Below are 72,089 nucleotides of genomic sequence, written 5' to 3'. Positions count from 1 at the left end.
AGACAATGCCTCAAGCTGAAACATAAAAGTATATTTTACAAAGAGCTTAAAATAATTCAATGAATGGGCAGCAGTGTGACAAAGCTAAATTGTAATGGGCATATATAAAAAAAAAATTGTACTGTATATTGCATAAGAGAGTAGATAACAGCAACAGCAACAGTGGGATTAAGAAAGGTTTCGTGCAACAGAAAAAGTTGCCAAACGATTTCGCAACTAATTTGTTTTGTCATTCAAAATGTATTATTCCACAGTGGTAAATAAGGATTTATCCTGGTTAAATTTTTGAAATGAGATAAGACTAGTAATTAGGATTTTGTTTGGTAAGATAGCCCCTGTTGTCCACGCGGCTTAGTGCTTAGCTGAGGCCAGATTCAGCACTGACACACAGGACCAGGAAAAAGGTGGCATATCTGGCCCAAACAGATGGCATGTGTATGCCTGCATGAATGAACACACATAAGCAGACACGTTCCAACTATTCACACGCATACACACAAGAGCAGACTATATGAGGAGATAATGTTGTTCAAAGACTATTTGCGGCCAAGTGTGAACGGAAAGATGGAAGAAAAAGAAAATCGGTGTTAAGCAAAACACCTGGAATGAGTGTAACCTCCTACAATGCTTACACTGAATTATGCGTGATAACACCTCATATACCCCAACAGGATGTATTATGATTACACTATGATGAACGCACAGAAAGTAGCCATTAAAAAATACTGACAATCATGATAAGAATACGGTTGATATCTAAATGGAAATTCTTGTCAGGGCTAATTGTTGAATTATTTGTTGATGTTGCAGAATAATGTCCAGTCATGTGGGTGGTTGCTAAATTGAATGGTGCCTGAATTTTAAATCCTATTTCACGGATGAGTCCAAATTCAAAACATGCCATCTCATGGTTTTTCGTCTATTTAAATGTATCCTGTACATTGAGGAGAGAGTTCCACCTAAATTACAATGATCTCACATTTTATAAATTTCCTCAAAAAAATGTCACAGGAGTAATTAGAAGGTGCAAGAAAAGGACTGCATTGTGACTGAAGGTACGTGGAAAATTAAATAAGTTTTGCCAATCAAACTATTACCAAAGGTCTTGGTATAAAATCTCAAGGACTGAAAATCAATTAGCAACTATTTCCATTCACCAAGTAGTTGCACTGCTGTTCAAATTCTAAAAGAAAATGGAATGAATGAGATGCTCATAACCTTTGACTTTGTGTTAATAACTCATGTTCTCTGAGTTGCATTTGGGATGCTCCAAAGGTCCCTGCATGACAGAGTCATCCACAGTGTCTACTGTAACAGAGAGAGCCAGTGCAGTATTTTAGTAATGTCAGTATTTTTTATTAAAAGCCTGTGGCTTAGAAACAATTTATGGAACACTGAGGGAAATGTCTTTTCTTCTGAAAACTCTTGGGGTTCAGCCGAAAGAGAATCTACCAGAAATGTTAGAACTGCAGCTAATAAGCGCTACTAAGTTAAAGTCAAAGCAACAACTGTGACTGAAGGTTTCTAAAAATTTTGTCCCTGTGCTCAAACTGTGAAGTATTTTAGTTTGGGTGGGATGTTTTTCAGAGCTCTGCTAACAATGTTTACCCCTTTGTAGATAATGTAAGTAGTTCAGATGCGTAAAAAGCTAGGTTTACCATTAATGAGTGGAGTGCAATGACGTTTACAGAAGAGCAAGTGAACTACCCAACCTCCCCACTCACCAAGCATGTTGATGATCAATTCAGCTGTTTGCTACATTATTAAGATAAATGGACCAGACTCAAAGAGACAAATTCATGATTTTTATTTTAAGTATGTGTTAAGTAAATTCACATGATATAATGCAAACAAATATATTTTTAAATGATTTTCAGAATATTTACCATAAAGTGACAATAGGTAGAATTAACCTCACTATTAACAACGTGCATTACGGTCTGAGGCACATGTTTGCAATGTTCACTATCACTGCAGCGCATCCAGGGGCCTGCATGGACTGTGATTGGTCATGTGCCAGAATTTTTACCCTGGATGCCATCCAAAATATCATGAAGATCAGGAAATGCTCCGGATTTAAATTCCAGCCTAGGTCCAGTAGCAACAAAAAGAAGCACACATCTTGCATTCGTATTAGAAATGTGAAGGCAAGACACTGACAAGTCACAAATTACATAGATCAAATTTAAGAAATACAAATGAAGTACACACAAGAAACTGTGCCCCTCATGTGTTGCACAGACAGGCACAAATAAGCTGGAGAAATTATATATATATATATATATATATATATATATATATATATATATATATATATATATTTCTCCAATATTAGCTTGATGTGAGAACCACTTAATTCTTAGTGGTTTTGAAGAATTTTCTACCAAAATCTTTCAAGTTATCACAAATACGCAACACACTCAGTCTCAGCAATAAATGGTTTCACTGAATGGGTATGAAAGCGTCGTTAGACAAATGTATAGTAAAGAGGAAGAATTGAACTGAACAAAACTTTTCTCCTGACTCAAGAACAAATACATGAAATTTGTATAGTACTTAAAAACAGAACTCAAATAAATGCACATTACACCTCCAGTGGAAATTCATCTGAGATTTAGCACTGAGAAAAACTCTGCTAATATAATAATTGAATGTGACCTCATTGACTCCAAGTGGTGATAAATTGAAAGAATATGAAACATCATAGTGGTGGAATTAGCAAAACAATTGGTTCCACTCAGCATACTATCAACAAAGCGGATTTCTCATATGTGCTAATATCCAAATGCCTGGTGGTGCTTGCATATGTTGAAATTGGCTGTTTAATGGTTCAGTCTCAATGAGCTAAATCTTCTCTGTTGCTAAAACATGCTCACACTCACCCCTAGTTTGCATCTTTGCAATTAGCAGAAGAGAACTTATTTATTGAGACAAATTGAACTGCAATTTGCTTTTTTGATTTGCTAGTTCCAGCACTTACTGCGTAGGGAGATTAGAACAAAATCATTTTCCAAAATGCAAATACAGTTCCCACATTTATCTATGCATGTTTAGAATTATGCATACAATATTATTATAGGGCGATCGTGGCTCAAGAGTTGGGAGTTCGCCTTGTAATCGGAAGGTTGCTGGTTCGAGCCCCAGCTTGGACAGCCTCGGTCGTTGTGTCCTTGGGCAAGACACTTCACCCGTTGCCTACTGGTGGTGGTCAGAGGGCCCGGTGGCGCCAGTGTCCGGCAGCCTCGCCTCTGTCAGTGCGCCCCAGGGTGGCTGTGGCTACAATGTAGCTTACCATCACCAGTGTGTGAATGTGTGCGTGAATGGGTGGATGACTGGATATGTAAAGCGCTTTGGGGTCCTTAGGGACTAGAAAAAGCGCTATATAAATACAGGCCATTTACCATTTACCAAAAATCAAATCAAAACCAGCTCAACAAGCACTTATTTGTTCCTAGTCCCTGCATCAAGGATCCCAAGATCATCCACCATGTCTGTGAAGGTTCGCAGTCTTCCAGGTCATCATAGTCTAAGGAGCTTGGAAAGAAAGGCATCTGGACTTCTTTAAGTTGCTTGAAGACATTTCACCTCTCATCCGAAAAGCTTCGGTCAAATGGTGGAAAGTCCCAGATTTAAGCCCTATGGGAGTGTCCCCTCAAGAGGGACAATGGAACCCCTAATGATCCTCTACCTAATCACACAAGCCAAGGTGTAGGTCACAATCAGCCAAGGTTTCGGGTGAGCTCATTGTAAAACCTAGCCCCACGCTATCGTGTGATTTCCTGAGGTCAAAAGGCCCAGGAGTCTGGGAATTATTCTGGGGATTATCCACAATGTGCACTCACAAACATATTATGCATAAAGGCTCTTAATCAAGCTAACTTCCAGATAAAACAGCCACTGCAGTTACAAAAGGATTGCAAAATTAGAAACTCTGTCCAAACAGATAATATAAGATCCTTAATAGGACAGGATCCTGTACTGAACTGTGAGGACATATGTTACTTTCACTTTCTTGTTTTTTGGAGGGGTTTTTTCACAGCTTGTTTTGATGGCCATGAACAAATCAAAACTATTTAAGGCTTTAAGGCAGATTATTATTATTATTATTATTACTATTATTATTATTATTATTATTATTATTTCAGTTTTTGGTGTACTATGTGGAGAAAGAGTGATAATTGGCCTTTACCTGTGATAATTTGTTTTGAATTGCCTTATTTGAAGCTAGTTATTTTCTGTAAGGATAACACAAATAGACCCACAATGCTTGTATGACCTTTCAGATCCGACATGGTGCTGTACTACGCTGTCACTAGCACTGCTAGGCTTTTCCTTTTATTTTGCCTCTTCTGCTCATGTGGGATCAGTCTGTCTTTGTGCATGCAGGCTGGCAGCTCTCAGCCATGTTCACCACCCCTGAAGGAGAAGAAAGCCTGTCCCAAAGTCGCTGAAGCGGATTAGTCGGTCCTCTCTCTCGCTGTCTCTCTCCCTCTACCCCCACCACCTCCATATTTAAACATTTTGGTTGGACTAGGACTGTGAAACAACAACAAGCTTATAGGGTTGTGAAAACTTTACGTATTCTTTGAGGTGACTGAGGCCCAGTTCTGAATTTTAAATATTCCTAAATTTTTCAGATATAACAATAACAATAATAATAATAATAATAATAGTAGTAGTAGTAGTAGTAGTAGTAGTAGTAGTAGTAGTAATAATAACAATAATAATAGCAATAAATACTATCTGAATATGAAAGCTGCACACCATGAGGTGGATCAGAGAAATACAAGTCTAACTTAATTAAAAACACAACTAAGCTTAAACTAAAAACACTGGCTAGTCAATTTTAGAAATCTGCACTGTAATTAACAAATGTATTTACCAAAAATTTGAACCAAATTTTCCTGATTTATTGGGTTAAGCCTCTGGGGTCCAGGGTATAATTAGCTGTTGTTGACTACTTTTGTTTTTTTCTTTATCTTTAACATTTAAGAACTATTTACATTGTTTAGGATCCTTTTTTCAGGACAACCTCATGTCTGAGTTTTCAGTTTTTGTGTTTTTCATCTTGATACACTGTTATAACACAATTGATCTAAAATAACACAAGAAACATAAACCCTGAGTAGGAAAAAGTTGTTTTTTTTTTATTGTAAACCAAAAAGATGTTTAGTGAATCATTTTCACACCTTGAAATGCAAATGTAAATTGTTAATTTAAACTACCACAGCTACCACAACTAAGGTAGTTGGAGTAGGCAACGTTAATTTTTTAAAAAGAACTTACTTCCAGATGTTTGTTTAGGTTGGAGGTGGAGTCTTTTGATGCTGAGAGCGGCTTTGTTGTAGGCAATTAGAGTTTGCATTGCACGGTCAGATTTCGTGCATCCCTTTCTTCTGTAAATGTGAAGTGGTGTTGGAATTTCCAAGTAAGAAATGCATTCCTACCTGTGCACTGCTGGCTCTGTTGTGCTGGCTCCAGGTCCATTGTGTAACTGACATCAACATTAACAGGACGCTTACATTAGAGCCTCTTATTTTGTTGTGGGTTTCCAGCAGTGCGTGGAATTACCATCATTAGAGAGGGGGATAGAGAGGGGATAGCCTAACATATGAAATAAGAAATGACCACTGTGTAATTATTTGTCTATTTATTTCGACAAAATAACTGTATTCTAATTATTACCTATTTAAATTGTAACTGTGACGAAATACAGTTACTCATATGTTGTATTTTAAATATGTAATGCCAGTACATGTATTCTGTTACTCATCAACACTGTACAAGACAGAGGAGCACATCACAAGTCTAACAACAGGAGGTGTTTCACTCCTTGTTTCCACCTGGAGACAGCATTTACATTTCAAACTGCCTTTGGTGGGTTTTTGGCTAGCAAATGTGACATTTACTACTGCCCTCATTGTTTTGACACACAAACCAAAACAAACACACAAACTACGCAAGACAACACAACACACTAACTGTACACTCCAAACATGCTGAATGTCACAAATCTCTCACATCTCAATACTCACTATGGATATTGCTCTTGCTAGCTCACTCTCTCTCGCTCCCGCCATTCCCAAAACTTCTGTGCAATACATTCAGTTTTAGAATTTATATACAATGTTAATTGTAGCTAGGCTCAAGGTTTTCATGCTAGCTTATTTTAATAAAATCTCTGTCTTAATACATAAAGTCAATATGTTTGAACTCAAAGACAACAACATAAGGAAAAGTTAGAAACCAACCCAAATAGGCTCCAAATTGAACAGTGCTGTGATTCTGCTGTAGGAATACGTACAGGTAGAAATGGAAGCTATAAGCCTGACTGCTCATCAATGCCTTTGTTATCTGTTAAATATTAGGCCCATTGCAGCTAGGCTGGGGTTTGGAGCCACACTTTAACATCCCTCTGTAATTTTGTATTGGCATGCTGTCCCTTCAGATGCTTGCAAAGAGCCAGTTAGTAGTAGTCGCTTCTGTTCTGGATGCGGCTTGCTCTTGTCATCTCATCAAAAAATAAATGCATAGCTATCTCTTCTCTTGATATGTTTTCATGTATAGTCCAAATGGAAAAACCTGAATATAGCATCTTGTACCTAGTATGGAAGCTTAGACATGCATTGTTTCTACTATAATGACTAGCAGAGGGTGATTCCTCTTATTGGAAAAAAGGTTTGATTGTAGACCATCTATAAGAAAATAGCCCAGAGTTCACTTGATTTATGACTTACATAAACTCTTGAAAGTTTCACAAGCCATAGAAGATCATGGTTTCAGTTTCAATAATTATTTAGTAAATACTTTTTAATATGTTTCATGTTATAGAGAAAACGCTCCACATAGTTTGGGTCCTATATAAAGAAAAAATGGTTAAGGTATACTTTATTGGATGCGCTATTATTAGCCAATCACTGGCATTTGAGCATGATGTCTGTTTTGAAAATAAAAAGAAAAGAAGAAGATGATGAATATGTAAGTTGAGGTTTCAAAACAGGAACTTCACAAATGAATGCTTGGCATTACATTCAGAGTGACGCCCCATTTTTTTCATACAAAATCTATTGTAAAGATTGTAGAATATTTTATTTTTTTAGTTCAACTCCAAGCTGTCATTACTTGATAATTTTATTGCAACACTAATGCTTTCAAAGCGAACAGGCTATATAAAAGGGTCATTCAGAGTTTTTCGGTTGATTTGTGCAGTAACATCTACACTGTGTTGCATCGCTGTTGCTTGAATGTAGCCTGGTATTTTGTTGTATTTCACTGTACCCACTAAGCCTTGAATAAACGGACAAAAGGAACTCTAAAAACTATTGACTGCTTCTGAGTTTTCACCTCTCCATAGGTCTAAGACTTTAGAGTTACAACTTGCAAGGGTTCATCCTTTCATTTACCAGCCAGCAATAGCTGACTGTATGTGTAAGCCTGATTTACTGATGGGCACAGTTTGTAGAGGCTTCATTCTGGAATCAGATGTTGGTGTTGAACAGCTGGCTAATCAAAAAGTAATCTTACCAATCCGATTATTATCTGATCCGATTATTTACCCAGAGAAAGACCAAAGAGAAATCTTCCGCTCCCTGCTGAAGTTGAGAAAATGTCAAGTAATTGAAGTTAGACGTTGCTGTTCTTAATCAATCTGTCACTTGACCCTTCCCTTTGTGGTGCAAAGTACAAATAATGAGATTCAGCAGAGTCCAAATTATCAGTATTATCACGCCCTCTTAGAGCTGAGGATCAATAAAAAGCACACATTTTTTGAGCTGGGATGCTACAAAGAGGAAGCAAATTACTAAAGGTTTCCAACTTTAACACACTGGTCTTGAAAGTAAGAGGAGTTGTACACCCCTTTACTTCACCATTTTCATGCTAGTGCAGCTTGGACATCAAGCAGAATAGAAACCGTTTTCAAAAATACAGCTCTTTTTGAGTCCGCCGCAGTCATAGGACACACGGTGAGAGGGTAGGAGGACAATGACACTGGCATTTTTCGTAACAGACTCCCAATGTTGACATTCTCCCACATGAGAAGGACAAAATCTCAGCCTTTGGAGGAACTTAGTCACTGGTCCCAAAGAAGCGGTGGAACCATCACTCCCCTGCCATCTGTTAAGACATGAGCAGACAGCCAGCAGCAAACTGAACAGTCATTACTACCCTTGGGTCATGGCTCACTGACAAAAATGGTGGAAGTGAGGAAGCTGAGTAGATGAAAAAGCCTTCTAATGACCACCAACAGTCTTTCATGTCAACAAACTTATATGGCACCAAACAGTAGATTCAGTATGGACATAGTTAGGTCAAAGGTATTGTTGAATTCATATAAAAGAGGTTAGATTAATTGGATCATTATGTATATACTATAAATGAACTGAAGACAAGTGCTCAAGGGCATGTGAAATAGAACTTTGTTCAAAGGACGGAGAAGATAAAAGCACTAAAACCATTTAATTGTCTTTGCAATAAAATTAATAATCTTAGCAGAGGCCTGTCTTGGTGTCAGTTCTTAAAACCAGTTAAAAACAACTCTGTTTCCTTCAATGAACAAAATGCTTCACTGCCATTTGCATGCATATAAGGTCAGGCTAATTGGGCTTTTTCCATTAACTGGCACAGCGAGAAAAAGCCAGACTCTGAGTCATTCTTAACTTTGTATTTAAGATCACAGCTGCAACTTACCTCCACTGCTTCTTGGTCAATCCAAATTAAAAAGCATCCAATATGCAAGTAGGACTTGAAATTGATTATGTTTTTAATCTCAGTAATGCCTATCAATTACCTGTTGACTATCATTTGACCCATGGATTTATTCATTTGGGGTTTTTTTTGGTGGGGGGGCTAACAGGTATGAATCTTAAGCAAAACAGTTGTTTTGTTTGTCAGGCTTATAAAACCTTCAGTCAAAGGCCATATGAAAGGCAGCACTGGATTGCAAAGGTTTGCATGTCTTCTGAAATTGCTGGAAGATTAGGTTGGACTGAGGTCTTCTGCATGCTCTCATTCATACATTTTCACCTGATAAGATTCTTTTCAGTTAGATTTTGATGTCATTTTTATTACTGCCAATTAACTCTTGCTTTTTGCCAATCCAAGAAATACGAGTTAAAAAGATGTCCTCAGTTGATATAGATATTAATCCTTATTAAAACAAAGACATGGAAAAAAAAGAAGTCTACAAGCACCGGTTGTGGAAGAAATATTTCACAGCTCTGTACATTTATTATCCTGACCTTATGCTTGCAAGCCTGGCCTAAAGTCAGTGACCAGAATACAAATGTGGACAGGTAGAGTTTTATATTTTGACCTCACTTGTCATTATCTCAGCTCTGGCCGGTCGGACATAGTGTGGTCTCACCAGCAAGTGTATTCATAATTAATAACAGGGCCACTATGCAAGAGCACACAGAGCCAATCAGCTATGTTTTTCAGACAGCCCATCTAATGAAGACACTAAGTCGAGTTGTCTGTGTACATGGCCTCCCAAAGTGGTAGTCAGTTATTCCTATGCATGTACTCAATTTGATTTAATTCACAAGTCTCGTTTGAAGAGATGAGTGGTGCCTTAAAACCCATCGCTCCTCTAACATGTCATTTGGCTTGCCACCAATCACAGAAATTGGTCAGCAGAAAGTTTCCTTTTGTCCTTGTGAAGTTAATCAACTCATTGGAGCACCCATAACCCAAGAAGCAGCCCATTTATTGTCTCTGAAAGGGAGATTTTTCTTTCCTTGGCCTCCATGGCAAATGGGCAGAATTTCACATTAGTTTTCTCCCTCAGTGGATGGCCCGTTTTGTTGTGGGCTGGAGCCTGGAGTGATTGAATAGCTCCCCGAGGAAGAGGCAATTTCACAATGCGAGCTTTTCACCACTGAGAAAACCACAGTGCAAGGTTGTGAGTAGAGGTGTCAATAGGTGACAAGCACTGTGTTTAGCACTGTTAGACAGTTTAACTGATAATGCAAATAATAATTCTAAATGTGTTAATATGTAAAAAGGTAATTATGTTACTTTACTAATCATTCATAGATAATCAATTATAGTACTTTGTTTTGACTAATCACTTCAGTTAGGTCAGGTAGTTTTAAGTAAAGAAAAATAGAAGAGCAGAAGACAATATAATCCATTTTAACAAACGGGCAGCTCTACAAGAAAGAGAAGGATTTAATGACCATCCAGCAGCAGCTTTAATGACACAGGTTTCCACATATCCCAAGCTCAGACATTTCACACCCTTCAGCTCTAACTAAAACTGTAGCTGTATCTCGATTACATGCAAGTTGTGTAATGTTATAAAGCATACAAGGTCTTTTTTTCCTCATTTGGTGAAAGCTAACATTCTTCCCTTCAACTTCCAGCATTTACCAAACAAATGAATAAGTAAAGCTGATATCAACCCAAAAAAGTACAAAGAAGTTGACAAAAACAAAGACATGATATGTTCCTAGAGTTAGTAATGGTCATCTGATCAATTTGAAATTCTAAACTTTTACACAACTTGCTCAGAAAAGTAATCACACGGCCAGCCACCCTTGTACCCAGCCTGTCCACCTTTAGCTTTTGCCAGATGGTTTTCTTAATAAGTGTAGCAAACATATAACAACATATGTTAATATGAAACACGTTCATCTTCCAAGTTTACCCTCTGCTCATAAAGCCATACATCCTTAGTTTGAATTGCAACAGAATTTGGGACACTTCAGATGATCAGCAATGAGAGCAGAAAAATTAGACTGTGCTTTAATTTCAAATTCTTCTACTTCATGACTTGATCACCTTTTTCATTCATCTGTGGGACTGCAAACCTCCATCACAGGAGCTATCTGTCATCATAAATATCCAAAGATTGATTCTGTTCATCTGGACGTAGCATTTTCAGTGGGAGAAACATTTCGTCACTCATCCAAGTGACTTCTTCAGTCTCAGCTGACTGCAGGTTTCCCCAATCTTATAAACAGTACATTTGCATAGTGACTGAAACCAGCCCACTGAAGGAACAATGGGCTGGGAGGGCAGTTCCTTCATGATGATTGTGAAATGTTTCTCCCACTGAATACGCTACGTCCAAATGAACAGAATGAACCTTTGGAAATTTACTTGCCTGGATGATTGAGAATGCATCAAGATGTCACCATAAATACAACAAGATTACACTGCACTTATTTCAATAAACAATATGTTACACATTTGTTAATTTAGTATGTGAATCTCAGAGTTTCTGAAATATTATTCATTATATATAATTTGACACATGGTAAAATTACTTAGTTACCTTTGGACAATGGTTTTTATATAGCTGTGATTCTTTTGAAAAACATTAAACTGACTAAGAATATTCCTCAAGTTAAATAGCTAATTCAATGCTGACTCTCTGGTTAATCAAACGTGATATTGAATGAACCATTTAGTTTTCTTGTGAAATGTAAATATTTGAATGTTTTGTGTTTTAATCACAAGAACGCGCAGTTAATTTCATGTTGTAGTTCATTTTTCCTTTCTATTTCTTCCGTAATGATGAAAAGAACTGAATTATACTCTATGTAGAAAAGAGTTCATTTCTTAAATAAAGAACATAAGATGTGGAGTCCAAAATTACATGAAAGCCTTAAACCACACCTCGAGCACTGAGCTGTGGTTTAGGCAGACCAATGTGATGAAAAGCACTGACCCCAACAATCCAATGTCTTTGCTTTCTTAGTTCTTGTCCAGTCCCTTCCCTCTTATAAAGTTGTTTTTACAGTCTATTGTTAATTGTTGTATCTCATGGCAATTCATGTTGAAGGTTAAGTACGCCACAAATTTCCCATTTGAAAGTAAAATAAATAATGTATGCTTTATGGTATGAGCTGTTATTAGCTAATCACAGACATTTGAGCAGGACTCTTGCTATGATATTTGGTTTAAAAAGAAGAAAAAAGGAGATAATGTGTAATTCAAAGTCTTGAAATGAGGACTTCACAAACCAGTGGCTGGCATGACAATCACAGTGGCTATTCATTTTTATAAATAAAGCCTATTGTGATGTAGCAACCCGAGTTTCAGATTCAATCAGCTAAAATTCGTAACTGGGTTAATATGAGTTTTCGTTGACTGTTGTTGTTGTTGTTTTAGTTTTTTAAATTAGAATACTTTCCTTTTAGTCTAAGTTGTTTTTGGTATCTGAAAACATTTAGCTTATTTTTATTTAGTTTATTATTTGTGAACATGTTAAATTTTCACATCTGATTTTAAAACCTAGCATAGTTAAACAAAGTAAGAATTGAGACTCTAAATAAACATCAACATTTCAAGGACCAAGACCTGCTTCCTGCCAATCTCTGCTTGCCTGACAGTCCATATCACCTGGATGTGCCCTGCCTGAACCTGCCATCCACTCTAGCAAAATTGCCACACAGACTTCTACAAATCAAGGCCTGCAGACTGCTGCATTACAGGAAAAGTGCCTGTCATTGCTGCTCATCTTTGGCCCTCAAAGAGGTGGTTCTTACTAAAGTAGCCTGTGACTCCAGAGGTAGACAAAAAAACTAAAAGTCTACTTGTTGATTTTGTTGGTACTGAGATGACATCCAAACCCATCACTGCCTTAAATTTCTTTGTTTAATGTCAGCGTAGTTTTAAAATTCCAGCCTGCATTGTAGATGGGTGATTATGCATGGAGACCTAAATAGAAAACTATCGTCGGGCATAAAAGTGGGATTTAGTTGGTGGGGGAAGCGTAATATCAGGTGGAGCAGTGCCGTGTGGAGAGAATTAGAGATATGTCACATTCATTTCTCTTATGTAATCCAGCAGCTTTTCTCGGTGTACAGGCTGTGGTTAGCTGAACTGTGCAGCTATTATTCTGAGATTCACTCCTGTTTGTGAATTAGCCCAGCTAAATTAAACAAGATTTCTAACACCTATACCGTTGAAGTTATTAAGAATTTAATTTTAAATCTATTATTGATATTACCTATTGATTCAATTCCTCATCAAGTCGCTTATTGATTCTCACAGGCTTAGCTTGAACAGTCACCACCATTGCTAGGCATCTTATCAAAGATGCCTAGCAATGGCAGCTACTAAGGCTAGTCCTTACATTACTTTCTCGTTTCTCTGTAAAAAGGACTTGAAACACATTGTTTCATAATTACCAGTTAATTATATAAACCTGAGGTTACAGTCCCACATACCAACACAATGATGACACACGTATGATCTTTCTCTTGAACACAAAACAGACAGCACAAAGCAAAGATAAACAGCAGCACAAAGAGACTTTGAAGCGATCGTTACTGTGGTTCTACTTTAGAAACATGAACAGGTAGAAATGGAAGATGCAGCCTGACTGCTCATTCAATTGTTACTTGTTGAAGCTCAGGGTCTGGCTGCTGGGCTGTGGTCAGCATTCGCTCAACTTTAAATTCACTCTGAGTTCTTGGCTAGCTTACCATTAGCATGCTGCCCGTGCAGATGCTTGAAAAGAGCAGTTTTGTTGGTATCATAATGCAGCTGTGTTTATTGCTTTTTTTTTGTCTTGGATGCAGCTTGCATTTTACCATTGCACTCTCGTCCTTTTGTGCAATAAAAATAAAAGTAATGTCATTATCCACACTGTAGACTGCACCACTATTTTTATCCTCCAGCACCTGAACTGAAATCAGCTGATTGTAGCGCATGTGCAATTGGATCCTGCAAGTAGAATGGATAGGCAAGGAGACTAATAATTTCAAGAAACTGAAGTATTAGAAACCGGATCTCGATTCCCATTCCTAATCATCGGTTTAGATTTTAATTTATGTCTATTACTGTCTAACACCAACCATCAGTCCAGGTTTGAGCATTACTGGAAACCTTACACAGCACTGCAACTAAAGTGCACTAAAATGTCTTATATCTTATTATATCCTCTATAACACAAAACTAGTATACAGTTTTTTTGTAGCAGCATGTATAGATCTGATATATATTAAAAACTGCAAATTGACTCAGGACATCACATGTAGGCCTTTTAAATGTCAATAAGTCCTTACCTTTCTACATAATCTTCTTTCCTACTCTTTTGGCCTCTTTCTTACATTTTTCTCAGAGTTAAATTACCTGACATTATTTCCTTCCAGAGGGGACTAAACCAGTTTTATACTTAGCTAACAATAAGTATATAATAATAACAGTCCAAACTCCACAGTTGCAGATGCCACTGGAATAATTTGTGTGTTTGCTGGTATTTGTTGAGCTATTATTAACATTGCATTTAAAATTACCTATAACTTTAAAAAGCGTAAGCGTTAGTCCTTTAATGCTCTCATCTCTTGTATAGCACTAGCTAGATACTGATGTACCATAACTTCAACTTATTGAGATCCAGGTCAAAACCGGCATTCCACATCATTCTGGGCTAGTTCAACTTCTGAGTATAGTAGATTAAATAATGCATAAATTAGCACTGATGGATACATGAATGAGATTATCTTTTAAGACTTATTGTTCACAAGTTTTGTTTAAATCATTTTGATGTCTGGAAGGCGCAGAACGGCTTGAAATAATATGTCTCGAATTCAATACTAACAAGGCTGTTTTGGAAATCCAAGAAGTAAAAAAGAGAAATACTAGCAGAAAGAGAAATAATCAAGTGAAGTTCAGATCCTGAAAATTCTACTTAAGCCCTGTGATGAAGTATTTTTACTTTGTCACTTCCCACTTCCAATCATGGATGTGCATTGTGGAAGTTCACCACTGCAAGATATGAATATATCTTCATACTTGCAAGAGCTTTTGTCCTCATGTTATGACAGACCTTTAATTTAGTCAAACTGAACTCCCCATGGCATACAATGCCAACACCATTTGGCTCTATTGTGAAAAAAATTCATTTTGACCTTTCTGTTTGGTAACCTCTGACGTTTGTTCTCTTTTCCACCTCTCCCTGTAGCTCAGTGACAGTTGTACAGATGCGGGCAGACAGCTCTTTTTGCATTGCAGTTTTCATTCCCTGAAGGTGCAGAAGAAAACTCAGCTCCCAACAATGCTCATGAGTACGATTTGGTGTTACTTTAAATGGTCTTGGTGACACAGTAAAGTGCGCTGTGCCGAGGTGTAGAGGAAGTCACATTGCTAAATGGAAACCATTGTAAGCTCTGGGACTGTATGTTATTCATAGACAAGGAAACCAAAATGACTTTCACAGCATAAAAACTTTGTGAGAAGAACACACATTTCTGGGCAGTTTTGCCTCTGTCAGGATTTTTACAGATAAGTTAAAAAAGGCATGATGTCGTTTACTAGCTTAATGAGCCTCTTTTGGTGAAACACAACGCAGCTTAAATAACTGATCACCCCCTGAGTTATAGTTTCCTATAATGACACAAACATTAAAGTCACATTTTCTCAACTGCTATGGCTAGGCAACTGCAACAAATACTGTAAGTAAGGTAATTAGAATGAATCCCAACAAAAATGCCTAATGAAGGGATAATATAATGTTCCTTAAAAATATCCCATAAAACAGTATTTTTTTCTGGGTTTCAGATTTAAACCTCATGTGACACACTCTCATTAAGTTCTTAGAAAATGCTGCCAGTCCCTTTTGAAGAGACTGGAGTTAATGAAAGTATTTGGGATAGGAAACTGGCAACATTTACTCATGGTCACTAATCATTAAGCCTATCAAAACCCCTGCAGATATAATATTGCCATTGTGTCATTGTCATTGCCACAGGCAGCAAAATCACAACAAAAAGTATATATATTTGGATGTCAAAAAAGGACTTTTAATTCCATTATAGTCTAGAAGAGATAAGCAAGAGGTCAACACAGGGCACTTTTTTGCCCTAGATGTATCTCAGTGGTGTGCAAATGTCACACTACATGCTTAGGGGATTGTTTACAAGGCTCATAGTTCAAAATGAAACTGAAAGCTGTTACTGTTCCCTTCACCTCTTTTTACCTCTGTCCCCCTGCTGAGAGCAGCAGTCGTTTCAGAGAATGGTTCAATGGCAAGTAAAAGCTCACAACTTCATGCTGCTGCCGTGTTTTAACACTAAGCCAGCCTCTGTGGAACCTGACAGGCTGAGACAGAAAATTCAAAGCTTCCCCTGAGCAGTTCTGAAAACAGACAATTATGCAGTTGATCCCAACTTTTTTTAGATCTGTGTAGAGATGTGCATTGGAAGAGAATCAAACTCGAAAAATATAATTTTGGCTGGGATGAATATTTATCAAGCCTGCACAATAACTGTTTGCTTTCCTGACAAAGAACACAAGATAGACAAAGACAAAAGAAATGTTTGAACTGTCTTTAATGACAAAGAAAGAGTTGATACGTGAGTAATGTGAAAATGAATTTTTCTCCTAGCAGTGGAAGAAGATATTTGCCATAGTTTTTTATTTTAATTTTACCTTATTAAACTAGAATTACAGAGATCAGAGTATTTTCCTGTTTAAATGAAAAGTCTGCAAAGCTCCTTCGATGTTGCTGACAATTTTGGAGTAATGAAGAGATTGCTTTTCACAGCAAAGCACAGCAAATCAAGTAATCAGGGGTCAGTTTCTATACTCAATCAGCAGTCACTTCTGAGTGCCTGAAATGGACAGCAGCTTCCACCAGCTGAATTCAAATGATTTGCAGCCAAATTAATCCTTATTTCTTAGGACAATAAAAAGCTAAAGAAATGGTCACAAGCATATAAGTGAAAATTTAGACTATTCAACATAAAGTGGTTCATGAAATCATATTTAAGCAAACTGCAACCCTGACCCTGAAACTGCAAAAATGTTCATTTTCTGAGCATTTGACAGTCAGTAGAACAATTACATAAATACACATTTATGTAAACCCTAACTTGAAATCTACTTTAAATCTGTCATTTGGTCCTCAATAAACTGCCTGCAGTGGTTTGGCAGAGCATTTTCCTTTATAATAGCATCTCTCTACTAATAAATTGGGAAAATGGAGATTGTCCAATCATACACCATTTGTTTGACTGCTTGTCTATTGGTTCGTCCCTGTGAGCACTCACTATTTATGACTTCAGCTTTACTTTACCTGGGTTAAAAGCAGACTACATATAAAAGATAGAAATAACTACTGTGACGTCACCCACCAGCATTGAACTCAACTTTTTGCTATTGCTATCTTAATGTTGCTATCTTCTTTGTCATGTCTGAGAAAATTAGGGACACTGCATATAGCAGCAATTTGTTATATCCGGCATTAAACTATACACTTCCTCAGCCTCCCTTTTCACTCTGTGATTATAATTTAATTTTATGTTTATCCTTTATTTAACCTTTAACAACCAGTCTAGGGTTGCAGGTGCAAAATGAAGGTAATAGGAGACTAGAGGGTGGTGTAAAGAATGTAACTAGCAAGCATCAGATGGTAGCCCTCAGGATAACTTTTGAAATAAAGACAAGTAAACAACTATCTTCCACAGTATGTTTTTTTGCCCCGTCTTCCTCCCCTCAGGAAGTACAGAGGATTGATCATGTGGAAGTTCAGTTCAGCTCAGTTGTATTAACTGTATATAAAATCAATTCACAACAATTGCCTCAAGGCTCTTAATATTGTAAGATGAAGACCCTTCAGTAATAAAAAGAAAACAGAGAAATCTGGGGAACTATGAAGAGCTGAAGGGTGGAAATATGGTTGGTCCTGATGGCATTCCTGTGGAGATATGGAGAAGTCTATTAGATAGGGCAGTGGATTTAAAGATGCCTGAGGAATGGAAAAGAAAGGCGCTGGCACCAGCTGTCAAGAACAGTTGTGCAAAACTGTAAGAACTACAAGGTGATAAAATGGAAGAGCCATGATATGAAAAAGAGTTACTGACGCTAGGTTAAGAAGAGACGTTATAATCAGCAAGCAGGAATATAGCTTTGTGCCAAGAAAAAACAATATGGAGGATATTGAGAGTGTGGATGAAGAAATATAAAGGTCAGAAAGAGTTGCTCTCTTTGTGTGGATCAAGAGAAAGCATACGACAGGGTGCTAAGAGAGGAATAGTGGTGCTGCATGTTGAAGTCAGGAGTGGCAGCGGTATTTGAGGGTGATGCAGGACATGTATTAGGGCAGCAAGACTAATGGATGGTTTTAAGGTGGGGGTTGGATTACGACAGGTTGACACATGACTTTAAGCAGGTGTTTCTGTGAACTTTGATGTTTGTAGATGGCACTGTGATGTGTAATGAGAGCAGGGAGTAGGTCAAAGAAAGCTTGGAGAAGTGGAGGTATGCTCTGGAGAGAAGAAAAATAAAAAGTCATTAGAAGGTAGACACAATACATGAGTGTGAAATGTGAGATGCAGACGCAACAGCGAGGATGCAGGGAGTAGAGGAGGTGAAGGTGTACAAGTTGGGCTCAACCATCCAAAGAAGTGGACGGTGAACAAGAGAAGTGAGCAAGAGAATACAGACAGGGTGGAATGGGCGGAGACGAGGACCAGAGTTAGTGGTGACAGAAGAGAAGCAGCAAGAATGAAAAGGAATGTTCATACAATGGCAGTTTAACAGCCCTGGCCATATTTTGGATCACGGTGTCTGGATTTTGTTCTGTGTGTGTCCTGAGAGCTGGCAGCTGCTGTTGGTTCCATCACCGAGTGGCTGTTTTAAAATCTTTAGCCCTGCTGCGATGAATGGTTTAGAGTCGTTGGGACTGACAAAAAGACAGGAGTACGGCGTACATTTTACGACATCTTCACGTCTCAAAAAAAACATAGTCAGACATGAGATCAAACAACCTCAGACGTCAGACCACAGACAAAAAAGCATCACATTTCATTGAAAAATCCATCAGACTTCTCATTAAATGGCCTCAGACTAAAAGGTCTCAGAAAAAAACAGCATTAGACGATGTGGTCTCAGAAAAAAGGATATCAGACTAAGTCTCAGAAGAAACGGCATCGGGTCAAATGCAGCCTTAGTAGCATGCAGGTCCTGCATTTGGACATAGCCATGTTCTGCCACTGTTTCACATTAATGACGTATTTGGAAAACAATTCAGCTGGCAGGAAGCTTCTCTCAGAGACTGTGTTGTCTGATGCCAATTTTCCTGAGACCGTGATGCATTTTTGTCTGTGGTTTGACATCTGAGCAAATTTGACCTGATGTCTGGCGGTTCCCTGAAACCCGAGGATGTCCTAAAATGCACACCATACAGGAGGCTGTACTGGAAGTGGCAGAGTTGAAGATGTTAAGATTTTCACTGGGTCTGTTTGAAGACAGATATAGAGCGGCAAGGCTGAGATGGTTTGCACATTTGCAGAGCAGGGAAGTGAATATATCGAATGAGAGATGACTGGAGCGACATGTAAAGGGTTGGTGACAGAGGAGTATACAAGTGATAGGGTGAGATGTAAGATGAATGAGGAGAAGAAGAAAAAGAACAGAAACTTCACAAATCTGTCAAAGCACCATTTGTGTTAAGCAAACTATAAATTGGGCATTTAGTCCGGACTGACTAATAGCTCGTAACATTTTTCAACAAATCAGATGTAGTGAAATAAAGTCTATTCTAAATTTCTGACCAATCAGTAACCCATTTTTACAGTGAAAATAGCAAATTTTGGTAACTTAACTCATATCAAGTGGGGATATGATGACAGCAGTCTCTGAGAGCCTCTTTTTGGCACAGAGCGTTTAGTTTTATAAATGTATAATAGCGGATTATTCTCAGTGAGAGAGTAAGCAACAAAAAAGGCGCAGGAGAATGCTTGCCATTTACTCGAGGTTAGCTAACAGAACAACATTCTGGTTAGTCAGCAGACTAGAAAAAGCCAAGCACCCCCCATACAGCTGAGTCTCTTTATCGCAAAACACCAGCAGCTTGTGAAAGAAATGTAGGACAGCATTAACATACTACAGAGAATGAGTTACTACATAGTATAAGGAATAAAAGAGGGGAATTAAGAGGTGCGAACTCTGTCGTTTACATTATGACATGCAAAAAAAATAATAATTTAAATAAATAAATAAAAGATGTCTCCTTTAAATCAGTGGAGTATCACTTTAACTGAAATAACTTATTTCTAGATTTTGTTATGCCAATAATATCAATGTTAAATAATAATAATTAAAGTTTTACTTTGTACAGGGCACAATACAGTGCAGTTAAACACACCATTTATTCAAACTTGATTCGTAGTTTCAGTTAGCTCCTATTCCCCAAGATTGTTTTTTGTTTGTTATTTTTGCTGATTTTGTCAAAACAAAGACAGCCTATTCGAAATTAACTGTATTGTGGTCAATTATATAACTTCATTTACATGTAAATTAAAACATATTGGTCCCAGATGAGGGCGGAGCACAATGAATTTAAAAGTGAAAATGTTTACTGAAGACGGAGACAATCAGATTAGAGTTTTGCTACCATACCACAAAACCATCACAGGTTTTCCCCAGTGGAAAGACAAAAAAGAATTACCCGCCAAAACAGAATTGCAATCCAATTATAGTTCTAAGAAACAAATGAAAATTTGTGACAAAGTTTTAGCCTGTGTTTTGTTGAAGTCTTTTAGTTTTGCCAGCTGCAACCTTACTGTTTTGGTTTACTGTCATTGCTCACAGCAGTGTCACTTTAGGCCTCAGCAGGCAGCTGTTTTCAGCAAAAAGCCTATGATACGCCCACTGTTCACTACCTGCCCAACAACAAATGGCATGACAGACAAAGTCAACAATTAGCTGGTGAGCATACTGCGGCATTTAACAGCTTTAGAAAAACATATTATTCTCTTGAATGAGTAAGAACTAAAAGAGAGCTGAGGGAATGAGAGACAGCTTGACTTACACTGAGCAAGTGGACAAAAACACAGCTTCAAATCACTGATTATGTGTTTCCTGGATGTGTAAATAAGCAGCTTTTTGTTAACATGTTTACCCTATCAATTCAAGGTGACAAGATGCCATGAGGTGCTCACAGCTTGTTTGTGTCAAACTCCTAATAATTTCATTCCTCTCCTGAAAACATTTGCAAATATTTGTCACCTTGAAGGCTGACACGGAGGTGAGAGGATGCTACCTCGTCTTCTGTAGGAAATCAAATTAGTTGAGTTCTAAGGCGCTTTGTACTGTAAAGGCTTCAGTGTCCTGAACTTCTCACTGAATGCTGAATATGTGGCGATACATGGTGGGAAAAGGAAAACTGAAACATTTTCATGAATAAATCCAATAAGTCCTTTTTGCCAAAATGTTTTTTTTGTACTTCAGTGAGTTGTTATATCTTGCCCGAGAGTCACTGAGAGAAACCCCTTTTAAATTCATTGCATTCTGTGAATTACTTGGCTCTGATTCAGCTTTGTAAATGGTGCTTGCTCATAGGGAATCGTTGGGTTCAAATTGATAGATCTTACAATAAAAGTGGCCAGAGATGACTGTTTCTTTGAGCTGGTTCTTTATAAATAATCTTGAATAGAACTGAATTTGGGTCAAGCTTAACTGAACATTTTTTCTGAAGTATTTCCTCTTTACCACTTCTTTTGAAATTGATTAAACTCACCTGCCAGGAAATAATTTTTCAATCACTCCCTTTTTACTATGAACATTTGTTATTAATGTCAGCAACTCAAATACTTCTTTCTTTTGGTACTAAATCCTGCACATGCTCAAACGAAAACTGGGTGTCTGTGGACGCAGAGTTTACATGAAGGGATCAGTTTAAGAGAGAAAAATCTCAGAGCCCCAATTTCGCCTTTATTTCCTATGCACAAAAGACTTCTTCGCTGGTTAATAAATTATAAGGTTCAGCTTTTAAGTAGACAAACACTGTGTGTGGCTTGCTGCTTTGCATGGCCTCTTATTTAAACCAGTCGTCTTATATGTGTATATTAAAAAAGTCTACATGTTTCCCGGGTTTTAAACATTTACTTGTATTTATTACTCTCCAAAAAACTTAGTCGGTGATAAAAAATAAAATAAAAACAGTCATTAATAATGCAGTATCAAATGGTAACACAACTAATACTGTATTTTGTCCTGTGTCTCTCTCTGCTTTCTTCTCTTTCCCTTCACACCCATTCAGTCGCAGCAGACGGTGGAGTTGGTTCTGCCAGAGGTTTCGTTCTGTTGAAAGGGAATTTTTCCTTGCCACTGTCGCCAAGTTGCTCACAGGGGGTAGTGTGATCGCTGGGGTTTCTTCTAATATCATTCTAATATTCTAGGGTCCTTATCTTAGAATATAAAGCACATTGAGGCAATTGTTGTTGTGAATTGGTACAATATTATTAAAACTGAACAGTGCTCGCCGGTCCTTCGCCAGTCAGCCTGCCTTTTCATTTCTGTTTTCATCTCATTGTTCGCTCCCTGTCCCTTTTTCCCTCTATGTACATTTGTGTGTGTGTGTGTGTGTGTGTGTGTGTGTGTGTCAGTGTTCCGGTTTATGTGCAACTTGGAGCATTTTCCCGCCCTGAAAGCAGCCACACCTGACAACAATCAAACTCACCTGCTGTTGATGAACCTTGTTAGGAACTCACTATTTAACAGAGAAGCTGAGCTTCAGTCAATGTCAGATTGTTGAGTGACACAGTCAGTAAAACTCTGGCTCACTAAGGTAAACCTGTCTTTGGTTTTCGTCTGTGAGAAGTTAACTAATCATCACGTCTTTTTTAGCCAGGAAACCTGTGAGGAGAGTGTAGAGAGAGTTGAGCACTATTTGTAAATACAGCATCAGGAATTGTTTATCACACCACGGATCAAGACAAGAATTCACTGCGCGGAGTGTCATGAAGGCAAATGCTTTATTGGGAACTGTTTTTGCACGTCATTGTTCACTGTCAATAAATTCAGTGTGGACTGTAGTGGGGTTGGGTGGACTGTGGTGGGGTTGGGTGGGCTGGGCCGGGCCGGGTGGCGCTGCTGAACTGGGTTGCCCTGGTTGGTTGCAGAGTATGAGGATGCCTATTGGGGTCAGTGGCGTAGCTGGCCCCAGGGAGGGGCCACTCCCCCTGCCAGTGGCAGACGCACTCAGGTACAATGGTGGTTCTTTGTGTCCGGGGATGGGCGTCCAGGTACGCACCAGCTCACTCCTGGTGGCTGCTTGTCGGGGCCTCTCGGCCTGGGGCTTGGTCACTCTGGCACAGCTGCTGAGTGACCCCTCATGTGGGGCTCTTCTCAGCTCTTTCTGGGATAGTGGCGCAGCTGCCCCTCTGGTCTTCCTTGGTCTCTTGTGCTATGAGGGCCTCTCGATGTCTGGAGTTTTGATCTCCTCCATACCTGCGTCATGCCCTGGAGGACGGGGCTGTGGCTCCCCACACCCTCTAGCAGATCATTACATGAAGGAACCTTTTAAATACAAGCGCGCTCACGCTCACAGGTGTACACACGGGTGCTCACACACACAAACTACACCCTTTTTGGCTCCTACCTCAAAGCACACTGTGTGCTGTCGATCCTACGTGCTGCACAATAATATTCAATATTTACTATTTACTTTTATATTCACAGAGGTCATCGATGATGTTGTTTATTATATTGCTCTCTTTTTCTTCTGCTTGTTTTCTCTTTTTTCATTCTCAATAGGTGATCCAGGTGATCGATATATGTATTTTTTGTCTTTTGGTTTTTGCCCTTTATCACCGTTCCTCTTCCCCGCCGTTTTTCTTTCCCTCTTTCTTTCTCCCTTTTCTTTACCCCAGTAATGTCTTACCCGTGTGTAGCAAGTGAAAATAAAATAAAATAAACAATAAAAGCAAAGGTGAATTAAATAGACCAATATGGCAAGGCCGGGATTGTCCATTTGGTAAAGTAAATCCGTTGGGCATCTTTCTTTGCCTTTAGACAACAATTCTGATGGAAAAAGAACCAAACGGGACAGATGGAAAAATAATAATAATTAATTCAGTGTTGCCTATCAGGAAGTCCTGCATTTGGGTCCCGGTTTGGTTGATTCCGGTGATGGCTAAAGTATTTCTGGACCTTAATTGCAGATTTTGACAGTGTGTCCCAAAGTTAAGTGCTTTATGTGCTACAACACAAGAAAGGCAAAATGGGGAGGCAGAATCAGAGACAAGATCTGCTCACCAATCTGTCTGGAGAGAAAAAATAGAGAAAACAGCCCAGACAGTCCAGACTCTGATAATTTCCTTGATTCCATACTTAACATGTTACATTAGTTTTAGAATATAATTTGTAGTAATTCCATTCTAAAAATCATAAAAGGAACAAACAACCTGACCTTATCCTTTTAAGCCCCAATGCCCCCACACAAAAGGCAGGAGATCGGTTGGGCATTGGGGCTTAAGAGGTTATAGAAAAGACTGGGTGGTTAGAGTGAGCAAATAAGCACAGGGCTCTACAAAGGAGAGGTTTAAGGATTGCACATCAACATGATGTAACCTGTATCAAAAACCTGCAGCTGTAATTTTGTTTATCGATCCACACGTTTGTGTTGTCACTTTGTGGACCATCATGAGTCAGTCCACTTGTCCTAGGCTTTCTCTGTTTTACAGGATAATTTTCAAAACAAGGTAGCAATATCACTGTTTTTAGGCCTCAGTAACAGAGGTCCAGAGACTGGTTGTCCCAAAATGCTCCTGCATCATTATTTGTGTGTGGGCGATGGTCTTACGTCTACCTGTCTCTGCGAGAACGAACCCTCCAAAGAAACCATTTTTCTCATTTACTTTCAATGCCAATGAATTTGCTGCTGTTCTAAACTCAGCCATCTGTAAATGGAAACATTAAGTGACCCCCCCCCCCCCCCCCCCCAACAACAGTGTCTTATAATGGAGAAAAGTGATCTGAAGACAGAAGATGAACTAGAAAGGAAAGACCACAGTTAATGAGCGGACAGAGAAAGGGAGTTAACAATGCCTGAAGACTTAGAAGACAATTACACTTCAGTTCAGTTCAGTTCATTTTTATTTCAAACATTTCAAACATGTGCCTTCACAATCATTACAAAATATCATTCCATTATTTGTTTGAAAAGGAGTAGGCTGAAGTATTTACTTATTTGTCCCTACCCCCTCAAGTTTTACCTCTCATTCATTTAATTTTTTTTTGTCTTAAATTAAACAAACAACATATGAAACATATAAACATATGAAGTAAAACAAAACATAACATACATAAATCAAAAACAAGAAATTAGCAAGCCCCACCACAGTATAGTTTCTTTCATATGAAAAATACAGAATGTGTATATTTGCAGATACACAAGTTATGGAAAAACAACAAAACAAAACAAAACAAAAAAACAAAAAAACAACCAAAAAAGAACCGCAACACCATTACCAGCAACATTACCATCCTGGGTTAACCCCGTTTTCTTCATTCTTATACTTATTTAAAATTAGGTTTTTATATTTTACTTTAAACTGTTTTATGTTTTGACTGTCTTTTATTTCTTCTGTTAGACTGTTCCATAATTTAACTCCTGCAATTGAGATAGACATAGTTCTTAAAGTTGTTCTAGCACTTTGTATTTTTAAATTCCATTTCCCTCTTAAGTTATACCCACCTTCTCTTTCTATGAACAATTTACAGATTTCTTTGGGAAGCAATTTATTTCTGACTTTATACATTATTTGCGCTGTTTTAAGCTTCACCAAGTCTTGGAATTTAATAGCTTGCATTTTGACAAAGAGTGCATTTGTATGGTCCCTGTACCCTACATTATTTATTAATCTAATGGCCCTTTTCTGTATTATAGTTATTGTTTGTGTGTTACTTTTGTATGTGTTTCCCCAGACCTCTACACAGTAGCTCATATATGGCAGTAGTAAAGCACAGTATAAAATGTGCAGTGCTTTCTGATCCAACATATGCTTTGCTTTTCCCAGGACGGCAATGCCCCGTGCCAATTTCCCCCGAACATAAGTAATGTGTGGCTTCCAACAGAGCTTGTGGTCAATGATCACCCCAAGAAATTTTATTTCATTTACTCTTTCTAAATATACATTGTCAACACATATTTCTACTTCGATGTTTTTCTTTTGGTTTCCAAACAACATAAATTTGGTTTTATCGAGATTCAATGATAATTTATTTATATCAAACCACTTCTTTAATATCGTTAATTCCTGTGTGATCATTTCCAAAACCTGTGGCAATTCCCCACCTGCACACAGTATATTTGTGTCATCTGCAAATATTACAAACTTTAAAATCTCCGATACTCTGCAGATATCATTTAAGTACATAATAAACATTTTTGGACCCAGTACTGAACCTTGAGGTACTCCACAAGCTATATCCATCAAATTAGATTTATATTCATTTATTTGTACATATTGTTGCCTATTCCCTACATAGCTTTTTAACCATTCTAAAACCACTCCCCTAAACCCGTACTTTTCCAGTTTTTTTTAATAGAATTTCATGATTAACAGTATCAAACGCCTTCTTTAGATCTAAGAAAACTCCGAGCGCTTACCTCTTATTATCCATACATTCCGTTATCTTTTCCATTAAATCTATCAGTGCCAAAGCTGTTGATCTGTTGTTTCTGAACCCATACTGACTATCTGTCATTAATTCATATTTTTCCACAAAACTGTCAAATCTTTTTATGAAGAGTTTTTCCAGTATCTTAGAGAACTGGGAGAGTATTGACACTGGTCTATAGTTTGTAAAATGATGTCTTTCACCGGTTTTGTAAATGGGAATAACTTTAGCAACTTTCATTTTTTGTGGAAAAACTCCTTTTTGAAACGACAAGTTGAATATATATTTTAATGGTTTTACGATACCATCAATAACTGTCTTTACCGTTACCATATCAATATCATTCCAGTCTGTACTGGTTTTGTTCTTAAGTCCTCTAACCATGTCATAAATCTCTTTCTCTTCCACTGCTCTTAAAAACATTGAGCTACTATTCCTTTCAATATTTTCACCAGTGTCCCTTTCTATTCCATCAACCTTTATTTCTTCTGCCAGTTTTGGCCCTATGTTTACGAAGAATTCATTAAAGCCATTTACTATCTCCTCCATGTTATTAATACTTCTTGTCCCTTCTATAAAGTACCCAGGGTAATCATTATTCCTTGATTCATTTTTGATTATTCTGTTTAATACATTCCATATATCTCTTGTGTTATCTTTATTGTGTTCTAACCTTTTAATGTAATACTCTCTTTTACAGGATCTCATTATATTAGTTAATTTATTTTTGTAAGTTTTATACTTCATTTCAGTTTCTATTGTTCTCTTTTTTATGAATTCTCGATATAAGGTATTCTTTTTTTTGCTGGCATTTTGTAGTCCTTTTGTCATCCATGGTCTTCCTGCATAGTTGTGTTTCCTATTGATTTCAATTACTGGGCAGTTTTTATCAAGTAATGTGTTAAATGTTCTTAAAAATCCTTCGTAAGCTTTATTAACTTCTGTTTGTTCATATACAATATTCCAATCTTGCTTTAAAAGTTCATTTCTAAGACAATTTAAGGTCTTCTCTGTTCTTATTCTTTTGTAAATAATCTTATGTCCATCGTTGTTCACTTTATAATGGCAATTATAAGATGCAAAGACTGGTAAATGGTCACTTATATCATTGATTAACAGCCCACTTTTTATCTTTCCTTCTATTATATTTGTAAATATATTATCTAATAGAGTTGCACAATGAGATGTTATTCTGGTCGGTCTTGTTATCAGTGGAAATAAACCGATGCTGTACATGGAATCAATAAATTCTTCTGTACTCTTATTATGATTTGGATTCAATAAGTCAATATTAAAGTCCCCACAAATAAACATTCTTTTCTGATTTATATTTGTAAATAAGTCCTCCATATTATCCTTAAATATCTCAATCTTAGATCCTGGTGTTCTATATATACAACTGACAATTAGGTTTTTCCTTTTTTCTATAATTATTTCCACTGATAAACATTCCATCACTCCATCAATAACAGTTGTCATTCTTCCCATTCTTTTGTACTTTAGGTTTTTATCAATGTAAAGTGCCACCCCACCTCCTTTCTTGTTGATCCTGTCTACATGAAGGAATTCATATCCATTTATTTTAAAGTCTTCTTCTTTTCCAGGAGTTATCCAGGTCTCCGATATGGCTATCACATTGAATGGCTGTTCAAACTGTGTTATGTAGTCTTTGATGGATTGAAAGTTTGCATATAAGCTTCGACTATTAAAGTGAACCATTGTTATACCCTGTTCTACCTTGAATTCCTTTTTAAGTTGCTCATTTGTATAATAATTGCATTCATTTGTCTTATTGTTAAAGAAATTACAATCAGGATCTATGTTGCTGTCATACATCAATGTCTTATTTTCAATATCTATATGAGTTGTTAGTTGAAAATTGTCAGACATCTGCGTTGGTTGTGCACTTGGACGGTCACATCATATTTAGCACTGCTTTGCATTTATCAGTTATATTTTTCTAGTTCCGTCATCTCTTTGATGACTAGAACCTTAGCCTGCTCTGGTGTTCCATTTAACTTAATGAATATTTTACAGTCTGACGTCCAAGTTGACTGTATTTTCTTCTGTTTTCTTAATATTCTTGCTTGTCTTGCAATGTCTGCATTTTTCTTGATTAGGTGTTCATTTAAATAAACATTTGTACCTTTTAGCTTTCTTCCTTGCTTGAGCAGTTCTTTTTTCTGTTTTCTATTAACAAAACGAATGATAATGGCAGGTATTTGATTTTTTCTCGGAAGAGGATGGCATCCCTCAATATTTTTACTGTCCATTTCTATACCTTTGCTTTTAAAGAAGGCCATTACCTGCTCTTCCAAAGAGCGTAGCTCTTGCTCGGGTGGCTCCCCTCTCTCTGCTGCTGCTACCCGTGCGTATGTCTGATGCTTGGTTTCCAGTCCTGTCACTATCACATCATTTACTCTTGAATATTGTTCCAGATCTGACACCCGTCCTTCCAGCATAGCAATCTTCTTGTCCTTTTCCTCGCTCTGCCTTCTTAGTTCTTTAATATCATCCATTAAATTGAGTATCAGTTTTTGTTGTTTTGAAATTGTTGTTATTTCTTCAGACATAAAGTTTAGGGATTTCTTTATGTCCTCCAGTTCCTCCTCATTAACGTTGCTCCTCTTAGGCGGCATCTTAACGCTCCTGGGCCTGGTGGAGCAGGAGGATCCTGGGCCTAGTGGCTGCTGGAAGAGCCTGGGCCTGGTGGCTGTTGGAGGATCCTGGGCCTGGTGGAGCAGGAGGATCCTGGGCCTAGTGGCTGCTGGAAGAGCCTGGGCCTGGTGGCTGCTGGAAGAGCCTGGGCCTGGTGGCTGCTGCAGGATCCTGGGCCTGGTGGCTGCTGGAAGAGCCTGGGCCTGGTGGCTGCTGGAAGAGCCTGGGCCTGGTGGAGCAGGAGGATCCTGGGCCTAGTGGCTGCTGGAAGAGCCTGGGCCTGGTGGCTGCTGCAGGATCCTTAGCTTAGATTTGCTCTCAGAGTCTCGAGCTGCTGACCGTTAAAGTCAGGCCTTTTTACCTCCCGAGGGAGTTCAGCTCAGTTCTCCTCTCAGCTGTTTACATTCCCCCACACGCTGATAAAGCTACTGCTATGGACTTGATCAATAGCATGGTATAAACCCAAACAGTCCTGCCACTTTAGATTGGACATAGCCATCAAATCTGCGCTTGCAATGAAAGGAGCTGCAGACTTGTTTGCACCTGATGATTGAATGACCCCTGTCTGTGTCTCCCTGTGTATCTGAAGGAAACCACTGAATACCAGTTAGTGAGCCAGTGGAAGAGGAGATATGTAGATGTGTGAAAGGTGGAAATAGGTAATACATTCCTGATAATAAAGAATATGACTCATGATACTTCCATTCATTTATGAGCTTGACGTTTGTTGGGTTTTGATTTGATGCGACTCATCTTGCAGATGGAGCTCCAGACAGCAGGGTGGGAATGAAAAGTCAATGTGACACACTATTAAGCCCTGAAAAAGGATTCAGAGGGAGATTAGCTGTGATTGTGTTGAAATAATATGAAATTATTATGAAATAATAATTTGTGTAACTGTTCTCCAGACTATAGACCCTTATGTAATATCAGATATAGCAATTGTACTTTCAGTCATTTTTTTTCTGAGACTTAAATGGAAGAGTAACTCTTATTTCTAAATCTATGTAAGTCCATCAGTGAATATTAGAAAGAGAAAAAAAAAACAAGCAGAAGAACATAAAATCATGAAGAGACTGATGTGAGGGAATAAAAAAAATGTTTGAACATTGGCTTGCTTATTTCTATTCTTCTAGAAATAAAACTTAACAAAAAAGCCACTGATGCATACTAATATGCCAAAAATATGCCCAAAACCACCCAAAATGCTTGCAGTGAATTACAGTTATAATAACAAACAATAGTGGGTGTAATTATAGCCATAATTAGCTTGGCAACACATTTTGCAGCACATATGAATATTTACTTTATCACTTTAGTATTTCATGTCCTGTCAGTAATTAGATTTTCTGTCTTACATGATAGTCAGTTACTTGCTTGCATAACTCAGTGACATTTGATCTAATTAAAATATTTATACTATGCAATCCAAAGAGAAAGTATTTGTGCATATTTTTTTACTGTTGTTTGTTATGTATTTCATCTAAGGTTGAATAAAAATAAATGTTCATCCTTCATTGTGCAGACTGATGTGTTTGTGTGTTCATCACAAAAATAATTTATCTGATAAAAGTCTAATGATGTTCTGTGTATACCAAAAATCTGAGTTTAATGTCTAAACTTTTGAATCTGAATTTTCACATCACACCTTTTTGTCAGCTCTTTTCCAATAAACAAGTGCAATGTCTAAACCTATCAGCATTGCACAAACACTGAAAATGAGATGGTTACACATTTTATACCCAGTAGTTAAAAATTTCAGTGGAAAAAGCATTCATTTCATTGCAAGAATTTTCAACCAGGTAATTATTGTTTTTAAAGAAAAAAAAAAGATGCAAATGATACAGTTTAAGGCAAATTATTGTTCAATAAATCTGCCTGAAAGGGTTCTTGAGCCATTTATGAGACTCCCTTCCTTGCTCCTGTAAAATACATTTTACTTACTTACTTACATCATCACAAAAAAGATGTAATATCTGAAGTTGAATCACAGTATTTAATTTTTACTTTTATAGTGTGGGCCCAAAGAGATATCAATGCAACTCGGAGGCCATCATCTTTTTTTGCGGTTAAAAGCTGGATTTTCCTGTTTGAGTCATTTATCGATTTTGTCACTAGTTAGCTAAGATAAACTAATGTAAGTCTATTAGCCGCAACCAACCAGCCAACCAACCACATGATGTCACGTTTCGTACTGAAAGAAGATGGCGCTAAACAGGTTTTTAAAACTTTAACTATAAGCACTTATTTCTTAAATCCAGCTTCACAGACAGTGTTACATCTATGCCAGTTTTTGAGAGCAGGACTCAGTGGTTAGCCTTTATATGTGTAGAATTTCATGCCCCCTTTAAAAAAGAATGAATGCCATGGCCAGCTCTGCTAAACCAAAAGATGTGTTTTGGCAATATAGAGTATGTGTTAACAACACACACTGTGAAAATACAAACAGACAGGTTCCAGCTGGCTGGTGGATCTGGCCCCCTAGACCACTATACCACCCACTTGTATTGTCATGAATGGAAAAATATAGTTTACAACATAATGCAATCCATTGGTTGTTGGGAGTTTGTCAGAAAACACCTGCACAGTTACAAAAAAACCCAAAATTTGACAGATAAAACCAAAATTACCTTGTACCAGACTGATGGAAAGAAGAAATGCCATACCACTCTGAACACATCTTGTCTTGTTAGATCTCTGAAGCTAAGCACGGTTGGGCCTGGTTAGTACTTTGATGGGAAACCACCTGGGAATACCAGGTGCTGTATGCTTTGTGGTGGCTGTAGCTCAGGATGTAGAGCAGGTCATCTACTAATCGGAAGGCTGGTGTTGGAGTCAGTCCAGTCTGCATGCCTAAGTATCTTTAGGCAAGATACTGAACCCCAAGTTGATCTCAGATGCATGTGTCTGAATATTAATGTGTGTGAACGTTAGATAGAAAGCACTTTAGTGTAGTAGAAAGTGCTTGTATAAATGGGTTAGTGAGGCATGTATGAAAATGCTTTGAGTGCTCATATAGAGTAGAAAAGCACTATATAAGAATCAGACCATTTACCAAATGTATGGAGAAGACAAGGAACAGGTCATGATTCACATGATCAAGGATGTGGTATTTGCAATCATGGCTGCCACTGCAACCAGTCTGCTAATGGTAATTGATGATTGGACAGCTGATGGAATTATCTGCTCAGGTTTAGCCAAACGCTGCAAAAGTGATCGCATGGTGCTTCACAGTGTAAATACATAGAGACCCAAAACATTCTGCAACCCAAGAGTCTCACAAGGGAAATAAATGGGATTTTCAACAATAGCCATGTCACCACCTGATCTCAACCCAATAGATCATGCTTTTCAGTTATTAACTTTAAAACTAATCCAGAGGGCCCTAAAACAAGCAACAACTGAAAGTGGCTGCAGTAAAGGCCTGGCAAGAGGGAAGCATTTGACAGAGAGCATTTGGTAAGGTCAATGAGTTCTAAACTTCAGGCAGTCATTGGCTGCAAATGATTTTCATTCAGAAATGTGACAGTTCTTGTTAAATAATTAATTAACTGGAGTCTTTGAAAATTGGGAACTATCTATATATGTCAATGCTTGTAATTCCTAAACAATTCATACAAAGTCTTTGTAAAATTCCTTGAAATGAAATTGAAAGTTTCCAATTCAATAATATATTTGATTATTGTTTGCCTTTTATAAGTTAAGCTCTATAATACAGTTTTGTCAACTGCCCTAGAGCTTCCTATAGTGGCTGCTCTGTATTATTGTTTTGATTACTTTGGAAAAAGAGAAAAAATAGAGGAAGCGGAAAATCCAAGATGGCTGAATGTAATTCCGAAGTATTATTGTTTCATGCTGATATGGACCTTAAAATGTTGTTGCTATGGACGAGAGTATGAGTGATGACAAAATAATAATTGTCTCTTTGTTTTGCTTAAATATTGGTATGATAATTTGCATGTTTAAGTGAGTATGAACGTTTTATCTTGTTAGCTTGCAGTAAGCGTGCCACAAGCTAATTTGCAACGTTAGTTAGCTAATACAATATTTTGTATATTTGAAGTTTTACAATGGTCAAAGACAAGGCAATGGTCAGAGGCCATTCTTCAATAAATCAGCACAAAAAGGAAAATAAGTCTGGTTATTGAAGCATCCTTATCTCACTATACCTGGTGAAAACTCGGAAACTCAGGGCGAGGACAGCATAATTATTTAATTTGGTGTACTAAAACTACAATAATGTGTGTTTATGTCCAAAAAATGATTGACCTAACTGTACGTCATGTTCCCTCCAGTTTTCTCCACGCCTGTTCCCACTCGGTTAAGAAGTCTTCTGCTATATTTATTCATGTTTCTCTATGATTTCCTAGATTTGTATTTCCACATGCAAGTTTTCAAGTTAGCCTTTTTCGGATCTTTTATAGACCTTGCTTTTCCCTGCCATTTGCTTGCCTTCACAATATTGTTGAATATACTGGCAAGTCAGTATCCAACAACTAATAACAATATTTTTTGAGTATCCTTCATGACTACTTCTTGAATGCACTAATATTAATGCAGTTTCTCACCAATAATTTCACTCAAGTTTGAATTACTCCAGTTAAAGCTTCGATTATTGCCAGTGAATAGCTTTCTGAGGAGATTTCTAAGTACAGAGTATTCAGAAGAAATTGAAATTAAGTATCTTTTGTGCCAATCTGTCTTCTTTAAACTCTGAATAAAACAGAACTTTGAATGATGATTACTTAAACTAAAGCAGGGTTTTCATTGGCAACAGATCTGTGCTTTATTGAAACTGTTCAGTGAAGATAAGGTGAAGCTGTCAACTGGTGGGAGGCACACACAGTGTAAGAGACTGTGTTATATAAAATTTTGGCTTTATGCTAAATGATTGTATCTTCTGTTAGTAAAAATCCTAGACAAACTGGTACACAAACAATTTTGTATTCAGTCCATTCAAAAAGCCAATCTTAATCTTTTGAACTGGCACCCAACTTTGCTTCACTCAGCGGGTTTGCCTCATTTGATTAAGGCAAGCTGGTGTTTTTGTGTCAGTTAGGGTTCATTACTGAGACAGTGCTCCCTGTGACGACCTAAAACTCTTTCAAGCAACAGATTTTCAACAGCTATTTGCAAAAACAATTTGTGTAGGATACAGTGACTACAGCATGTCCAACTAAGGTTCTCCGTCACAAAAGCTCTGTGGCAAATAATGCATTTGATGTTAATTAATAAGCTACGGCATTTTTAAGGGAAAGATGACAGACTGTTACTTCACAGACTGTTACAAAAACTGACATTTTGCCTAGAGAATGGCATAAATTTTTTGTGGCATTGATTCAAGATGCTGTTGGAAAAATTCCTCATATCCTTATTGATATGATAGCATCATTCAGTTGCTACAGATTTGTAGTCACGATGGGTTGAGATCTAGTGACTACAAAGGCCATTTTAATTCAGTTTAATTGTATTTATACAGTGACAAATCACAACAACAGTTGCCTCAAGGTGCTTTATATTGTAAGGTAGACCCTACAATGATACATACAGAGAAAAACCCAACAATCATATGACCCCCTATGAGCAAGCGCTTTGACATCAGTGGGAAGGAAAAACTCCCTTTTAACAGGAAGAAACCTCCAGCAGAACCAGGCTTTGTGATGTGCTGTGTTGCCCTGATGGAAGAGGCCATCAGAAGAAGGGTACACTTTAGTGATAAAAAGGGATCGACATGGTCAGCCACATTGGTCAAGGTCAAGGTAGGCTGACCTTGACCTATGTGGCCTAAAATGATGACCCTCAGTTGGTACTAAGGGGATCAAAGTATGCCAAGAAAATATCTTCCACACCATTAGACCACCATCAGCACCTAGCGTAGTAACAATTCATAATATGAAATGCCTTAATAAGAAAATGGCGTCCTGTCTTCAATATAATATGTTTCACTAGCTGGGCCCACGTCTTCATTTTAAGTTTGACAGTGTTTTAGTAGGTAAAGGTGAATGCTTGGACATGAACTGAGCTGCGGTTTGGGGAAGGCCTTGGCGACGGCTCCCGGGCCTGGCAGATCTGCATGTACTAAATAGGAGTGAAGAAGTTAAAGAATTGAGAACAAGGAGGGAGGGAGGGTGGGGCACGTAACGGAGAATGAACAGCTTGCAGAACTGGGGGAACCTATATAGATGACAACCAGAAGGAACGTGTTTGGAGGCGTGGCCCTGCTCCTGAAATTCCTATACATAATCTCCAATATAATGTGAGGCAATTGTAATGTAAAGACAATTATCACTCTACTATCATACAGTTTCTTGAGAGAAATATTGCAGGGAGGCCTAGAGAACCATTAAGAAGACTCTAAGATAGCATAGATCAATTGATTAATTTGAAAATTTTCCTCCAGAGGCACACTATTTGTCTGCATGCATATGCTCAAGTGTCATTACTGCCGTTATTAACATACTCCAGTAGAGTGACTGCCACACTTGCAATGCCCATAGAAAAGTAAGTCTCTCAGCAGATGTGTGACATTTGACTCTTGACCAACAGAGATGTGCAATCCCCCTAAAAAAAAATGAAGATGATTTTTCTAAAGATTTTTTTTTATTTCTGTTCAGTGTCCATTAGCAGTTTGAGTACAGCCATGTATGACAGACTGTTCATCATTTCTCTGAAGAAATATAATGGCCAAATTGTGATAATTAGCTTATGTGAAGCAAGCTTATTCATTAGTTTTGTTAGATGCAGTTGTGCTTACAGTGGTGACACCCTTGTGCAAAGGCTGTGTGTATTCCTTGAGGATTTAATATTGGTATTTTTAAAGCTTGATTTTAAATATTTTAATGACTCCTTTGCACTATAGTCTACCTAACTCTAGGGAGTACTGTTGTTAATGGGACATCATTACCACTGTGCTTTAAAAAAAATGTGATGCAGGTCATCGACTCATCAGTGTTCCACTGCTCGATGAAACAAGAGCCTAATTAGTGCCTGAAATCCAATTCACCATAGATTGATTCATGACCTGCTGAACTAGGGACCAATTTAAGACAGGTTTGTGTGTTTTTGTTTACCTTAGCAGAAGATCTTGAAAGTAGATGTGTTCAATAGTAGAGAGACTGAGTTACATTTAATTTTTGGCACTTTCACATGAGCACGACCTTCTCTAAATAAAAGACTTGATAGTGCAGTTAGCCTCAATAACTGGCTCTGTATAAAGCTTTGATAAGGTTTCTCTTTGGCTGTAAACCAGGGTAAACAAAATAATTTGGGTTAACCAACCCTTAAATAGGTTTGTAGATGTACAAGAGGAGTAGTTTTGCAAGATGAGTGCACAGGTATTAAACTCAAGGCAATTTAAGATAAGGCCACTGACTTCTTTGTTCAGGTCGATAAGCAGAAGCTTGACAGGAAGAAGTAGTCTGCAAAGCCCAGGAGGGTTTCATGGTGTCAGGGTTGTGTGTTTGGGTTGCTGTACCTCGGGGCATGGAAGAGCTAACAACTGTGCTGTATAGTACATCTGTGGTGGCTGCCAGCTTCTCCGAGGTGACACGGAAAACAACGATCAATAGTCCAGCTTTCGTGTGTCACTGGCACAATTCATGCATTTAGCTGTGTGAATGCACACATTTAACCACCATATATCATGCATGACCTGGTATCACATCCATTTCTCTCTCACTTTTCTTGTTCACATCTCCCTTTCCGCTTGCTACAAGTTCCCTTCCCTCACATGACCATCCTGCTCTGAGCCCTTATTACTAGATTATTGATTGCCCCCCATTGCTTTTCTTCACTGTCCACTGCTACTAGCTGTGTTGCAGCAGTGTCTATATATAATAGCCCCACCCTTTGGTTTTCATTTGGAAATGATATGTAGGTAGGTTCTGCTATCTTCCTAACAATCGGTAAGGCATAAAATTGACACATGTTAGCAACTGTCACTTAAACACATGGAGTATATAGGTAGAGAGAGGCAGGGAGAAATAATTGAGATAACAGTTGGCATCTCAGCAGATAAGCAGGTAAAATACAAATAAAAACAGTATTCATCCTTTTGAAAAATAAGAAGAAATGTTGTCAAATCTCACTGCACCTCGCTCTGTGCATTCGCTTGTTTGCTCACAACCAAACCTCAAATCTTTGTCACTCCAATGTCGTTTTCCCACATCACTAAAACTCAGGTGTGAATCCAGCTGACTTAACCTTGCCACAAGAATACACATTGTGGTACGGAAAAACACAACATCTATCAAAACCAAGCCCCCTCTTTTTCCCTCCTAGTTGATTCCAACCACCCCCAGCTAAAGTGGAAGGTGGTGTCATCAAAAAATATGACAGGGATAGTGATCCACAAAGGACCTAAGCCTCTCATTGCATCCATGACAGAAAGCACTGGGATGGTGGGCGTCAGAGAAGGGGCTTTGTGAATACCTGATGAGTTCAACCACGGAGGTTCAATCAGGCCTGCAAGACGAGAAGGAGAGGAAGGAGTGGTGGGAGGAAAGACTGCCTCACCCTAAAAGGTTTTCTCCCTCCTACCTCTCCCATTTCTCTCTCTGAATATCTCTTTTTCTCATCTTCCCATCCCTATCACTCATTTATCTATCATTCTTCTTCTTTACAACCTCACAATTCTCTCGGTCGGCTACCCTCTCTGAATTTGTCTGTCGCTCCATCACGCTGTGTCGCTTCATCCCCTGCTTGCCGCAGTCCCGAGAGGGCCACTTTAGCTAAACAAGGGATTTGAAGATCAGAGGCCAATCTTCTGTGAGAGGTAAACACAAGAGACTTCTGCTGTCCTTAGAATAGCCAAGATGACTAAGAATGAAGGTATCGACTGGGCACATTCAGTCAACTGCATGTTAAAGGGATTACTGCTGATATGAGTCATTGACAGTTCTTAATTGAAAACCAGCATGAGGGAAAATGACAGGGCAAAGGCAGCATGTGAATTCACAGTTCTGTGCTCTCAGTGATGCTGTTTTTCATTTCTTCCATTCAAATCATGACTATCAAATAATAAAATGAAAGCCAAAATGAAAGGAGAGAATAAAACCACAAGATGCCAAACCTCTAGAATGAAACTATGCCTTTTTCTACAATAGAAAAATAGAAAATAGAAAACACAGATTACAACTTCTTAAATATTGTATTTTTGTGTTATAATTTAGTACCTATGAATGCCAAACCAGTGAGTGGAGAAACCGAAACTTTGCTTTATGGAAGAAAAAAATATGAATTGTGAGAATTGGGCTTTAAATTTGGTTTTGAAAATGATGAATAGATGATCTCATTTATATTTATTCATGTTTTTCACAACCTGAAATTTGAATTAGCTAATTATTGATGAATAGATTACTTTAGTGATCAAAAAAATATGGGCACATTAAACATTAATGTAGCAGTATTTTCAGTCTAATGCGTTTATGGTGCCACTTTGACTTGGGGTCATATTAAATATTGAAAATTATAATAATCACGATATCATAACTTTGGCCTTCCCTGCAATTTTGAGATAAGAGTTGTACACCAAACAGATGTGCACACTTTCAGAGTCTTTTGTTAAAACCAAAGACCAACAAAACTGCGCTTTTCACTACTTCATTAAGAAGATGTGTCTTGACATTGTCAGTGATCCAAGAAAACAACAAAAGCGGAACATAGCCCTTTGTTACAGTTACATAAGACTGCTGTGCTAAAAGGTTTGCTGTTATTAAAGGCACTGCATCCACCAATGCGCCAAAGCCACTGTGACATAGCGGGGCACGAGGGGCAACGTGATGCAAATGATCCCCGATGTAGCTACAAAGCCTGCATCATTTACTTACTTGTCTGTTCACCTGAGACGCATTCAAAGAAAAAATTGCCTTCTTTTAGTTTGATGTGAGAATATTTTTTTTAATCTAACAAGAACTGCGAAGGCAAACAGTCTACTGAGAATGTGATGCCGTTTTTATGAAGTGCACTAATGAGGTGAATGTTATTGATTTCTCTTATTAAAGGAGAAGGTTGATGTAAAGAGAAGCAGACAACAGTGAGAAACAAGTTTGATCTTTACGAATAAGTAGCTTGATTCAAAATGGACCACATCGAATACATGCAGGTACATTTCAGTGTAGTCGGAACAGCATATTACAAATAAAAAACATTATATCACAAAGATTATACTAAAATTAACACCTAGGAGAGTCCACAATAAAGGTCTCTATTCACCTTCTGTATTTATTCTAAAGCCCACGTGGACCCATGATGCAACACAGCACTCTTTCCTCCCATGTCTAACCCAAATCTGCTGAGATCCAAGAAGTCTTCAGCGGTGAGTCTGCAGAACTAGAAGAGGTGTTGGCAATTTGCAGACGAGACTTCGAGATGGAATATGCAAACCAAAATAAAGGCGGTGAACCACTGGAGCAGGTGTTAATTGGATACATCTGTGTACTGTTTCTTCTGCCTCTTGAGTGTTGGAGCAAGGAAACCACTGCCGCAGGAGGAGCAGTTGCAATGTGATGGCTGTGAACCACAGCAGGGCGTTGATTATGCATCATCTTATCCTGGGGGAGACAGCCGCTGCAATAGGAAAAGGCTGTATTTAACCAAATGCTCTAAATGCAGTCCCAACGAGTTTTATATGCGTGCGTGTGTGAGTGTGTGTGGCATTGGGTTTTTTGCATGGCAACATGTGTGCGTTCACATTTTTCTTCTAAGCCTGACAAGGATCAGCCTTTGGACGGGGAAGCAGTTTTGAGAAAATCACATTATGAATGTGAAGTGCACTCTCTGCATTTCCGCTGATGTTTGCTGCCAGTCCTCTAGCTAATCATTTTTATCAGTTACCTGCCCAACTCGCAGTCCTCTCTGTTGAGCAGCAATCTGAAATGACAAACAGTTGCAGTCATAACGACTCTCCTATAGCAACCATTATTTCAGTTTAATAGCAGCACTCTCTCGTTATTGTATCATCCGATGTGCTGTAAGCAAGAATAATCAAAGTCACAGTGACTGTAAGGATGAAATTGATACTCACAGCTCACGAGCACGAAGGGGATTGGGATTCGCACATTCATTTTGTTCTGTTAATCACTGGGAATTTGTACAACAAAAAGGGCAACAACTAAATCCCATCAGAGGCCCCAGTTGCCACATGTCATCCTTCAGGCTGTAGGAAATGGATGTGCTTCATTTCGCCACCCATAATATCTGCAGGGGCAACCACTTGACTCCCCAAAGGGCATGTGCTGGTGTATTAAAACTGTCCATCGTCACCGTGCTCATATCTTCTGCTTTTCCTGGCGACCTACAAGGGGTCCAAGAGCCAAGGGACAAAAAATGGTCATGCTGAGGAGCCCAATCTCACTTCACACAACTATTGCTCATCTGAACAGTAAAAGTAGTTGTTTGAGTCAGTTGCCTGCGGAACAAAGTCAGAAATTTAGTGAAATTGCAATGACAAAGCAAGGGATTGAAGTCAAAGTATGTCAGAAGAAGATGAGAGAATTAGTTGCCTTTCTTAACAGAAACGGTACTTTTTTTCCCTCTCCCACAATGTTTTTGACTTCATTAAAGTTCATGTTTGAGCATGAATATTACACTGATACTCCTATGCCAAATCTCTGTATTGGTGGCTGAGTATGAAACTATTTGAGCCGCCTCAGTCAGAGGGATGGAAAATATTAATCTGTGTAACTCACACATATGCCATTTTTGTGATAAGTTCGCCTGAATTTCCAGTGATTAGCAGGTCAACACTTAGCACTTGTGCATATAAAAATGTGGAAATAGGACTCACAGTCCAGAAAAACATATAAATGATAGCACAGATGAGAGTACAAAATCAGTTCATGCTGCACAGAGGTGAAAGCAGCAAAGGAGGTAGTGTGATTTTGAGGGTAAAAGAGCATGCATCACATAAACAAGACAGGCTTTCTGGCAGTGCATTCATTTTCAACTTTTAACAGCACGGTGCAACGAAAATCTTTGCTCATTCACCTCTATAGTTTATTCATGCAAGAAAGCATGCCTCGGGAATATTGAGGGGGTCATAAAAGCAACGAGACAAGAAAAAGAAACATCTTACACTGCATTAACATTAAGTGATAAATATGTACTTTTAAATACTGCCCGATTCTTATTAACAAATGTATTTTCAGTCATAAATGTGCATCATAAACATCATTGCAGGGCGGTCTGCATACCACATCCTGATACACAGTAAACAGCCTCGTAAAAGCAAGTTATTTGCGTGTATTTATATCCAGTATTTTATTATTCAAAAATCTTTGCTTTGTTTTTCTCCTTCTTATTTATACATAGCCCTTTGTTGTTGTTGTATGTTTTGGTTTTTTAATAATGTTTCCCAGGCAGTAATGGATAACATCTGATACTCATCTGCAACTCTTGCAGCTGCCCTAAAAATGTCATTGCGGCACTACCATATCTCCCTAAGGGCCGGTATCCTTCCCTGATTCTGCACCAGTGAAAGCCTTTTCTTCGCTATGCCTGCTCTCTCGTCTTTTCCATGCCTTCCTCACCCTTTTAACTTGTGCTGGGAGCTAAGGCCCTCCCACGCTTTAACCACAGCACATATGATCAGACTGGTTTTTAAACAAAGGCTTCAAAATGATGCAACTTCTTTGACTCGATGTCGCCTTTGTTGTTGATGCGGACGCCTCAGCTCTGCTTCTTGCTAGTCATGTATCATACCCTGCGAAAAAGGAGGGCAGAAGTTGCAATTAAGAATTCAGCAGCCGTAAAGCAACGTTGGGACACGCCCACAAAGATTCACGGTGACATCCAAACTGAGATTTATACAAACACTGTTACTGTGAGCTTAGCGGCGGCAGCATCGTATTTAAGAAACTCCTGTCTGAGGTGCGCCACGCCAGTTTTTAAAAATGACCTGATCAACATTACTCAAGGTCAATAAGCTTTTTCTAACAGCGTCTTCCATCTTATTGTTTCCCTCCATTCCCTTTTTTTCCCCTGCATCACCAGCTTCTGTTCTGATTACTGACAACTGCAGCATATCATCCTCTGCAGTCTGAGAGGACACCTTAGAGTGAACCATTTAATTCCTCTTGTGGTGGCATCAGGATAGATTAACTAGTAGGAGTTCACCTTTAATCAAATTCACTTCTCAAGCACATTTTTACATTTTTTTTTTTAAATTCTGTGAGGCACCACATTCCCTATTCCCCGAGGTAATAATGTGTATTTTTAGTAGAAAGTGAGTCTAACTATTGCTCTCAGAATAGGTTCATGATGGACATAACTTAATGAGATATCAGCCTAGTTGTGAGGTTGAGTATTTTTTTCCAGACAGTGTGTGAGCTGGTCTCCAGCTTAGACCCAGTAGGATTCCAATTTATCCAGCACAGCTTGATGTCATTGTTCGATCAGCTTTGTGACAAATGCATCAAGGCTGAGTGACTCTGCCCTTCATCAAGATATACAGGAATAAAGTTGCCGCACACCCAGGGTTCTAGGTATGCCATGAATAGTGATTGTGTAGATAAACAAGCAGGTTCTGGTAATTCCAGTCACAACCAGTCTAGCTGGAATATAGCATTCTAAAGGAGAGATGGCAGAACAAGGTAAGGCAGAGAAAGAAGAAGTGCAGCTGCAAAATCACCTCTGTGGCCCTGATTTGTCTTCCAACCCATCTCTGTGGCTCCCTCAGGAGAATCTTGTGCCGCAGTCTCTACCCTGGTGTTTGTTCTTGCTTTGCTCTCCTTTTCTCCGTCTCTTCCTTTACCTCCCTTTATCCTCCCTTTCCTTTTATCCTTTCTCCCACTCTGCTTGTATTCACGTTGTCCCGATGCATGCAGTGTTGAAAATGTGTGATTTTTAGTGCATATGTGTTCCAAAGTTGGAGAAGATGGAATATTTAAAAACTGCCCACTAAGACTGAGGGTTTTTTTTTTTCCTTTTTTGGGGGGAGAGTTGGGAGAGGGGGAGATATTTGTTCAGTTCTTGATATGAAAGGTTTGCTAATTAGATTTTGAGAAAAAGGTGCAAGAAAGTACTGATTTTCAATTACTTCCAATATGAATCATTAGTCATCCAATTTGCTAATATTGGATTAGGTAGCAGCGTAATGCTGGTGTGAAAAATGAATACCTCTAGAGGCTTCCCCTGAAAGGGCACTCACATCAGCCAGTGCAGTTGTGAGCTTTTCCTCCATGTGGTGCATTACAGGAGTGAATGGAATCTTAAAACGGTAAGAAAACTAAAGCAAAGACTAGGTGTTCATGATTTGTCATGTGCTCGCTTTACCACTAGTCGGCATAAGCTGTCGGATTCATTGTATATTTTCATTTGCTGTGTTCACAGCACATAACTAATTTCCAGTTTCTCCATTCTGAAATGAAGAGCAGATTGAGCTTATCAGTGTGACCCAGATAAATGGCGCACAAGTGTTGCAGAGGTTGGTCTTGTTTAATTCCAGTGAGTCATGGCCACTAAGAAAAATGCAGACATTATAAAGAAATAGATCAGGCTCAAAAGATGTCTGGCTCCCCTGAGAATTCACAGATAGCCGAGGAGAATCCTGTTAAGATCCTGGCAAATTACACTTTGAGCTAGCCTCGAGGAATGTGCTGCTCCAAAATAAGCAACGTCTTTCTTAGCACTGATCGAGGATACTTGAATTAGTGGCGATACAGCATAATGACTCTCACTCCAGGGGACTGAAAAGTACTTTGACTGTGATGCTAACCTGTCCTAATAGATCTCATTGCAAGGAATCCTTTCAAGCATGCAACTCAGATGAATGGAGTTCAGTGCAAACTTTGCTTAAGGGAAGCAACACTCCAGCAGTCGGGTATGTTGTTCTGTCATCTTAGTTTGCTGTTATGTGAAGCGAAGAGAGTGTTCTTAAGGAGTTTGCCTTTGTTTGACTCGGGGGCAAATAACCTCTAACACTAATGATGATATTACTGCAAGACTACAAAAGAAATGGTGCAAGTAAGTCATCTCCTCATCTGTGTACCCAAACTCCTACTGTTTGATCATAGTTCTGACTCGGCGACCAAATCTCTGACTGAATTCGAAAACTGTTTGTTACACCTGCCTGTCTCAGAAAAAAACTCAAAATGTAGACTTTTCAAATTATGTGGCGTCTGTATTTGTTATATATTCATTTACTGCATAAAAAACAAGCACATGTTTCTTCAGTGACTGAAGTCTTCTCAAAGCTTTCTTAATTTATTAAGAATATAATAAATGAATAAATCTTCTAAAGCAAGTTCATTTTTGAAACCCAAGAATGCTATTGTGCAATAAAGACAACATTTTGTGTAACTGCTCAGTGTGTTTTCCTGCTTGTTTTCCACATTTTTGAAATATCTTAACTGTGCCATTTTCATTCCAACTTTATTTCACTTTCCACTGAGGATCTACGTTACAGAATCACTACAGCTTTCTAGGATCCTCCTGCTGCTGTGTGTGCTTTAGGCATGTGTCACAACAGTGGTTACTTTGTTAATTATTTAGTCCATTATTTCTTACACAGAGGAGATGGTTCAGGGACAAACCATTAATCACAATTTACCTCTTCCACTGAGATGGGTGAGCTGTCACACACAGAGTTAAATTATCTACATACAGTAGAGATCCTCAGGTTTAGTAGCCCTGACCTCTGCAGAACTGTCAGACTTCTCTTATTTACTTTGCTTTTAGTAAGTCTAAATCATTTCCTGAACAAATGTTTACGTTTACTATATTTTCTGTTTAAATTCAGTAGTAGGAAACATTAGTCTTCTAGTATGAACCTTCCAGATCTCTCAGGTCATCTGGATCCGGTCTTTTATCAGTTCCCAGAGTCAGAACCAGACACGGAGAAGCTGCATTCAGCTTTTATGCTCCTTATATCTGGAACAAACTCCCAGAAAGCCTCAGATCAGCTGAAACACTCAGTTTATTTAAATCCAGGTTGAAGACTCACCTGTTCTCAGCTGCATTTGAATAAAGCACCAAATCCACACTTTTAAGCTTAAATTTCAAAACTTATATTTTAACTACTGATTTTATCTACTGTTTTTTTATCAATTTTAAATCATGCTTTTTATTGTTTTTGTGCGTTGAAGATCTCGCGGACTGGGGCCTCTGCTAGACGTTCCCAGCACACCCTCACTACGCGTTTAGGTGCACCAGGTCTGTCCAGCGTTCTCCCCCGCCACCTGATCCAACTCACCACCAGGTGGTGATCAGTTGACAGCTCAGCCCCTCTCTTTACCCGAGTGTCCAGAACATATGGTCGCAGGTCTGGTGATACGATTACAAAATCGATCATCGACCTACGGCCTAGAGCGTCCTGGTGCCACGTGCACTTATGGACACTCTTATGTTCGAACAGGGTGTTCGTTATGGCCAAACTGTGATTAGCACAGAAGTCCAATAACAAAGCACCGCTCGGGTTCAGATCAGGGAGGCCGTTCCTCCCAATCACGCCCCTCCAGGTCTCGCTGTCGTTACCCACGTGAGCATTGAAGTCTCCCAGCAGGACAACAGAGTCTCCAGGTGGAGCACCTTCCAGCACTAACTCCAACCTCACGCGCTAACTCAGGCTCCTTCCCCACCAGAGAGGTGACATTCCATGTCCCTATTGCCAGTCTTGGCAGCCGGGGGTCAGTCCGCCAGGGCCTCCGCTCCTGGCCGCCACCCGGCACACAATGCACCCGACCCCTATGGCGCCTCCTGCGGGTGGTGGGCCTGCGGGAACCATGGCCTCCAAATCTGAGGCCATGGTTCTCAGCCGGAAAAGGGTGGAGTGCCCACTCCGGGTCGGGGATGAGTTCCTGCCCCAAGTGGAGGAGTTCAAGTATCTCGGGGTCTTGTTTGCGAGTGATGGGAGAAGGGAGCCGGAGATCGACAGACGGATTGGGGCTGCAGCTGCAGTAATGCAGATGCTGCACCGGTCCATCGTGGTGAAGAGGGAGCTGAGTGTAAAAGCGAAGCTCTCAATTTACCGGTCGATCTACGTCCCTACCCTCACCTATGGCCACGAGCTGTGGGTAGTGACCGAAAGAACGAGATCGCGGATACAAGCGGCAGAAATGGGCTTCCTCCGAAGGGTGGCTGGCCTCTCCCTTAGAGATAGGGTGAGAAGTTCGGCCATCCGGGAGGGGCTCAGAGTAGAGCAGCTGCTGCTCCACATCGAAAGGAGCCAGCTGAGGTGGTTCGGGCATCTGACAAGGATGCCCCCTGGGCGCCTCCTGGGTGAGGTGTTCCAGGCATGTCCCACCGGGAGGAGGCCCCGGGGCAGACCCAGGACACGCTGGAGAGATTATATCTCTCGGCTGGCCTGGGAACGCCTTGGCATTCCCCCGGATAAGCTGGAGGAGGTGGCTGGGGAGAGGGAGGTCTGGGCCTCTTTGCTTAGGCTGCTGCCCCCGCGACCCGGCCTCGGATAAAGCGGATGAAGATGGATGGATGGATGGATATTGTTTTTGTTTTTTAATGTCTCTATAAAGCACTTTGAATCACCTTGTTGTTGAATTGTGCTATATAAATAAACTTGCCTTGCCTTGCCTATTTGTGAGCATTTGCAATAGTGATTAATACAACAGTATGGATAGATGTTTAGATATTCTGACCTCTCAAATATTTAATTCTATTTTATCTTAACACTTTTTTCTGTAGCTGTTTAACATAATTTCAAATATTGAGGCCTATAATACACTCTCGCTCCTAAACCCTGTATTAGAAATCCAATCTATTCTCCACTAAGAACGACCCCCATTGGGGAGTTGACGAACGACACGGCACACTGCATTATACTCTGTGATTAGGTTAGACTGCAGACTACGGGAGGCAGTTAATTTTCAGCAGAGCTCCAGCATCATCTACCTCAGCTGCATATTTATTTGAATAAGCCAGGACCACTGAGCAGCACGCAATACACTAGCGACAGAGGTGTGATAATGAAAGTAAAACAGTGGTTGATAATTCTTGCGAATTGCTCCTGATCCCACCGGTGCCTACTCCACTAAAGCTCCCCACTAACTCGCTCATCAAGGCTAATGTAATGTACCAAGCAAAGAAGAACACAATCTGTCTCAGGACTGTTGGCACAGTTTTCTGCAGTATGAGTAAATATCACTTGAAACTGGTGAGGTTTGAGGCGCAGCTGCTCTGTTGACAGCACGGTTACAACAAGAGAGGTGCAATGTTCCACCTCTGTGTTACCAGATGTTGGAAAGCAAAGAAGTACAGTAGTTATTTAAAGCCCCATTAAGTCTCCACTCAGACTATGTGCGTGTTTTTAGATCATCTTTTTTTTCTTTTAGAATTCACGGTGGGTGTCTAATGATTTCATCGCAAAAACATCCTTTTTCAAATGTGTGAGGAAAGTGAGTAAAAAGGTAAAAAGTCTTGCAAGGGCATTGGAAAGGTATTGATTTGAGGCAATTAACACAATTTCTAGCAAAGCGTGGTTAAACATCAGCACAGCATTATAATTAGCAACCAAAATGTCACATTTGAATATTCCAGCGCACAGATGGGTCAGCTCGAGAGGGGAGAAAGTACTTTACATTTTTCATATGTTACATGTCAACAGAAGTGCCTGACAATGGTGGGAAACTCAGATTGCATATCTTAAGCATTAATCAAAGCGAAAATAACATTTCTGTCTGCATAAACACCCCCATCAGTACATTTTATGGTCATTTAATCTGATGGGTTTGTGCTAGTAGCACACTTTACTGCATTTCTCTTGTGCCACTGTGATCTAAGACTTGTAACTGTGAATTGCAAACAAAACTCCAGTTATTCAGGCGTTTCTTTTAGCTTTTAATGTGTCTATGTTCGTCCAGTTTATATTAAATGGTGTTGTTGAGTTAAAACATCTAAACATACTGATTTCTTTGAAAAACAAATGGAATTTATGTGATTTTTTTTTTGTGATATGCTGTAGACTGATTTTTGGTGAGTATAGTCAGATTTTCTGTATTGTTTGCACTTTTTTCTGTTCATGCATGGCATCATTGGTTTTGCCAGTAGACAGCACTGCAAACAAAGTCTGTTTGCTGATACCTCTTTTTTTTTTCTTCTGTACCCCAGCTATTTTAAACTAAGAGGCTTTCTTGGACTATTTTGTGTAATACCAAGTACAAAGAACTTTTGTTGCAAATTGTTGAAACTAAGTGCCCGAATGTAAAAGAAAAAATACCCAACAAAGCTAAAGCAAAGTGCTGAATTTAGGTTACCTCTCTCAGTTTCTAGGAGTAACACTATTAGTTTCCTGCTACCTTAGAAAAGTGATGTTGCCAGTCTGACAGCAATTATCAGACACGCTGGTGTTGCATCTGAAAGTTGCACTGGCTCAGCACCCAGGGGTGTCTAAGTTGGAGAGTCACATATTTTCAGGTTTCAGATTTTACACAAGTTGTGTCAAATAAAAGTAAGCACAGTAATTGAGAAGACTGAGAGTGATTACCATACGCCGGTAAGACACTTGTTCATTCTTAATGTTTTTATCAATAACCGGTCATCGTAATAGCCTTGGTAAAATGGTTTCACTTTACATCTGTGGATCACTGTGTGTGTGGTTGTGTGTGTGTGTGTGCCGTGAGTGAGAGGTGTGGACACTGGGAATGAAAAGGATCCGGTTTGATAATGGGTTGAGAATGACACCTCGACTCCCCAGAGAGTCTGTCAAAATAGCCGTTTTATACTCGGACCTGCACACGCATTCATGCACGCACACACACTGAGAGAGACACGGCGTCCCTTGCTCAGTGCCAATATATTGAGCACTGGAAGGAAGTCATTAAAACGGCAATCAGTGTTTCTTAATCACTAGGCATTGCACAGCGATATTTGGTCTGTGGGGGCCAAGGGACAATTCTTAAACGTTCAGCTCTATTTCAGTCAATTATGAGGGCCGAGTGTTAAAGACCGGCTCCTCCATTTCCATTCTGTTCAAAAACAGACTTAATGAAATTGCCTGGCTATCTGAAAGCCTTGGCCTTGTTAAGTTAAAATACAATCAACATTGGAACCTAACTTTAATTTGTGCGAAAGGCTTGCTTTAATTTTCTCCCACAAAATTGGCATCAACTATAGTTTGCGTTCTAAACAGGTCTGAGGTACTCTGGGCCAGCTTTGAAATGAGCTAAGTGTGAATGTTTAAGTTTCATATGGTAAATATAGTCTTCCTTAATACATGAAACAAGAATTGCATTCTTGCAGGGGAAGAGGAATAAGTCTAGCGTTCACTTGCAATTCAATGAGCCTGTTTGATTGATTATAGCCTGAGGGATAGCTGGATAATTACCAGACATGTTTTAAATATGGAGATTGTTCAGTGTTGCCTCTGTCTATGTTGCCTTATTTACATCTATTAAAAACCTGGGGGTTTGGGGGGTTTTTTTTGCTTTTTTATAGTGGCCACAAAGAAAAATGTGATTTCACAGAGACAGCACGTGCTGACAGTCAAGGACATGTAGGCAGACTTTGTCCACGTCTCTATATCACATCCGGCCACTTGGTCTGCATCAACAGGCTCGGTAGGAAGTGTGCCCATCCACACAGTACTTACATTCTGATTAGTGGTGGCAGTTTCCGGGAGTGCCAGAGAAGACAGCTTGGAGGGTTTGTTTGGAATAAATGCTCCTCTCCAGGACCAGAGGTTAAAAACCAATCCAGAGAGCCACAAATATTCTCAGAGTGAGTTTGATCTTCATTGACAGAAGAGATTTAGATCATTGCCTCAAGTCTCAAGTGCATGGGAGACAAGGATGACCTCACTGGTATAAGAATCCACATTTTAATTGTCAGTGAGGCAGGCAAATCATAGCAGTTATTTGTCTTTACCTTTATTTCAAGCCAGACACGTTACAGCTGTCACTTGGTATCCATTATAATCAATATTTTTAATAAATAGTTTTCATCAAATACTACATTACGTAGGGTTATTTTTGTTAATTTAAGACTTCTCTGTTCATTTGACACCTAGTGTTTTCACACACTCTTTAAACTCATTATTTTCTATTTATATTATTTTATTTTATTTTTCTCAATCTTAACAGCTTGGTCCACAAGATATCATGATAATAAGGCAGATTCAAAGCAGTCCAAAACTCCAATGATGCTGAAATTTACATGGATCAGTAAAAGCAACAGTCAAAAATTTTGAAGGTCATACACAGGAGATACAAGAAACAGCTAGAATGCTAAACAAAAAGTACAAAGGCACAAATGGAAGCAGTGGAGTAAAGGTACCCGTTGAGTAATTGGATAATTGAACACAGGCTTTGCTGAAAACTGACAAGAAACAAAGGATGAAGTAGAACTAATGGCAGTAAAAGATGGTGAGCAATTTCAAAACTCACATCCCCGCTCCCCACCGCCACATGAACATCCCTCGGGTTGAAGAGCATTGGGTTACAGCACCATAGCTAAAGTGTAAACATTTGATATATTGAGGCAAAACATCACAGTTTTAGAGAAAAGCTTGACCTAAGGAGACCTCAAAAAAGCTTTGAACCTCTCAGTTCAGCTCTTAGTTTCAGCTTTGCCGCCTGTTGTATTTTGAGTGGTATTGCTAGAAGTACCCCATGTCTCAGCTTGTTTAGTCTTTTTAGTTGCCTTGGATTAGACTGAGCACCAGCCAGTCACTGTCTGTTCCCGGCATGAGGCCGTTTTCACAAAAAAGAAGAAGAAAAAAACAGTATCTCAGCATCTGGACTCCTCTGGGGATGAATACATGAATGTCCAAATACCCCGGTCAAAAAATGCTGGAAGTCAGCTCTGTTTTTTTGCACATTAGGCAAGGTCAAGGTGTATCCTCACGGGGCAGAATGAATCCTGAAATTCAACAATAGCACTAATAAGGCTGGAGATGACCCAAGGAGAATGGGGGATGTTGAAAAAAACTGATAAATGCCAATCAAGAAGTTGCTGAATTATTTATCATCCCTGCTCTGCCGTCAATTTGTTTCTGCCATTTGGTTTTGCTGTAAATAAAATCTGTTTGAGTCAGAAATGGAATTCGGATGAATAGCCCACTATATAAGAAGAGAGGGATTAGGGCTTTCTTTTGTTTGACTAAGAGTTTTGTGCAACATTACCAAAGCCCCTTGGCAAACAGAGTCATCTCCCAATGAGCAATTGGCAAACAGCATAGGCTTTGCGAGATTTAATTACGTCTAATTGTGTCTGTTTCAGTGAGGTCCCATCAATCAGTCTGAGCTATTTTCTGTTCTTTTGCATTTTTAAATAGACAGAATTCAGATTCTTTGATAATGATGAGTGGATGGGGGGGAGAAAATTGTTGCTTATATAAGATGTTACAGCTTATACTCCGCACATCAAGGCAGTCCTAGCTTTGGGTGAATGTGCCATTGATGTTGTTGTGTTTGATCACTAACTTCCATCTCTAGGATTTGGTATGATGCAACAACCAAGAAAGCACAACGCTGCAGCATATGGCTTTAAAGAGTGGCATGATAGCAAAAGCAAACATAGCGGCATCTGCCGCCGCACTGTTATCTGCAAACCTGTCTCACGGCCTCTGCTGTCCTCACATCTCTGTGTCATCTGTGTCCACCCATGAATGATGTTCCCTTGCACTCAGCTCCCCCAGCCCACCCTCACCGTAAGATTAGTTCCACCTCCTCTCACCCCCTGAAGTGTTCTTCTTAAGGGCTTAGGCTGCTTTATCTCCTCTCTGTTTATATTTACCTGGATATATTTGTGAGAACGTGGGGTGTGCTGACCTGTCAGCATTTGTTATTAAATCCTGCAGCTGCTCATTTCAAGAATATCCAGCATATTGTCATTCTTGATGACGGATCAACAACAAATGGTCGCTAAAGTGGCACTAATAAATTGAAAATCCGTTGCAAGTAGGACTTTTATTCTACATGATTTTCCAGTGTTGCAGAGGCTGAATGTAGTAATTTTAACAGAGACCTGAAGCTTGGTGAGAAAAAAATATTCTGTATCATGGTGTGGCACAAAAGTAACACACCAGGTTCGAGTCATCTTACATGTTAATACTTTGCATTTTCTGTTTTGTTTTTCACATAATATTTTAAGGCATGTCTCTGCTTACTGTTTGTTAATATTTGTGCAGAGGTGAACACTAACCTTGACATTAACTTAAACCTCTAACCTCAGCCTATTTTAACCATAACTATTTTCCAGGATGACTCATCTATATATTTTCAAGTAAACACAACATGTTATGCAGGGGTATCTGAGCAAGATAACAATCCACGATGACAAACACAGCATCTACAGTGGGGCAAAAAAGTATTTAGTCAGCCACCAATTGTGCAAGTTCCCCCACTTAAAATGATGACAGAGGTCAGTAATTTGCACCAGAGGTACACTTCAACTGTGAGAGACAGAATGTGAAAAAAAAATCCATGAATTCACATGGTAGGATTTGTAAAGAATTTATTCGTAAATCAGGGTGGAAAATAAGTATTTGGTCACCTCAAACAAGGAAAATCTCTGGCTCTCACAGACCTGTAACGTCTTTTGTAAGAAGCTTTTCTGTCCCCCACTTGTTACCTGTATGAATGGCACCTGTTTGAACTCATCATCTGTATAAAAGACACCTGTCCACATCCTCAAACAGTCAGACTCCAAACTCTGCCATGGCCAAGACCAAAGAGCTTTCGAAGGACACCAGGAAAAGTATTGTAGACCTGCACCAGACTGGGAAGAGTGAATCTACAATAGGCAAGCAGCTTGGTGTGAAAAAATCAACTGTGGGAGCAATCATCAGAAAATGGAAGACATACAAGACCACTGATAATCTCCCTCGATCTGGGGCTCCACGCAAGATCTCATCCCGTGGGGTCAAAATGATCATGAGAACGGTGAGCAAAGATCCCAGAACCACACGGGGGGACCTGGTGAATGACCTGCAGAGAGCTGGGACCAAAGTAACAAAGGTCACCATCAGTAACACACTACAACGGCAGGGTATCAAATCCAGACGTGTTCCGCTGCTGAAGCCAGTGTATGTCCAGGCCCGTCTGAAGTTTGCCAGAGAGCACATGGATGATACAGCAGAGGATTGGGAGAATGTCATGTGGTCAGATGAAACCAAAGTAGAACTTTGTGGTATAAACTCAACTCGTCGTGTTTGGAGGAAGAAGAATACTGAGTTGCATCCCAAGAACACCATACCTACTGTGAAGCATGGGGGTGGAAACATCATGCTATGGGGCTGTTTTTCTGCCAAGGGAAAAGGACAGAATGAATGGGGCCATGTATCCTGAGATTTTGAGCCAAAACCTCCTTCCATCAGTGAGAACTTTGAAGATGAAACGAGGCTGGGTCTTCCAACATGACAATGATCCAAAACACACCGCCCGGGCAACAAAGGAGTGGCTCCGTAAGAAGCATTTGAAAGTCCTGGAGTGGCCTAGCCAGTCTCCAGACCTCAACCCCATAGAAAATCTGTGGCGGGAGTTGAAAGTCCGTGTTGCTCGGCGACAGCCCCAAAACATCACTGCTCTCGAGAAGATCTGCATGGAGGAATGGGCCAAAATACCAGCTACTGTGTGTGCAAACCTGGTAAAGACCTATAGTAAACGTTTGACCTCTGTTATTGCCAACAAAGGTTATGTTACAAAGTATTGAGTTGTATTTTTGTTATTGACCAAATACTTATTTTCCACCCTGATTTACGAATAAATTCTTTACAAATCCTACCATGTGGATTCATGGATTTTTTTTTTCACATTCTGTCTCTCACAGTTGAAGTGTACCTCTGGTGCAAATTACTGACCTCTGTCATCATTTTAGGTGGGGGAACTTGCACAATCGGTGGCTGACTAAATACTTTTTTGCCCCACTGTAAATGTTCATACCACTAGCAATAAAGCTTAACTTATGAATGAGAGAGGGCCGATGATACAACAGATGATATATAAAAGATAGAATTAGCCACTGTGTCTGAAAAGTGAAGTAAATGATAAGCAGGCTATGATTCCTTTGGTTTGCAAAGTAACTCAGACAACTTCTCACTCAAATTTATTACCTCAGTAAACACTTTCTTCATGGGTTCATGGTCTCCAATGCTAGTTTCAGTATTTAATGTAAACCAGGATGCTGCAGCAAATGTTATAATAATGTATGGAACCTTTGTAAAACTAGAAAAAGTGAAGGTATTAGCCAAGTCAGTGAGATTCAATCTCTGAATTTATGGGATCGCTTTGGCATCAATTATGAAATGTTTGGGGATTCTTTTGTAAAGAATCAGACTCGTGTTAGTCTGTCAGTGGAAGTCTCAGCTAGCTGTAAGAGATTTTCTTGTTTTGTTTTACACCCTGCGAGCATTTTTCACTTTATTACGTCCTCGCTATGAACCAGCAAGCAATTACAGACATGCAGGCAGCTCATCCCCCTGCCAACCCCCGTGTAACTATACTCAAGAGTGCGTATGAAAATTCACTTGTCATTTCTTCTCTTTTTCACAGCCTCTAAATAAAATGTGCTTTTCCACAGACTAGTTTCAACTTCAATCTTCTGCATAACAAATGTTCTTCCATCACATGTCTGCATGTGTTGTGTGGATGCGGCATCTCAGATGTACTACTGTTATTGCTGTAGCTACACTACTTGTCATTGGACCCCTGAGCAGCTCCCGCGGTCTAACGATACTAGCATACTTATCCTGTCATAATTCCAGTTACTGACTTTAGAAAACAAAGCAGCAGAGAATAGTTCCTAAGACAACTCGTGCAGCCATTACTTTCATGTTTCGTGTGTAGGGGGGGAAATGATCTGCTACGGAAACTGATGGCCAGCGTGATATTTCAAAAGGTTACGCTGCATCTTGCTCAGCAATTGTTTTCCACAGATTTATATTTGTTTAAAGGGGGGTTGTGGTTGTCAGCGATAACAAATGCACTGACAAATAACTGGGCAGCGTGCCATTTGGAATTCATTTACCCAGACAAGGTAGAGATAAAGGCACCACCCTGACTGTCTGCAAGCGACACTTCGTAAATCAGAGAACAGCGTAGATGAATTACACTAGTGAGAAAGTCTCTCTACTGAAGGACAACAGCAGTGTGTCTATTTACAAGCAGCTGGCCTACAGCATAGGTCAGCTCTCACTCCTTCTCTCTTTGCCCTTTTGAAAATGGTACACCAGGCCACAATGCAAAGAGTAATGAAAGACAGAACACAAGTTCAGAGTGTCATTTGAGCTGTTTCAAAGCCGTGAACCTGAGACAGTATTTCAGTGGCTGCATCCGAACGCTCCCTATCTTGTGATCAATCAGTCAGAACTATTAAATAAAAAGGTAATAAAGTATCAAAGAGTCGTTTTACCTTATATGTCTTAGTGATTAATAAATTATTAAGATTAAAGTAATTATTGTGATTTGTTTTACATCAGTGACATGAATATATATGTATGACTAAGCAGTAGTTGGCTTTTTTGCCTTACATTTTGCCACTTTGCATGTAGTTTAAACAAATCTGATTTTAAAAGCTAAATGAGCATATATTAAGTGGAATAAGTGTCTTTTTTGTACAGAGTAGATGATGTGTACACCTTAAATAGATTGTTTTAGCATTTCCACATATGTTTGTGTATTTTTAGTCTTTGTTTTAGTCTGATCAGTGTAGATTTCATACATTTTCCATAATAGAAGTTACTATTAAACACTGATCACTGTCTTGACATTGATTAGTTCAAGCTTTTAATAAATATAAGCTAAAATATACCCTAAAATGACACTATAACTGATAATATACATGAATTATCATTGTCTTTCTTCAGCTCCACTGGTACATAATATATCAGTTAATGATAATAATAATAATGGATTGGATTTGTATAGCGCTTTTCAAGGCACCCAAAGCGCTTTACAATACCACTATTCATTCACTCTCACATTCATACACTGGTGGAGGCAGCTACAGTTGTGGCCACAGCTGCCCTGGGGCAGACTGACAGAAGCGAGGCTGCCATATCGCGCCAACACCAGTTGGCCAGAGGTTAAAAAAATAAAGAATGAAAAATAAAACACTGAAGGAGGGACAGAAAGACACGATGGATTCATATCTTTCCCCACTTTGTGCCTGTATTATGCATTCAGTCCAATATTTAACCATGCCACAAAAAGCTCAAATGTGCTGAGATATGCAAAAACTCCTACACGGCTTTTAATATTTCTGACATGATTTATTTCAAAAGAAATGTTCAGAGGAGACATAAGAAATAAAATGCTATTTTTATGCAAAATGGTTACAGTGCTGCTGTTGTGGAGATCTTCTTATCTTTTATCATTTTGGCACCACTTTGTAGTCACTGCACATTATTAGTAAACAGAACATGTAGTAATGTATTATTCAAAGTAACCATACCATCGCCATTTACAGAAGCTGATTCGGTTTGACACAGAAGAGCAAATGGTTACACAGCTTCTCAATACATGATTTTAAAGTCAGTGTCAAATTACTTAGTCTTGCAATGTTTCCTGGCCCTTTTTCTGTATTTCATAATTGCTGACAAGTTCCACATCATGTTTTATATTAAAACTAGCAAAGGAGTGAAATCAGATTTTCTCCAATAAATGGATCGATTGAGGGTCAGCAGGAAGTTGGCAGAGACTGTCGACTGGAAAGCCATGCATACTTCACTGGACAGCGGGGTTAGTGCTGTTTTCACCCTGTGAAATATATGCTTGTTTATGTGTCATCATATGTTCCTGGAGACATCAGGAACTACCAAGAGAAGTGATCTTGACAGGCATTTATTACCTTTGCCACGGAGGTTTTGCTTTCAGTAGCGTTTGCGTGTGTGCGTGTCATTGGGACTGTAAACACAGTAGCTCAAAAAGTTTTGAAAGAATTCTGATAAAACTTTGTAAGATTATAGAGTGCAGTGATATAAACAATCCATTTAATTTTGGCATATGTCCAACGAGGTTCTCAAGGTCAACTTAATAATTTATTGGTTTTAAAATGGACAAAAAATGTAAATTTAAAAACTATGATTCTTACAAGTGTGGTGTATATGTTGAAAATATACAGAGTACAGTATAAAGATTAAAAATTTTATTTGACCTCTGACCTCTCCTTTAAGGTCAATAGATTATTCTGAAGATCAAAGTGATAATAATGCCAGACAGAGCTATTTAAAACAATGTTTCTTATTGCTATTGCTTCACTTTATTATGACTTTGTTATGTACATTGCAGTAGAAGGTTATAAAGATGTAAATATATCTGAATACAAAATAAACTTCTGAACATTTTTCACTTTACTATTAAGCATTTAAACAAATAGTGAAATTATTGCTAATGTCTACTATATTAATAAATACATAATTGTTATACTCAAAATGAATGTTTTTCATTTATTTTAATTCTGCAATGAATTAAGAAAGAAAACAAAATGAATATATACAAAATACAACACTATTCCCTCAAAAGTAAATACTCCCCAGACTGTGAGCTTCCTTGGTGGAGTTTGCTTGTTATATTTATGTCTGGATGTGGGCAGCAAGATACAGTTGTTAAACTACTGAGGCTTTGCAGACACATGTCTATTAATCATGTGACATAAACTTGTCCACCATTTTTAGACATATGAAAATCACAGTGACAGTTAGAAATCTGGTAAATAAGGTCCCAGTCACATAGACCAATAGATTAATCTGCAGCCATCCAGGAACCACCTGGGGAACAATGTGTATTCCCCAACCTGTCGTCAAAAGCAGTTCTCATAGTTAGAAAGGAAGTGACAGACTTGTCTACAATTACTGGCCAGCTACTCTGTACTGAATAAACTGAATATCCAAACCGTGACTTCAGAGTAAAACGTGCACATATTTTGAAGCATTTTAACTGCAATACTGACGCACATTTTTTCTTTGAAGGTAGCCCTTCTCCATTTCCAATTTTCTTTGCACTTTATAAACTTTTACTACCGCTCAGCCATGTAGTTAGCAAGTGTGCAATTTGCTAGAAGCCGAAGTAATCATCAGGCTTTTGGTGCATCACTGTCTTTACATCAGAGTTTACAGCGTGAGAAACAACAACCTCCAGGAACTAACTAGTCAGGGAATACACATCTTAAAACAGCAATCAGTGGTTGTATCAGGTCTGATATGGTGGACAGCTCTTGAGCAATGTGCTCAAAATGTGCTGTGAAAAACCTCAGTACCAATATGAGCATGGGATCAAAATTAATGCTGACTTAAAATGAAAGTGGCTTTCTTTTTCTTGGCCTACATTTGCACGCCCTGCCCTCAGCCCCAGATGGTTTGGGCTTAGTCCTAGACTTCGTCAAGCCTTAGAAACCCACTTGAGGTGTGTACTACAAAGCAAGCTCAGCATATCCAAGCTTTCTTTGAATTAGCTTTGTCTTTGTTAACCCAGGCTTTCACTCTTTCTCTCTCTCTCTGACACACACACACACACACACACCCACACATACACATATAGTGCACAAAACTGCACCAACAATTACACTTACAAGCAAAATCATAAAACCTCGTGAATAACCTTATATTTAATTGTATATGTGCAGGAAATTAGGCCAACTGTAAGAAAAATGCCAGCTTTCCTTTCATGAGAAAAATAAAGTCCACATGAAAATAACAAAACCTTTAAGAATCAGGTCAGTCATGAAGTCAGTTTACAACAACAGTCTTTGAAGGTTACCCCGAGTATTTCATGTAGGCCAGGGAAAGTGGCTGGCTTTATTTCCTAAGCTGAGTGGCAGATACAGTACAACGCTTCATTGCACCCATAGCACTTGACTGTGGGTCCAAGCATGTGGCCTTGATTTAGGTGAATGAGCACATCCAATTTATATTCAGGCAATCACCAATCGCTCAGAGAGACACATGCACGCACACAATTGCATTGACTGTCTCTCTCGCCAGCAGTGCTCATTACCCAGCTCAGACAAAAGAAAGAAAGAAAAGCAGAGACAGAGAAAACCCCCAGACACAGAGGAAATCTACTCCCACAACAGGCTGTTCACTCTACGCCAACAGTCATAGAGTCAGTGATCCTGGAAGCAGCTGCATGGCACTCACTCACTTTGCTCCCTCTCCACACTGCCAGAAAGGTCCGTGACAGGCCTCCAGACTGCAGACCTCCTTGCCCCCTAGCCCCCTGCTCATGCAGCTTAAACCAGGTGCTGAGTGTTCATGCAAGGGACTTCAAAGAATCAGAATGAAGGTAATAAGAAGACAGCTGGCGTGCACAAAAAGGTAATGTAAGGACAAGCCAAAAAACAAAGACACTAACAGAGTAGAGTTACAGAATTGGAGGATAATCGTCATTTGAGTCAGGACTGTGTAGCTCCTTTTACAGTTCACATACAGCTTACAAATGAATAATAAGATGAGGAATGGTGCATACGCTTGATAAACGTGTTCTTTAATTTCTTGTTGTGTTAATGCAAAATTACAAATGCATGTTTTAATGTGAAGAAATCTACTTTAGCCCAACTTTGAGTTGAATCAAGCTAATAGCTCTCTAACAGTCTCAGCAAAAACACTGTGAGAGCTGAATTTCATGATGTTGTACAGGTGTTCATTCCCATGTTGCTAGGCAGGTCCAGATGGTTAGCAGAGTCACATGGCATATATTGCAGATGTTGCAACAAAAAAATGTGGCTGTGGTTCAATTTGGACAAGTGTAAATGCAGTGCAGGTGGCAGTTAACCAGAAGTAAGGAAGGTAGACATGGTGTCAGAACAGCTCTGATAGAAAGTCACAGAAAATAGAAGCCTTTGTTCTCCTGCAAGTCATCCCCGTAATTATTTTGGGGGTAAAATTTGATAGCGGCAGGATCAGAACCCATTTGTGTCCTTTCTATTTCACAAAACTCGAATTCCTGCCGCTCTCTCACAAGCTACACACTTCACTCACATGCACAGGATTATTACAGGCAGCTGTCAGTGTGGAGGATTATGTTAACAGCTTAATTATACTATTGCTTTCCAGGGTTGATAATAGTCATTATTGTGTGTATGTAATTGTAGTCAGTGATCAATTAAATCATCTATTATAATGTTAAACTGAATAACATTCAGTATTTGCAGGATATTAGGGCTGGGTGTGTTACAGTGATATCACATTACGTATAATAATGCAACACAATGCAGTATTTTACAGTTTTTTCCAGCAATTATGCAAATTAAGAAGAAATGAGGATGACGCGGGATGGATAGACAGGTGGGGAAGGAAAGATGGGCAGACATGACACGATGTTCAATGGAAGCTTCAGTTTGCCTGGGGCTCTTACCTAAGCATCAATCTGTGCTTGTCCACACTGACATACAAAAAAACACACGACAGCACAATGCCTGACAAGTGTGTAGTAAATGATAAATCACAGGCAAAGTTAACAACGTTTCAATCCGTGATATTATTTGCTCTGTGAGTAACAAATATGGAGTTATGGAGTAGAAACTGACACTTTTTTCCCCTAATAAGGCAAAAACAAGATTATGCTCCATTCATCCCATCTGAAAGGAAAGAGGACGATAACATCGTGTTACTACAGCCACAGAAAGGTTTAGTCACTTAATTTAAGCACTCAAGATGGAGACGGGCAGGGCATTTGTTGTTGACAGTCGAGATTAGAATCAGCCGCAACAGACAGTAGTCATTTTCAATAAGTGGACCTGGTTGCCTTAGCTGATTATTTGATTTTTATTAGCTTTGACTGCTCTTATCAATAATCTAAAAAATAAATTAGATTATATGAGGATACAAATAAAGGATAAAGGCAAATAACAGTAGACTGATTAAACTGAATAGGATAGATATGATTTTTAAAAGGCAGTCCAGACAGAGTGTCTTGTTCACCTGTGAAAACACTCCTATTAAAGTCATCATTTTGACATTAATCATTATTGTGGTTCTGGGTTTTCAGCCCAACATTTTGAGTTTGGCCTTTATCTTTTCTGTTTTTTAATTGTTTTTGGATTTTTGAGCTTGCATTCTTTTACACCTAGCAGACACTTCCTGTTTGTGACGATGTTACTCTCAGGTTTTCTTCATCTTGGTTTTGCCACCGTTTACAACCTAGTTTCTGTTCGTGGATATAGTTTTATTTATATTTGATTCCTCGAGTTTCAGTTTATCGTGTCTCCTCTGTGTTCCCTATGTCTTACTGTCTCCGTGTCTGTGTTACATGTTCTCTTGTTCTGGGTTTCCTGTTTTATTTTCGTAGTTATCTTGTCGCTTATGTTTCGTGTTCACCTTTACTTCCTTCCATGTCTCATTATCTGGACTATGTTCACTTGTGTTACCAATATGTTTCCATCTGTGCCTGATTGCCCTCTGTGTCTGAGTGTAGTTAAAGCCATAGTTTGCTTGTGTTCCTTGTTCCAGTATCTGTTGTCCTTTTCCACTGTTTTCCTCGTAATGTGTTGAAGGCTGCTTTGTATACTGTTTTAATTTTTCTATAGACTTCTGCATTCTGTGGATTTTGTACAAGCTATAATAAAGGGTTGGCTTTTATTTAATCTCAGAGTCAACATTCAGGCTCCAATCCTGCAACCCCGGACAATCATGATGTGAGTAAAAAAAATAGCAAACATGTGCAGAAAACGTATATCTTCTATGCCAATTGGCCACTGTAATTTTCCTCTTGTGACAGACATACTAAAGATGCCCTGACCCAAAGAGAGGCTCGGCAGGAGCAAATGACATTTCCTGTCAGCACTGCAACTCATGTGACAGTGTCAGTATAGGATGTCAACAGCATTACTATAGTCTCAGGGTACACTGATGACTGTCAGAGGAACTGCAAAATACTGTCAAGGGATTTCTCAATCTTCTTCAGCAGCGTTGTTACTTCGCACACCCAGATAACATTATAAAGATTTTTTTTCACCCCACGCTGGAGCCTTCTGAAATGGAAGAGAGACTCATTTTGAAAATTCATGTGTGTTATTCTATTGGCCCTGGAAAGTTCATGCAGAGTTGTAGAAAAACTTTCCTCCAAAGCTTCAAAACCAGAGTGCTGAAACTCTAATCTGCATTGTCACATCGATGTACAGCCTGGAGCTGCTCCATTAACTATGATAACAGGGAGGAACAAACTCTTTTCTCTTGTTTCAGTCTCTGGCAGACAGCACTCACAGTTACCAATACAGGCTGAACTCTCTTAGGACAACAAGATGACATATTTCAAACCTCAATACAATGGTTCTCTTCTTTGTATTCCAACCACCTCTGAGGCTTTAATACTTTTTCTCTAGAATTTTGTTATTCCGAGAACAAAACTGAGATTTCCAAGGGGAAAAAAATCTGGTTAGTGCTTGAATTTTTTTCTCTTTGCATGATTTTCTAATGAGCATCATTCAAAGTAAACCTTCCTTCCCAGAGAGCCTCACTGGGAGCTTCCACAGTAAGACATTGCATCTAATCGTCACTGCAATTATCTGTCCCACTGGCTTCATAGAGTCTGCCAGGAGTGGAACCTTGTCCTCAGCTCTCTCTTAATTTTCTTTATTGTCATTCCATAAACAAGATGCATTAGTAAAGAAAATGCACATTAATTTCCATTGGTCTATTTAAAAATTAATTCTAAAGGAGGGTGGTTTGATTGATAAACTGATATACATCCAGACATATCGATTTTTGTTTTTTCCAAATTCTACTAAAACTGGAATTATTTTTGATAAATATTTATCATTACCTGATAGTGTAAGGTGCAAATATATGAACTTGATGTAAGTGAAAATAGCAGAAGATCTGAAAGTGCAGGGGGATCACATCTTTCGTCAAAATCCTTCTGTTTTTGAACAAAGCAGTCAGCTTAAACATTCTGCGTTTGGATTTTTTTCTTTCCTCTCACTCGGCCTCTTTCTACATCCCAACAGTCCCATCCCTCCGCTTTATCTGCTCTTCCCTCTAAATCTATCTCTCCCGTCTTGTTTTGTTGCTTAAGCATGGGCTCTCTTCCCCTTCTTCTGTTTCTTCTTCTCTTATCTTCCTCTGTCTCCTCCCCTTTTCCTTTAACTCTGCCTCTCCAGTATATGTCTCTCGCAATACCTCCCTCTTCTAGTCTTAAGCAAAAATCCTGGCTCCCATCTTATCTCAAGCCTCCATGTAGCAATGCCAACCATGACCAAAAAAAACAGGAACTTACATTTCCTTGGCTGGTTGCCATCTTCTCTGCCTCTCTCCTTCCCCACGGCTTTGGCCGGGTCATGTATCTGCCTGCCAGCAAGCAGAGAGTTGCATGAGCGATCGAAAAAAAAAAAACAGCAAAGGGTTTGCTTTACTTTGCCTTGAGTTGGCAGATTAGAACCTTTGACACCTTATCTCTTCAGACGATTCAGCAGTCGACTTAGTTATCATGCTTGTGTATGTGTCTATACACAGCCTGTTAAAGAATTTTATAAAAAGGGATAACTCAAGTTTTTCAGGCACCTGAGGACAGATTCCAAAAGAAGTATTTTATGTTGCCCTTAAGAGTTTCCAAAATAGCACAAAAACTTTACAAGAAATAGACACTTTTAAATGTGAACAAATCAAAATCCAGAGCTTGGACTAAGGAAAGTGTTTCTCTTTTCGCTATAAATGACATCCATATATCCAGAATAAGTTCATAATAAGTATATGTACAAGCTGATTAATAAAGAGAGTAGCCAGTATTGGGGTGCTTTGAATCATCCTAACCCTATCTACCACAGTATGGTTTGCATAAAATGAGCTTTTTTGTACAGCATGTCAACCAATAAATAGCTCTTGTGTTTGGATTTTTGGAAGAAATCATTGCAAATCTCCCAAATCCATTTATTTTGAAGGCATGTGGGTTTTAGATGGAACGTATCCCAGCTGACATTGGCAAAGAGATGCGGCGCACCTTGGACAGGTTGGCTTTCATTCACAAAGCTAAAGCAGGAAGGCAGACAATCATTCACTCACACATTCACACCACCCAGTTCCAACAATTCACCAAGCAATCAAGTGAAGTGGCCCCATTTTTCAACTGCTGCAACAGTAACACTGTGCTTGACCCTTAAAGTTTGCTAGCAGATTTATTTTATGAGCATTTGAAGATATTTCCCCACTTAAAAACCAAAAAGCATAACATCATGGTAGCTGAGAGAAAAAATGTGGAGATCAAGGTTAGTATCGGGTGTGATGTGTAGGGATTATATATCTAAATATCTGAATCTAAATATCATTGCTTAGATTAGAACCATGTGGTGGACCAAAATAAAACTGAATCAACTGATTTTCATAGAATTTCCCAAGTAGAAGTCATGTTTGGGAAAGTTTGGGTTTCAGTCTCCATGACTGTAACTGTAACTTCAATTTTGACCAAGCAGAAAACTCGATGTTGCACACTTGAATTAATATCAGAGTAAAACCATAAAGTGCAGCACAGTGGTGCAGTGGTTAGCGCTGTTGCCTCAGAGCTACCCACCGGTTGACTGGGGCCTTTCTGTGGGATCTCTCCGGATACTCCTCCCACAGTTAGGTTAACTTGCAATAGCAAGCTGGTCATAGGTGTGAATATTAGTGTGAATTTCTGTTTGTCTGTATTAGACTGGGAACCTATCCTCCAACCTCCAAAATTCTTAAGCAACAACATTCAAGGTGAATCCAGGGTTACTTTGTGACTATAACTGGCTTAATTATTAATGCTGTTTCAGCCTCAGTTTCATAAGCTAACAGATTAGTATTAATGGACACCCTGCTGTTGGCTCGTGGGTGTCAATTGTGAAGCATGTTTTCATCATTGCTGGACTGCTTTTATTTAATAACCCTGTTTATATAACCTTTTTTTCACCATAGGAAACAGCCATGTTCACAACATTTCAAATATTTAATCGTTCTAAATATTTAATGAAGATGGATTTTCATTTGTGAGAGACTCACAAAATAATTTAATATGGACTAAATTATGTTACAGTGGATTCATGTGCAAATTCCAGCATTGCTGAACGGTGCTTGCTGAGACCTCTTGAGTGTTTTGCATCTTTCTTCTCTGTGAACGTTTTTTTTTTTTTTTTTTTTTTAATTACTCCTATCCTACATCCTGCTACAATTTTGAAGAAATTTGGAAAGCTCACTGCAAATATTAGTATAATGTTTATGAATATCAGCTCAAAAACCTAAGTCATTTTCATAACAGTGGGACAACCACAACATTTTTCATGTTGTGGCTGGAAGGCACCATAAATCGCTCAGTGTGTCCTCAAGATCCATGGCAAGGCATGACGATCAATAAATGTATTTACCATGGGTGCTGAGTGACTCATGAATTTTACATAGATAGGAAGCCTCTTTCCAAAGTCAATATGTCATTATGAATAATTCTTTACATGCGAAACCCCCTTCACAGAAAGAAAAAACATGAATGGAGAGAGCAAAATGAGTCGCTACCATGGTGTAGTGTGGGAACATGCTGCGTGATATATTGGCAGATTTCAACATAGACACAGATGCGGTATTTGAGAATCATGTCTGCCGATTATTGGTGGAGTAATGCAGTCTGCAGATGCTGGCTATCTGTGCGACGCAAGGCAAACAAATGTGTCCGACTAGCCAGCACCAGGTACTCTGCAACACTCGGCCAGTACCTTTTCCTGTATTTGCATCTGAACATAATTATAACACCCACGCAGTGACATTATTGCTATCCGGCTTTCTATTCTACCCAAACATTGTGAGTCTCGGCATAATAAATAATAAACAAAACTGGAAGAAAGAAAAAAAAGAAGAGACATAGAAAAGCCAAACCATATTTGCACTGGAAATGATGAATAATTGAATCTGGGAGGCATACTCACAGATGCAGACACAGACGTGCTTTCATGCACACACATTTACACGCACACATGCTATGCACACACTCCACTGGGTCTCCAGTGCCATCTAGAGTTTGACTGCCCGAATGTGAGTGAAAAATGCTAATATTACAATTATGGTTTTTAGGAGTTTCGTTGTCATGGTGGCTCAAAAAACGAGGGTATGGGAGATTGTACGCTCATGTTCACACTATTTCCTCCCACTGTTCAAAGACATACGATTGCCATTAAGCAACGATCACTCACACGAATAAATGAATATGAATGACTGTCAGTTGTTTTTGTGTGCCACTCAGTAAAGCAGCAGCCCTTCGTGAGTACAAAAAAGGAGGCTAGTAGAAAAATTTAATGATTTATTTATTTATTTTAATTAATTTTTTTTTCTGCATGTCTTTACAGCTTTTTATGGAGAAATTAAGACTTCTGTGTTTCACCCTGCAGTGTCACAGTGAGTGCTCAAGCTTCTTGCTCAGTCTCAGCTGTACTAACAAACAGCGGAGCGTTTTGCCGAGGGCGACCATGCACCAGACCTCGTGTCTAGCAGCTGTGTGCTTTCACATATGTTCTTCACATTAATGAGAAGATGTGTCACTCTTCCGGCTGGCCGCTCCTGACAAAGCAACAAGCCATGCATGAAGTGTTATCAGCTTGCCGAAACACCAGCAGAGTGATTATCCCTCAGGGTATTGGTGTTGTTACAAGGATTAACTTTTTTCCCTCATTTTTCGAGTATGTTAACTTCCACCAGCATCAACTGGCCTTGGTTATTAGGGTTCCTGTTACTTTCTAGCTCTCTAAACTTGTCTGCCGAAAAACGTGTCTAAATTGTCTATCATCTATCTTCTTGTTCTTAAAATGTTATCTAATTAAGTTTTCAGATTAAATATTATTGTATTGTATTGAAATATCTAGTATTAGAATAGTGTGTATTTCTATCACTAAACCATATAGTTTTTTTCTGTACTTTGACAAGATACAGTACAAAAAGTTTCATTATATTTTAAATGTAATAACAGTCCACTAATATAACACATGGAGTAATATGACCATGTAATAGTTTTAAAGAGTATTCCGTTTGTCAGTAATACTCCAATAAATTTAATTTCAAGATTTAAAAAAATGCATAAATGCATGTCTTTTGCTTGTCCTTATTCCAAAATTGTAAATAAATTCTCTACCACTGCCTTATGGATTGTTATTTTCTGTGACTGTTAATACTGTGTTTCCTACATGCACCTCTTGCATGTAAGGGAGCAGACACAAACACAAAAATTCCAGAAGTTTTCACAAGCACCTTCATATCTGCCATCCCTTTTTTCCCCTATGGGCGCTGGCAAAGGAATACACAACATAAGCAGCTGTTGCTCTTTCCACCGCTATAGACGTTAATGTTGTGTTTCCCATTGGCAGCACTTCAGATGCCATTGGCAGAACCTGTGCTCTGAACATGGCACCACTCCAGAGGCTTTCCATCCCTTGCCATTTAGTGCCTCTGCAAGTACACATAGGTCAGGGTGATTTTGTTTTTCCCCCCTCACGGGAGGCTGAATAGACTGGGGTAAGAATTGAAAAAGGTACAGAAAAGCAATTTTGGTTAGTTAAAAAAAATCACTGATGCTGTGCTTTGGATGTCCTCTTCTATCTTTTGATCCCTTTTCTTGCACCATAGAGTTGAAACTGAAAAAGAATAGCCAATACTGAGAGGCAAAGAGGTGGAAGGGAAACTTTTAATTGGCTACACAGAGCACAGCTGTGTTTTGTTGTTGCCCCCAAAATTCCATTTGTCAAAAGTGCAGAGCACTGCAATAGGGAGGCAGGCACCTGAAACTAATACATACTGTAAATACTGGTACCGGGGTTTATAGAAGTCTGGTCACCTTCATCAGTCATGCTTCCAATTTCCCGGATAAGATAACTAGCTAATTCAGTCAGGAAGTAGATAATTCAAATTGTAAACTATCATATTTGTCTAATTGACAAGGGGTATGTAGCTACTGAATGATTAAAGGCGGCTGCGTCTGACCCAAAATATCTGCACAAGCAGTGCCTCAGTGCAACATTTACTTTGATATGTTTTATTCATTTTTCCTGACTCCAGAGAAGGGAGGAGGGGAGGCGATGTTGGGAATCAGACCGTGTTTCCAATCACCGACAGCATTGCCTCATTTCACTAATCATCATTCAAATTGATTTGCTTCCCCCACCTAGTCCCTCGTTTTAGTGTAAACGCTTTACAGTGACTGCACCCCCACCCCCTACTGAATTGCAGCTGAATGGTCCCCAAGTTCCCAACAATAGGCTCATGAATACTGAAGTAGTATTTTAGTATTTTATTTTTCTCTGGCTGCACAATTCTATTTGCTGTCATAAAAGAAATGAAATCCACTTGAAAACGAGGCCTTTTGGATCATTTGCATGCAAGCTTGCCTAGTAATGAAATGAAATATGACACGCCAATTTAATTACTGCTTCAGAATTGTCTCGCCTCACAGTATAAATATTGATTTAGGCTCCTCTCTCTTCAAATCCCATTCCACTATCCCTTTCACTCTTTCTTTTGATTCTTCCATCTCTCATATAATATTCCAATCTTCTCTGTTTCTAAACACTCTCTTTTTCTCTGTGACACAGATGCTCAGAACTGCCGTCTCTTCCTCAAATTTCCCTCTCAGTCAATCCACCTCTCATCTCCCTTCCCCAGCTGCCCACTCCCCAGTCTATCCATTCCTTATTCTGCTAGCATCAAGCGATGCATGTCATGTTGGCGGGGCAAAGACTAGCAAAGGAGCAACAAATATGAGATTCTGCCCTGGGTGATCTTCGGCTCCAGTGTGATGATAGTAGTGCTCTATATGCACGCCCGCACTCACACTGTTAACGGCCCCTGAAATTACACACAATTTCCATAGCAATAGGCTTTATAGAAGGCAAATGGGTCCCTGTGGGGGCCCCAGCCACGCCTGTACAGTGTAGGAGAGTGCAGGGAAAGAGAAGATAGGCAGCATGTACAAACGCACAGAGGAGTAGGACTGGTAATTTCTCCTCAGGCATCTCCCATGTGGACTTCTATAAACTCTTTGGCACTGCCGCTTCTTCTTGAGTGTGTGATGGGTCAGGCTCATGGCAAACCTCAGGCTCTCAGTGGGAGGGATACCAGCCTAGTGATGTGGTCCTGACTGTGAATTCGTTGGCTGTGTTGTGGCTGCCTGCCCAGCCAACTAGAGCCATAGCAGGAGAAAAGAGTTGAATATGTTCATAAAGTCAAACATAAAAAGAGGCGTAATAAACACATTGAGCAAAGGTGCCCTTTTAAGGATTTAAATGCAGAAGATCAGCGTGTTGCTCTTGGCTCCTTGGACCTTTTTTCCCCAAAGCTTTTCTAAGTCAAAGGAAGAAAAACACGTAGCATCCTTAAAAGCACAGGCATTTTGTAAACAGCATATCCTTGCTCACAAGGACTAAGTGTTTCTCATGTTTTCACAGTGCTCTTAACAACCTGAATGCCTAACAGGGCTATCCAAACAAGAGATGGAGAACTGGATCATTGTTGGAGGTTTTACTCATGAAAACACAGCCTAACAGCTCTTGTTGTTTTATTTATATTAAGTAGATTCTATTTTTACAAGTCATACTATAGACACGCGGAGCCTAAAGACAATTATAAAGATGGCTCTGTCAAATCGTTTTTAAAATTTATCTGCCTCACACATCTAGAGATGCTATGTGGGCTTTTAGGGCACCTGTCTTTCAGAAAGCCTGCACTTTCAACCCACTCGCTCTTCTTCTCACAGGGTCATGGAACATGAGCCATTTCCCAATGGCTCACTCATGTGAATCATCACAATATAGCCTAAAGAAATGGTGACAGTGCTGCCCAGTCTGATGCACTGTTAACACTGTGTAGCTGGAGCAAAAGGGAAGGCAGAAACATGACCTGCTGGCAGATTAATCCACCAGACATGGAAGTTAAGGTCAGCACTGCATCCAGGGACACCGGCACGATACCGTAGTAATCGCCTGGTCCGTGAAGCGGGCTAAAATAATTGTGAATATATGAAATAAAACAGTGTTAGAGCAAGAGGTGTTAGAGCCGAGAGAAGAATGTGAAAGGAAAGCAGATGTTTTGTTTGTATGATTAAACATTTCAGCCTGCAGGGATCTCACCAGCAATAATTATGCAACAACTGCAGTCTCAGATTTTTTTTTTTTTTGCCTTTATCTCATCATACAAGGTCTCATGTTGAAATGCAGCATTTGATTTTTAATTAGCTTTTGCAGTTCTGTTTGTTTAATTTGTGCATCAAAGGAATTGATGGGTAATTTTAGGCGGATAACAAAAATTAAGAGCACTATTCTGATCAATCGCAAAAGTCCTTGGATTCCAGCTCAATAGCACTTAAGTTTCTGAATATTAAAGTGCTTCAAGTTCTTGTTAGAAAGGCAAGTGAAACTAGAAACTGTGAAAATAGCCCTAATACGTTAATTTTATTTATTAACAATGAGTTATTAATACTGAGCTGAGTTTTAGAGCAAGAGAAAAGACTTCCAGTCCACAGCAAAACAAACAAACTTATTAGAGACCCGAACTATCCCTTGAAGGTAGCAATAAGTATGTCTTTACTGCTACTATAGCAGAAAACAACCATAATATATCTGCAGAGGACTATGCTTTAAAAACTCTCTTTTACTGCTTGAAACTTTGTTTTAAAATAAAAATAGAAATTCTAGCATCTATATTTGAAGGCATCCCTCTCATGAGGTTTACTATACAGAAGGCTAAACTCAGAATATTTTTATTTGTTATTAAAGCATTTTTAATTAAATTTATATGATCACATTCATATGATCATATAGTCAATTTTTGTTTTAATTACTTGATTATATATCTCTAATGCGAAAACCGCATCATTTGACTTTTTGAGTCGGCAATCCCTGTAGAGTTTGAGACGGGTTTAGGGTGCGGTGTAGTAAAGAGATTTGTCAGTGATGTTGTAATTCCTTCTTCAGAGGTGGATTTAAGTTATCTACTGCTAGATGCAACATTAAGCAGCTTTGGAGGTCTGATGAATTTGAATCATGTATGGAACAGGGAAATAAGCCAATCAATGCTTAATCAAGATGCAATCAGTATCAGTAACAGTAGCACAGCGAGCACAGATGGAAATAGTTTGTTATACATGCAATCCTTTTTGCAGAGAGCTCATTAACTGTTGTGTGACAAAATGTTGAATTCATCACCACCTGCAGATCTTTATACCAACTGTTTTTGTAATTTCACTTTTAAAAACAACCACTTGAACAAGAGACGTACAGATCTGCTGGTCAGTCATTAGTCAGGCTACTGCAGCTGTTGCAGTCTATAATGTTAATTGTAATAGAACACAAGATCAAACATTCAGATTTCTGAGAACTCTGAAAGAAATGGAAAATCTGATAAACACTCTAAATAGCTCAAACGTATAGTTTAAAAACACCTGTAAAGTGTCAATGATAAAGCATTTTTAATTAAAATATTGCAAATATGTGTTTAAAATTATATAAGACAATTTAAGATTTATGTTTTCATCATGTCTTTCTAACCCGTGTTTCATTAACACCCATGGAAAAGTTTTGGAAATCCTCAATAACGAGGATGAGCTTCACTGACTCATTGAATGCATCATAATACCAGTGATCTGAAAGCCTACAGGCGACTCACGTAAAAACATAAAATATTGCAATATATTTAATTGTTACATATGTTTTTTTATTTGTGATTTTTAGCTGTGGTCATTGTGGTGAAACAGAAGATTCCAGTTTTGTGTGATGAAGTGATTTCCGTTATATGCCAAAAAATAATTGTAGGTGTTTGAACTGTTTAATATGACTTGTTGAATATCTCAAACATATCTGTCATGAATGTTATCAAGTCTCTCTAAGCCAGTTAGATCATTTTTATCCCAAGGCAGAAGCTGCAATTAGTTTTTGGCAAAGTGACTTTAATTTATATGTTATTTATCAAGGTAAAGAGATCTGACCAACATGAAAGCAGAAATTCCAACAAATGTAACATTACAGTTCTATAACAAAGTTGTAAGTGGCGAAAATAAACTGGATTGAACATAATGTAGATACAGAAGAGTCAATAAACTCTTCATAAATCCTGTTGATTATAGTGTATTTAGCATCATAAGTAAAGATAATACAAATAGAAGACACATGGAAACATCACTGCTTTGGGATACAGGGGGTTAAGTGAATATGTGTAATTGTGTGATAAAAATGATGCTCCCAGCCAGCCTTGAAACATTCCTAATTTG

The 72,089-nt window shown here is 38.9% G+C and overlaps 1 long non-coding RNA gene across 2 annotated transcripts; it reads right to left on the bottom strand.

Moving 5' to 3' along the window:
* Positions 1-39,053: 39,053 nt before the first annotated feature.
* On the bottom strand, positions 39,054-63,163 carry LOC146697433 (uncharacterized). 2 transcript variants are annotated; one of them, XR_014923138.1, is made up of 3 exons: positions 63,117-63,163; positions 40,043-40,312; positions 39,054-39,888 (listed from the first exon to the last, which is right to left on the bottom strand). It is a non-coding gene; the product is annotated as an uncharacterized LOC146697433 (long non-coding RNA). The 2 variants fall into 2 exon arrangements; XR_014923137.1 differs by having other exon boundaries at positions 39,054-40,312.
* Between the last annotated feature and the right edge of the window lie 8,926 nt (positions 63,164-72,089).

Source organism: Copadichromis virginalis, linkage group LG12 (assembly GCF_057382275.1).
Source record: "Copadichromis virginalis isolate Kocher_CV1m ecotype Utaka linkage group LG12, C_Virginalis_male_GT1.1, whole genome shotgun sequence".
Taxonomy (NCBI): Eukaryota; Metazoa; Chordata; class Actinopteri; order Cichliformes; family Cichlidae; genus Copadichromis; species Copadichromis virginalis.
The sequence above is the reverse complement of the archived record's forward strand: the minus strand, read 5'-3'. Positions and strand labels throughout refer to the sequence as shown.